Below are 72,089 nucleotides of genomic sequence, written 5' to 3'. Positions count from 1 at the left end.
CCAGGTTCCTCTGCCCATAGAACTTCCCAGGCAGGAATAATGTAGTGGATTGCCATTTCCTTCTCCAGGGATATAACATAGTTAATAAAGCTGATAATATGGTATTATATTCTTTAAAATATTTTAGAAAGATAGATTGTAAGTATTCATACCACACAAAAGAATACGAGGACAGTTTTGGAGGTGGTAGGTTGTTTTTATGGGTTTCCCAGGTGGCTCAGTGATAATCAACCTGCCAATGCAGGAGGCACAAAATGCAGCTTGGACCTCTGGGTCTGGAAGATCGCCTGAAGAAGGAAATGGCAACCCATTCCAGTATTCCTGCCTGGAGAATCCCATAGACAGAGGAGCCTGGCAGGCTACAGTCCACAGGGTCCCAAAGAGTCAGACACGATTGAGCACCCATCCACCCAAAATCGAAAATAAAAGATGACTTATGTGAAGACAAACTCCATATTTAGAAACTCTAGGAGAGTCTATATTTAGAAGTTCAATTGTGATTGAATTTATATAGGGTTATTGACAATATAAATAACATGTAAATGAGGATTAATGATAATATCGGCCTTTATTTTTTTTTCTTTTCTAAAAAAAGGAGCACCCACATTCCACAGGATATGATATAGAAATTACAGAAAGACAGTAAAATGAAAGAAACTCAACGATGAAAAAAACTGCCTAGAGTCAGAGAATTCCCCATTTCTATAAGTACTGTTAAACCCTCAAGAGCAGTCATCGTAGATGCCAGGGAAGGGATGATTGTTTGGGGATGCAGGTAAGCACTAGAGCAGTGCTTCTCAAACATGTGTGTCAGAATTTAAAAGAGGGCTTGTTAAAGTACCAAGTGCGGACTTCACACCCAGCGTATCTGATTCAGTAGGTCAGAGGTGACTCTGGTAAAGGATCCACCTGCCAACGTAGGAGGCACAGGAGATGCTGGCTCCAACCCCTGGGTCAGGAAGATATGGAGGAGGAAGTGGCAATCGATTTCAGTCCACATGCCTGGGAAATCTCACGAACAGAGGAGATGGTGGGCTACAGCCCATGGGGTCGCAGAGTCAAACACATGATTGAGCGCACACGCAGGTCAGATGAGCCTAAAAATGTGAATATCTAATATTTCTAGGGGTTGCTGATGTTGCTGGTCAGAGAAAATCACAATTTGAGGATTGCTGAACTCGAAGACAATTGTTCAACAGTAACCACAATTTGTCATCAAATGAAGTCAATCCTTAGCCAAAATGAATGACTTCATGATCTCCCTGGGTTTGGATTAAGGATATTTTTGTCTCTCTGGGAATATTTATTTGGGGTAAATTTTGTATTCCTTTTTCCCTCCTTGTTGGCTAGCCCAGCAGACTCATGGAAAGAGGAAACCAAACAGGAATCAGAAACTTTCTCCTCCTGGGATTCACAGAGGACCCAGACCTACAGCCTCTCCTCTTCGGGCTGTTTCTGTCCATGTACCTGGTCACATTCACTGGGAACCTGGCCATCATCCTAGCCGTCATCTCAGACTCCCACCTCCACACCCCTATGTACTTCTTCCTCTGCAACCTGTCCTTTGCTGACATCTGTTTCACCTCCACCACCGTCCCTAAGATGCTGTGGAACATCCAGAAACAGAGTCAAGTTATCATCTATGCAGGCTGCCTCAGCCAGGTATTCTTTTTCATTTTGTTTGGATGCCTGGACAATTTACTCTTGACTGTGATGGCCTATGACCGCTTTGTGGCCATCTGTCACCCCCTGCACTACATGGTCATCATGAGCCCCCGGGTCTGTGGGCTGCTGGCTCTGGGGTCCTGGTGCCTCAGCATCACAGCCTCCCTGCCTGAGACCTTGACTATCTTGAGGCTGTCTTTCTGCAGAAGCATGAAGATCCCACAATCTTTTTGTGATCTTCCTGAAATCCTGAAGCTTGCCTGTTCTGACACTCTCATCAATCACACAGTGGTCTATTTTGTAACTATTACCCTAGGTGTTTTTCCTCTCTCTGGGATCCTGTTTTCTTACTATCAGATTTTCTCCTCCATCCTGAGAATGTCATCAGTCAGCAGCAAATACAAAGCTTTTTCCACCTGTGGGTCTCACTTCTCAGTGGTCTCCTTGTTCTATGGCACAGGCCTAGGGGTCTACCTCAGTTCTGCAGTCACTTCATCCTCTAGGACAAGTCTGGTGGCCTCTGTGATGTACACCACGGTCACCCCCATGCTGAACCCCTTCATCTACAGTCTGAGGAACAGGGACATGAAGGGGGCCCTTGTGCGGCTCATTAGCAGGGCACCGTCTCTCATTCACAGGGCCTTTGGAGGACTCTCATAAGTAACTGGGCACATAACATTGAGGACCAGACATCCTGGCTTCCTTCAATTAATGCTTTTATCTTTCCTAATATTCATGTTTTAAATAAAAACTTTCCTTGGGTCTTCATAGCCCTCTCTATTTTCCTTCATTCTTTATCATTGGTTCCCTTTTCAGTTTGTAACCATATGAATTTTAACTTCATATGAATTGAACCTGACATCTTCTGTTACAGTTAGTGATGATTTAAATTTCTTAAAAAATAAACTGAATCTCATGTTTTTAATATATATTGTCAAAGTGATGGGATGTATACCTATTATGGAAATGTTTCACTGCAAACTCATTTACAGAGATGTTTTCTGAGGTTGTGTGAGTTAAATGAACTGGAAGAAGTGCCTTTTCTCTGAATAACTTTCAGTCACATCAAACTTAATGTATTTTATTTCATTCCTGATATGTGAATTCTGGAGCTGAACAGTTCAAAGCTAGCCATCAAGTACTCAGAATCCTTCTGCTTTTTTGCTCTATCTCTAGCTTGACCATGGGGTTTCTACCCTCAAGGTCACAAAATGGCTTCTGCCCTTCCAGCAATTGTAACTGCATTCCAGGAAGGTGGAATGGAGAAATATAATATAAAAGATATTCTTTCATCATTGACCACTTTAGTGTATTCTGTCTGGCTTCAAACTTTCACATCTGCATCCATTACCTAAGAAATTTCTCTAGTCTGCTCTGCCCATGTTTAGAGAGTTAATGTCCCAGGAATCACTCCTTAACCAAAGACCAACAGGAATTGGTGTATAAATCACTTGCCTATTGAGTGAAATAAGCCTGACGCACACATATTTTACTGTCTCCTATCTTTCCCCAGCAGAAGTCTCAGCAGATCATGGTGGTCATTGGCTTGATAAACACAGCTTTCATGGTTGATTTCTCTTGCCTGACTCATGATTCAATTTCTTAGGACCAGTAAAATCTTTGTCTTCACTAGACTGAGCTACATTTCCTGAACCACATAGTAACTTGATTGGCATCACCACAAAAGATATGCCTACTTGGAACCTGTGAATGTGACCTTTTTTTGGAATAAGAATCTTTGCCAATTTAATTAAGAGTCTTCAAATGAGATAATTATGGATTGCTTGGGTGTGCCCTAAATCCAATGACATTTGTCCTTAGAAGATACAGGAGAGGGGCTTCCCTGCTGGTCCAGTGGCTAAGAATCCACCTTGCAATGCAGGGGACTTGGGTTTGATCCCTGGCTGGAGAACTAAGATCCCACAAGCCTTGGAGCAGTGAAGGCCTGAGCCACAACTACTGAGCCTGTGTGCCACAGCTAGAGAGACCCTGTGCCACAAGAAAGAACCCACAAGCCACAACTAAGACCTGACACAGCTAAACAAATAAAGATAAACTTTGAAAATGTTTTATCAAAAAAAATAGATACTGGAGAGGAGATGACACAAACAAGTCCTGTGACATAAAGGCAGGAATTGGAGTGACATGGCCACAAGGCAAGGGACTCTTGGAGCCACCAGAAGCTGTTAGAGGCAAGAATGGATTCTCTTCTAAAGGAGGGGTCTGCAAGCCCCACACCATGGACTAGCACCAGCCCATGGCCTGTTAGGAGCTGAGCCACGCAGCAGGAGGTGAACAACAGGCCAGCAAGTGAAGCTTCATCTGTATTTACAGATGCTCCCCACTGCTTGCATTGCTGCCTGAGTTCCACCTCCTGCTCAACAAACTCAATAAAAATAATGTGCTTGAAACATCTTGAAATCCCAGGTCTAGGAGAAATTGTCTTCCACTAAACAAGTCCCTTGTGCCAAAGAGGTTGGGGTGCATGCGTGCTAAGTTGATTCAGTCATGTCCAACCCTCTTAGCAACCTTATGGACCATAGCCCACCAGGTTCCTCTGTCCATGGAATTCTCCAGGCAAGAATACTGGAGTGGGTGGCCATGCCCTCCTTCAGTGAATCTTCCCAACCCAGGGATCGCATCCGCATCTCTTACGTTTCCTGCATTGGCAAGTGTGCTCTTTACTACTAGCACCACCTGAGAAGTCCAAAAGGTTGGGGATCACTGCCCTAAAGCCTTCAGAGGGAGTGAAGCCCTACTGATGTCTTGATTTTGGGTTTTTGGTCTCCACTACTGTAAGAAAAAATTTCTGTTCCTATAAGGTAGGTACCTGTGTGAATGTGTTCAGTTGCTTCAATCACGTCTGATTCCTTGCAACCCCAAGGACTGTAGCTCACCAGGCTCCTCTGCCAAAGAAATACTCCAGGCAAGAATCCTGGAGCGCATTGCCATGCCCTCCTCCAGGGCATCTTCCCACCCAAGAATTGAACCAGATTCTCCTGCATGGCAGGCAGATTGTTCACCGCTGAGCTACAGGGGAAGCTCTATAAGGCACCCACATTGTGGTAATGTGTAACAACAGCCATAGGCAACTAACACAGATTGTAAGGAAGATTCTTAGTGTACTTGGAGGGTTACAGAAATCAGCTGCCATTTGTGGATACACACACACACACACACACACACACACACACACACACTGCTGAAGGCCTGCTGATTTGCTCACTAACATGAAGCTGCAGGGGCTTTCCAGGGGGTGCTAGTGGTGAAGAACCTGCTTGCTAATGCACAAGACAGAAGAGACATAGGTTTGATCCCTGGGTCAGGAAGATTCCCCCAGAGGAAGGGACAGCAAGCCACTCCAGTGTTCTTACCTGGGAAACCCCATGGGCTGAGGAGCCTGGCAGGCTACAGTCCATGGGGTCACAAAGAATCAGACATGACTGAAGTGACTTAGCACACGTGCACATGAAGCTGCAGATGGGCCTACAACTGTTACTTTCCCTGAGAATCTCTTTGAGTCTCTCTGCCTCTTGGGCCAAGTGTGTATGCTTATCTCCATGACAAAGGTCTTTGGGTTCTGCAGGATCCCTCATCACTGAGGTCAGAAGCAACACAGGTGAACACAGGCTTTATTCCATCCCCCTGAGTTTCCATCTCTTGCTTGTAGCTTCCAGCCTGCCTTTGATGAACCACCATCTGTCTTCTCATGTCAGGATAAACTCAGAAAGCAGGTCACATGTTTTACAGTAGATAATTTCAGGGGTCATAGATAAGTTTTTCTCATTATGGTTGGATTGAAGGATTGAAAGAATGAAAAGATTATCTAATCCAATTCACAATCCCCCCCCCCCCCCACACACACACACACAAAATGATTTCCAATGTGGGGGAAGGGTAGGGAGTTTGGCATGTACATGTATACACTGCTATATTTAAAATGAATAGCCAACAAAGACCTACTGGATCAGGAAGATGCCCTGGAGAAGGGAATGGCAACCCACTCTAGTATTCTTGCCTGGAGAATTCCATGGACAGAGGACCCTGGCAGGCTGCACACCATGGGGTCACAAAGAGTCAGACAGGACTGAGTGCCTAGCATTATATATAAATATGTGTGTGTGTGTGTGTGTGTGTGTGCATGTTTAATCAGTCAGTCATATATAAATTCAAATGCCTGTATCTGAATTTAACATAAATTCAAGTCCCGGTACCTGAATTAAACACAAAACCAATGTTTTGTTACTGAAAGTGTGACCCTTATACTCAGACCTGCATCAACACACAGCCCAGTACCTTGTTAGAAGTGCAAGGTCCCAGGGCCCACTGAGGACCGAGTCAATCAGAATTTGCACTTGAATTAGAATTTCTGCTGTCCTGTAGGCACAAGGAGGAAAGAAAAGTGCCCCTGTAAAGGGTTTATTTCTGGTTCTATGGCAACTCACTCCAGTATTCTTGCCTGGAGAATCCCATGGACAGAGGAGCCTGGCGGGTTACAGTCCAAGGGGTCACAAAGAGTTGGAAATGATTGAGTGACTGAGCACAGATGAGGCAAAAAGTGCTTCCAGTAAAAGTAGAACTTATGTCCATGTATCTTATTAATACTTTGAGTAGAAAATTAGTGTATTAGTGATGTAGGAATCTAAAATACAGTTAGGGTGTTTCTTTCTAATTTTTTTGGTGGAGTATATTGGGCCATATTTCATATTGATTAAAAATATACATACAGGGCTTCCCTGGGAGCTCAGTGGTAAATAATCTGCCTTGTAGTGCAGGAGACACGGGTTCAATCCCTGGTTGGGAAGATCCCACTTGCCTCGGAGCAGCTAAGCCTGTGCACCACAACTGCTGAGCCCGTGCTCTAGAGCCTAGAAACCACAGCTACGGAGCTCCTCACACGCGAGAGTCCATGTTCTGCAATAAGAGAGATCCCCGCAAAGAGAAGCCCATGCACTGCAAACAAGAGTAAACCCTCCTCACCGCAACTAGAGAAAATCCCACTGAGCAACAGCAACCTAGCACCACCAAAAAATAAATAAATGTGTACACCAAAGAATGCTTGTAAACACATCGTTGCCACAGTATTTGTCAGAGACATACACTTCACAGTATCTCCCGTGAAAAACAATGCAAATATAAAGAGGGGTGTGCTGATGAGCTTGCTGGTGTGTAGTTGCTAGGTTGTGTCCAGCTCTTTGTGACTGTAGCCCGCCAGTCTCCTCTGCCCATGGCATTTCCCAGGTAAGAAGACTAGAGTGGATCGCCATTTTCTCCTCCAGGGGATCTGACAGACACAGGGCTTGAGCCAGTGTCTCCTGCATTGCCAGGCAGCCTTTGTGCCACTGAGCTGCCAGGAAAGTGCTAATGAGCTTACCTTGCAATTGCTTCATTATCTCTTAGGCTAAATGTGTGTGTGGATTTGTTACCCATTTATTTTCTCTATCTTAAATTATTTCTTAATTATTTATCTATCTTAAAGTAAATTATGTTGTGAGTCCTTTGCTTCTCTATATAGGATCAGAATAGGATACCTATCGTGGAGTGCAATCTTTCAAACAAAGAACTGGAGATGTTTATTAGTTATTAAGATGTTTCATTGTTAAGTCATATCCAACTCTTGGCAACCGCTTGTACTGTAACCCACCAAGCTGCTCTGTCCATGGGATTTCCCAAGCAAAAAAAGTTGAGTGAGCTGCCACTTCCTCCTCCAGGGGATCTCCCCGGACCAGGGATTGGACCCATGTTTCCTGTATTGGCAGGTGGATTCTTTACACCTGCACCAGCAGTGCAGTCTCTGTTCCTACCTTTTGCCCCATTTTCCTTTTTTCCCCATTTTCCTCCTTACTCAATAATTTCTCACAGGCCTGCCTCAAATCACAAGTATGATGATGAATTCATTATGTTTATGGCTGTACAACAAGTCATGGTGTTCCTATACTACTGACACTTGGATGGTCTTTCATCCTTTATCATTAAGTTGCTATTATACCAAAGCTACACAATACATTGAGATAGGGAAGTTCCAACTCTGGCTCTAACTGTGAGATGGTTTCATCCCCCAGGGATTCTTGTCTGTCACACATGGAAAGCTCTGTAGAGTCAGGGATGCTCTAAATATCCTTCAATGCACAGGACAGATGCCACTGCAAACAGTGATCTGGCTCAGAATGTCAATGGTGCCAGCACTGGAGGACTCTGAGTTAAAGTATATCTGTATTTTGAAGGTTTATAGCTGTCTTCAGATTTTTCAATAAAATATTGTAACAGTTCACATTTCTGCCAGAAAAATCAGAGTCTCCTTTGCTACTAGTCCAGAAGTTCTCAGCCCACATTTGACCAGTCTGCAAGATATTTCCCAGGACCAAGGCAGGAAAGAGATTTTTGTTGCTTTCTTAAACTATATACTGAGCTAGAGCAAAGATTTATATATTTGTTAACCTTTGTTATTTGCCTATTATCATTATGTATGGGCTTCCATGGTGGCTAAGTTTGAATTCAACTGTCACTGCAGGAGACATGGGTTCCATCCCAGGGTCGGGAAGGATAGATTTCCTGCAGAAGGAAATGGCAACCCACTCTAGTAGTCTTGCCTGAAAAATTCCATGGGCAGCGGAGCTTGGTAGGCTACAATCCATGGGGTCATAAAGGAGTCAGACACGACTTAGCAGCTAAAAAGCAGAAACAATAATCATTATTATGTACAATATTAACAACTAAACAACAAGAACACATGTTATACAACCATTTTTCTACAGATATAAGCCTTTCAAATGACTGTTTAAAAAGATTGTTTTTCAGTTGTTTTGTGAGGCATATATTTGGTCTTAATTTTTTTTCTTTAATTTTATTTAGGGGGAGGGAGCTAAGATGGTGGAGGAATAGGATGGGCAGATCACTTTCTCCCCCACAAATTCATTGGAAGAACATTTGAACTCAGAGCAAACTACACAAAACAACTTCTGATGGTTAGCAGAGGACATCAGGCACCCAGAAAAGCAGCCCATTGTCTTTGGAAGGAGGTAGGACAAAATATAAAAGATAAAAAGAGAGACAAAAGAGTTAGGGATGGAGATCCATGCTGGGAAGGGAGGCTTAAGAGAGAAAGTTTCCAAACAACAGGAAACCCTCTCACTGGCAGGTCTGGGGGAAGTTTTCGAATCTCAGAGGGCATCCTAACCGGGAGGAAAAATAAATAAGCCCCACAGATTACATGCCTAAAATCAACTCCCAGCAGAAAAGTATCCCAGAGGCTTGCATCCACCACCAGCAAGTGGGGGCTGAACAGAGAGGAGCGGGCGGCATTGCTTAGGGTAAGGATCAGGCCTGAATGCCCTGAGGGCAATCTGAGGGAGCTAATATGAGATAGCAACTTAAACTGTGGGATAGCAAGAGAAAGAGAGAGAGGATTAAGCTGCAAAAAGCCCTAGCCTAAGGCACAGTTGTCCCGTTCGCAGAACAAAGGAGAGAGAAGAGCTAGCTGGCTGTGGACCAGCCCATCCCCCGCTGGAGGCAGGGGGGAGGTGGGTGCCAGGCCAGAAAGGGGCAAACTCAGCCCCAGGGATAGCATCCCCTACCAAACTGAAAACAGGCTTCCAGTTTCTAACAAAAGACTTCCTGAGATTCTGGATGGTTGACATCCGCTAGGAGGATCAAAGCCAGAGATCAGCTCCCCAGAAGAGACACAAGGTGCATTGGACTGGGTGCGCCTGGAAACTGAGGCTGTGACCTAGAGGGGATAAGTCACGCTGCACATGAAGAGAGTGCGCTCGTCAAGCTCCTAGCTGCCTGAGCTGCTCAGACCGGGGAAGGGCACAAAACGCAGGCCCAACTGAGTCTGCACCTTTGTGGAGTACTTGAGAACCTGAACCTGGGCGGCTTAGGCCTGGGAAGTGCACGCAACTCAGGGTCCGCTCCCTGTAGAGCAACCTGAAGCATGAGCAGTGTAGACGGGGAAAGCACACACGCCGTTGAGAGTATAACAGGCAGGAAGGCCAGGGGTCTCCAAATGGAGGAAATAGGCTGCAAGTGCCAGACATTTTTATCTCTCTTAAGTGGCAGGAGGAAAGAAACTAGAGATTTTTTTCCCTTCTTTATACAAATTTAAAAGGAGGTTCCTCTTAAAATGCTGTGCTGTCATGACACCTGGTTTCACCTGAAGCTAACTATCCTCAAACCTTGAGTTAACCAATACATTTTTCTTACGGAAATGTTTGTCTTAAGCTATGTTAATGTGCTATGTATTTACCCCAGACTCCGTAAGTTCTGCCAAATGGCTCAAACTACTTGACAAACCAGTACTGTTATACTCAGATATTGTTCGCCTAATCTATGTAAATGAAACTATTTGTTTGGTAATCTGCCCTTCTACAAGATTCAAGTCAGTCATTTTATGGCCTGGGATGAATTACCTGGTGCCATTCTGAGTTTTAAGACATTCCTTTCTTTTCATTAACAGACTGCCAGTGACTTTATAACGTCCAGCTGAAGACTAGGAGGAGGGTACTCTTTCTGCCCCCTTCTGATGCCTATGTCAGAAGCCTTCTCTATCGCCTTTATACTTTAATACAATTTATTACACAAAAGCTCTGAGCGATCCAGCCTCGTCTCTGGCCCTGGATTGAATTTGTCTCCTTCAGAGGCCAAGAATCCCGATGTCTTATCGTTCAGCAACAACCTTTCACCATGAGTGGGGGCAAACCCAGTGTGGCCGAGACACTGCGAGTGCTCCCCACACAAGTCAATAATATTTGTCTGCAGTGCCCCTCCCTCCCCACAGTATGACTGAACAAGAGAACCTAAACAAGAGACCGCCTCAGCCCCCTTGTCAGGGCGGAAACTAGACTCTGAAGAGACCTGCAAACAGAAGCCAAATAAACAGAGGGAACTGCTTTAGAAGTGACAGGTGCAACAGATTAAAATCCCTGTAGTTAACACCGACTACACTGGAAGGGACCTATAGATATTGAGAAGTATAAGCTGGAACAAGGGAACTCTGAAACTGAACTGAACCTACTGCTTGCAATAGCTCCAGAGAAATTCTTAGATATATTTTTACCATTATTAATTTTTCCTACTTAAAAAAAATTAATTTTTTTCTTTTTTAAAAGTCCTCTATTACTCCTCCATTACTCCTTATTTTTCATTTTTATAACCCACTATAACCTTGCAAAAAAAAAAAAAAGGGACCCTATTTTTAAAGTGAACTTCATATATATTCCTAATTTTTTTATTTTTGCTTTTGTTTTTTTCAATATTGTATTTTTAAGAATCTAACCTCTACTCTAGATTTTAAATCTTTGTTTTTCAGTATTTGCTATCAATTTTGGACATTTAAGAATCCAATCTTCAGTACCCATTTTTACTCAGAAGTGTGATGACTGGTGTAATTACTCTCTCCCCCTTTTGACTCTCCTTTTTCTCCTCCAGATCACCTCTATTTCCTCCCTCCCCCTTCTCTTCTCAATCCAATTCTGTGAATCTCCATGCATGTTCTGGGCTATGGAGAACACTTAGGGAACAGTGTAGTGCCTAGATCTGTCTCTCTGCTCGAGTTCCCCTTTTTCTCCTCCTGCTCACCACTATCTCCTTCCTCCCTCTCCTCTTCTTCATGCAACTCTGTGAACCTCTCTGGGTGTCCCTTACTGTGGAGAATCTTTTCACCATTAACATAGAAGATTTATTATCCATGTCATATGGATAGAGAAGTCTTGAGGCTAATGGAAGAATAAGACTGAAATCCAGAGGCAGGAGGCTTAAGCCCAAAACCTGAGAACACTAGAGAACTCCTGACCACAGGGAACATTAATAAGAGATCATCCAAAAGCCTCCATACCTACACTGAAACCAACCACCACCCAAGAGCCAATAAGTTCCAGAGCAAGACATACCACACAAGTTCTCCAGCAACGCAGGAACATAGCCCTGAGCATCAATATACAGGCTGCCCAAAGCCACACCAAACCCACAGACCCATCTCAAAACTCATTACTGGACACTCCATTGCACTCCAGAGAGAAGAAATTCAGCTCCACCCACCAGAACAACGAGGCAAGCTTCCCTAAACCAGGAAACGCTGATAAGCCAATCGTCCAACCCCACCCACTGGGAGAAACCTCCACAATAAAAAGGAACCACAGACCACAAGAATACAGAAAGCCCACTCCAGACACAGCAATCTAAATAAGATGAAAAGGCATAGAAATACCCAGCAGGTAAAGGAACATGAAAAATGCCCGCCAAGCCAAACAAAAGAGGAGGAGATAGGGACTCTACCTGAAAAAGAATTTAGAATAATGATAATAAAAATGATCCAATATCTTGAAAACAAAGTGGAGTTACAGATAAATAGCCTAGAGACAAGGATTGAGAAGATGCAAGAAATGTTTCACAAGGACCTAGAAGAAATAAAAAAGTCAATTAAACATGAATAATGCAATAAATGAGATAAAAAACACTCTGGAGGGAAGCAACAGTAGAATAATGGAGGCAGAGGAGGAGCCAAGATGGCGTAGGAATAGGACGGGGAGACCACTTTCTCCCCTACAAATTCATCCAAAGAACATTTGAACTCTGAGCAAATTTCACAAAACAACTTCTGATCGCTAGCAAAGGACATCAGGTGCCCAGAAAAGCAGCCCATTTCCCTCGAAGGGAGGTAGGACAAAATATAAAAGATAAAAAGGGAGTCAAAGGAGCTACGGACGGAGACCCGTCCCGGGAAGGGAGTCTTAATAGAGGAAGTTTCCAATCACCAGGAAACCCTCGCACTGGCGGGACTGGGGGAAGTTTTCGGCAATCTAACTGGGAGGAAAAATTAAACAAGGCCCACAGATGACGTGCCTAAAAGCAACTCCCAGCAGAAAAGTACCCCAGACACCCGTACCTGCCAGCAACAAGCAGGGGCGGAACGGAGAGGAGCAGGCGGCATTGCTTAGGGTAAAGACCGGCCCAAAGACCCTGAGAGCAATCGGAGGGAGCTTTTTTAAACTGTGGGATAGCAAGGGTCAAAATTAACCGGCCCGAACACACTGCTGGCAGTTTGCAAAACAAAGGGACTGAGAAACTCCTGAGAAGAGCAGGCCCACCCCCGCTGGAGGTAGGAGGCAGGGGGGAGGGGAAAAGGGCAAACTCAGCCCCTGAGAAGCCACCCCCTCCCACACTGCAAACAGGCCCCCGGTTCCTATCTAAAGACTTCCTGAGACCCGGGGAGATTGCGCCCAAGCCTCTGGCTGCCTGAGCCGCTCGCCGTGGAGGGAAAAGGCACGCCGCTTCCGGGGAGAGTGCGCCCAAGCCTCTGGCTGCCTGGGCTGCTCGACGCTGAGGGAAAAGGTGCGCCGTACCCGGGGAGAGTGCGCCCAAGCCTCTGGCTGCCTGAACTGCTCAGGCCGGGGAAGGCACAAAACGCAGGCGCAACTGAATCTGCGCTTTTGTGGAGTACCCGAAAACTGGAACCGCACTCAACGCAGGGCCCGCTTCATACAGAGCATCCAGGAGCCTCAGCAGTGTAGACGGGGAAAGCACTGACACCCGTGAGCGGGGCAAACCCAGTGTGGCTGGAACACTGTGAGTGCTATCCACACAGAGCAGTATCTGTCTGCAGCGCCCCACCCTCCCCGTAGCAGGACTAAACTGAACTAGCGAACCTAAATAAGAGATCACCTCCGCCCGCCTGTGTCAGGGCAGAAATTAGACATGGAAGAGACGGCAAACAGAAGCCAAATAAACAAAGGGAACCGCTTCAGAAAGGACCGGTACAACAGATTAAAATCCCTGAAGGTAACACCGACTACACCGGAAGGGGCCTATAGATATCGAGAAGTGTAAGCTGGAAAGAGGAGCTATCTGAAATTGAACTGAACCTACACGGACCGCAATAACTCCAGAGAAATTCCTAGATAGATATATATATATTTTTTTTAACTAAAAAAAAAATTTTTTTTTCTTTCCTTTTATTAATTTTTTATTTTTTCTTTTATTTTCTTTTAAAATTCCCTATTACTCCCCCATTATTCCTCAACTTTCATTTTCATATATTTTTATGATTTTTTTAATTAGGGAAAAAATTTTTTTTTTCTTTTTCTTTTTTTTCTCTCCTATTTTAAAGTCCTCTAATATGCCTCTATTATTCCTTAGTTTTCATTTTCATTTCACTATAACCTTGCCAAAAAAAAAAAAGAGAGAGAGAGAGAAACCCTATTTTTAAACCAAACTTTATATCCATTTCTAAATTTTTTGTGTGTTTTTGTTTTTGTTTTTAAATATTGTATTTCAAAGAGTCTAACCTCTACACTAGATTTTTAATCTTTGTTTTTCAGTATGTGATATAAATTTTGGACATTTTAGAATCCAATATTCAGTTCCCATTTCTATTCAGGAGTGTGGTGATTACTCTCCCACTTTTGACTCTCTGTTTTCTACCTCAGAACACCTGTATTTCCTCCTTTCCCCTTCTCCTCCCAATCCAACTGTGTGAATCTTTGTGGGTGTCTGGGCTACAGAGAACACTTTGGGAACAGATAACTGCGTACATCTGTCTCTCTCCTCTTGAGTCCCCTTTTTCTCCTCCTGCTCACCTCTATCTCCTTCCTCCCTCTCCTATTCTTCATGTAACTCTGTGAACCTCTCTGGTTGTCTCTCACGGTGGAGAATCTTTTCACCATTAACCTAGAAGTTTTATTATCAGTGCTGTATAGTTGGAGAAGTCTTGAGGCTACTGGAAGAATAAAACTGAAATCCAGAGGCAGGAGACTTAAGCCCAAAACCTGAGAAAATCAGAAAACCCCTGACTACACAGAACATTAAGGAATAAGAGACCATCCAAAAGCCTCCATACCTGTACCAAAACCAACCACCACCCAAGAGCCAATAAGCTCCAGAACAAGACATACCACGCAAATTCTTTAGCAACACAGGAACATAGATCTGAGTGTCAACATACAGGCTGTCCAAAGTCACACCTAACACATAGACCCATCACAAAACTCATTACTGGGCACTCCATTGCACTCCAGAGAGAAGAAATCCAATTCCACGCACCAGAATGCTGACACAAGCTTCCCTAACCAGGAAACCTTGACAAACCAATCGTCCAACCCCACCCACTGGGTGAAACCTCCACAATAAAAAGGAACCACAGACCACAAGAATACAGAAAGCCCACTCCAGACACAGCAATCTAAACAAGATGAAAAGGCAGAGAAATACCCAACAGGTAAAGGAACATGAAAAAAGCCCACCAAGTCAAACAAAAGAGGAGGAAATAGGGAATCTACCTGAAAAAGAATTTAAAATAATGATAATAAAAATGATCCAAAGTCTTGAAAACAAAATGGAGTTACAAATAAATAGCCTGGAGACAAAGATTGAGAAGATGCAAGAAATGTTTAACAAGGACCTAGAAGAAATTAAAAAAAAGTCAATTAAAAATTAATAATGAAATAAATGAGATCAAAAACACTCAGGAGGGAACCATGAGTAGAATAACAGAGACAGAAGATAGGATAAGTGAGTTAGAAGATAAAATGGTAGAAATAAATGAAGCAGAGAGGAAAAAAGAATAAAGAAAAAAAATGAAGACAACCTCAGGGACCTCTGGGACAATGTGAAACACACCAACATTTAAATCATAGGAGTCCCAGAAGAAGAAGATAAAAAGAAAGGCCATGAGAAGTTACTCGAGGAGATAATAGCTGAAAACTTCCCTAAAATGGGGAGGGAAATAGCCATCCAAGTCCAAGAAACCCAGAGAGTCCCAAACAGGATAAACCCAAGACGAAACACCCCAAGACACATATTAATCAAATTAACAAAGATCAAACACAAAGAACAAATATTAAAAGCAGCAAGGGAGAAACAACAAATAACACACAAAGGGATTCCCATAAGGATAACAGCTGATTTATCAATAGAAACCCTTCAGGCCAGAAGGGAATGGCAGGACATACTTAAAGTAATGAAAGAAAATAACCTACAACCTAGATTACTCTACCCAGCAAGGATCTCATTCAGATATGCAGGAGAACTCAAAAGGTTAACAGACAAGCAAAAGCTGAGAGAATTCAGCACCACCAAACCAGCTCTTCAACAAATACTAAAGGATCTTCTCTAGACAGGAAACACAGAAAGGTGGTATAAACGTGAACCCCAAACAACAAAATAAATGGCAACGGGACCATACCTATCAATAATTACCTTAAATGTAAATGGGTTGAATGCCCCAACCAAAAGACAAAGAATGGCTGAATGGATACAAAAACAAGACCCCTATATATGCTGTCTACAAGAGACCCACCTCAAAACAAGGGACACATACAGACTGAAAGTGAAGGGCTGGAAAAAAATATTCCACACAAACGGAGACCAAAAGAAAGCAGGAGTCGCAATATTCATATCAGATAAAATAGACTTTCAAATAAAGGCTGTGAAAAGAGACAAAGATGGGCACTACATAATGATCAAAGGATCAATCCAAGAAGAAGATATAACAATTATAAATATATATGCACCCAACATAGCAGCACCGCAATATATAAGGCAAACGCTAACGAGTATGAAAGAGGAAATTAATAGTAACACACTAATAGTAGGAGACTTTAATACCCCACTCACAACAATGGATAGACCAACTAAACAGAAAATGAACAAGGAAACGCAAACTTTAAAGGACACAATGGACCAGCTAGACCTAATTGACATCTATAGGACGTTTCACCCCAAAACAATCAACTTCACCTTTTTCTTGAATAATGGAGGCAGAAGATAAGATAAGTGAGGTAGAAGATAAAATGGTGGAAGTAAATGAAGCAGAGAGGCAAAAGAAAAAAGAATAAAGAAAAAAAATGAAGACAACCTCAGGGACCTCTGGGACAATGTGAAACACACCAACATTCGAATCTTAGGAGTCCCAGAAGAAGAAGATGAAAAGAAAGGTCATGAGAAAATACTTAAGGAGATAATAGCTGAAAACTTCCCCCAAATGGGGAAGGAAATAGTCACACAAGTCCAAGAAACCCAGAGAGTCCCAAAAGGGATAAACCCAAGGCAAAATGCCCCAAGACACATATTAATCAAATTAACAAAGATCAAACACAAAGAACAAATATTAAAAGCAGCAAGGGAGAAACAACATATAACACACAAGGGGATTCCCATAAGGATAACAGCTGATCTTTCAATAGAAACTCTTCAAGACAGAAGGGAATGGCAGGACATACTTAAAGTAATGAAAGAGAATAACCTACAACCCATATTACTGTACCCAGCAAGGATCTCATTCAGATACGAAGGAGAATTCAAAAGCTTTACAGACAAGCAAAAGCTGAGAGAATTCAGCACCACCAAACCAGCTCATCAACAAATGCTAAAGGATCTTCTCTAGACAGGAAACATGGAAAGATTGTATAAACTCAAACCCAAAACAACAAAGTAAATGGCAACAGGACCATACTTATCAATAATTATCTTACATGTAAATGGGTTGAATGCCCCAACCAAAAGACAAAGACTGGCTGAATGGATACAAAAGCAAGACCCCTATATTCTCTGTCTACAAGAGACCCACCTTGAAACAAGGGACACATACAGACTGAAAGTGAAGGGCTGGAAAAAAATATTCCACACAAACGGAGACCAAAGGAAAGCAGGAGTAGCAATACTCATATCAGATAAAATAGACTTTAAAATAAAGGCTGTGAAAAGAGACAAAGAAGGACACTACATAATGATCAAAGGATCAATCCAAGAAGAAGATTTAACAATTATAAATATATATGCACCCAACATAAGAGCACCACAATAGGTAAGGCAAATGCTAACAAGTATGAAAGGGGAAATTAACAATAACACAACAAAAGTGGGAGACTTTAATACCCCACTCACACCTACGGATAGGTGAACTAAACAGAAAATTAGCAAGGAAACACAAACTCTAAATGACACAATGGACCAGCTAGACCTAATTGATATTTATAGGACATTTCAGCCAAAACTAATCATTTTCACCATTTTCTTAAGTACACAGGGAACCTTCTCCAGAATAGATCACATCCTGGGCCATAAATATAGCCTTGGTAAATTCAAAAAAATTGAAATCATCCCAGTCATCTTTTCTGACCACAATGCAATAAGATTAGATCTCAATTACAGGGGAAAAACTATTAAAAATTCAAACATATGGAGGTTAAATAACATGCTATTGAATAACCAACAAATCACAGAAGAAATAAAAAAAGAAATCAAAATATGCATAGAAATGAATGAAAATGAAAACACAACAACCCCAAACCTATGGGACACTGTAAAAGCAGTGCCAAGGGGAAGGTTCATAGCAATACAGCCTTACCTCAAGAAACAAGAAAAAAGTCAAATGAATAACCTAACTCTACACCTAAAGCAACTAAAGAAGGAAGAAATGAAGAACCCCAGGGTTAGTAGAAGGAAAGAGATCTTAAAAATTAGAGCAGAAATAAATGCAAAAGAAACTAAAGAGACCATAGCAAAAATCAACAAAGCTAAAAGCTGGTTTTTTGGAAAGGTAAACAAAATTGACAAACCATTAGCCAGACTCACCAAGAAACAAAGGGAGACAAACCAAATCAACAAAATTAGAAATGAAAATGGAGAGATCACAACAGATAACACTGAAATAAAAAGGATCATAAGAGACTACTACAAGCAGCTCTATGCCAATAAAATGGACAACTTGGAAGAAATGGACAAATTCTTAGAAAAGTATAACTTTCCAAAACTGAACCAGGAAGAAACAGAAGATCTTAACAGACCCATCACAAGCATGGAAATCAAAACTGTAATCAGAAATCTTCCAGCAAACAAAAGCTTCACAGCTGAATTCTACCAAAAATTTAGAGAAGAGCTAACACCTATCTTACTCAAACTCTTCTGGAAAATTGCTGAAGGTAAACTTGCACACTCATTCTATCAGGCCACCATCACCCTAATACCAAAACCAGAAAAATAAGACACACACACAAAAAGAAAACTACAGGATGGACCGAACAGAAACAGAAGATATTAAGCACAGGTGGAAAGAATACACAGAAGAACTGTAGAAAAAAGATCTTCATGACCCAGACATTCACGATGGTGTGATCACTCACCTAGAGCCAGACACCCTGGTATGTGAAGTCAAGTGGGCCTTTGAAAGCATCACTATGAACAAAGCTAGTGAATGTGATGGAATTCCAGTTGAGCTATTCAAATCCTGAAAGATGAAGAGGTGAAAGTGCTGCACTCAATATGCCAGCAAATTTGGAAAACTCAACAGTGACCACAGGACTGGAAAAGTTCAGTTTTCATTCCAATCCCTAAGAAAGGCAATCCCAAAGAATGCTCTAACTACTGCACAATTGCACTCATCTCACACACTAGTAAAGTAATGCTCAAAATTCCCCAAGCCAGGCTTCAGCAATACATGAACTGTGAACTTCCAGATGTTCAACCTGATTTTAGAAAAGGCAGAGGAACCAGAGATCAAACTGCGAATATCCGCTAGATCATCAAAAAACCAAGGTAGTTCCAGAAAAACATCAATTTCTGCTTTATTGACTACGCCAAAGCCTGCGACTGTGTGGATCACAATAAACTGTGGAAAATTCTTCAAGAGATGGGAATACCAGACCACCTGACCTGCCTCTTGAGAAACCTGTATGCAGGTCAGGAATCAACAGTTAGACCTGGACATGGAACAACAGACTGGTTCCAAATAGGAAAAGGAGTACGTCATCCTGCTTATTTAACTTCTATGCAGAGTACATCATGAGAAATGCTGGGCTGGAAAAAGCACAAGCTGGAATCAAGATTGCTGGGAGAAATATCAATAACCTCAGATATGCAGATGACACCACCCTTATGGCAGAAAATGAAGAGGAACTAAAGAGCCTCTTGATGAAAGTGAAAGAGGAGAGTGGAAAAGTTTGCTTAAGGCTGAACATTCAGAAAACTAAGATCGTGGCATCTGGTCCCATCACATTATGGGGAATAGATGGGGAAACAGTGGAAAAAGTGTCAGACTTTATTTTGGGGGGCTCCAAAATCACTGCAGATGGTGACTGCAGCCATGAAATTAAAGGACGCTTACTGCTTGAAAGGAAAGTTATGACCAACCTAGATAGCATATTAAAAAGCAGACATTACTTTGACAACAAAGATCCATCTTGTCACGGCTACAGTTTTTCCAGTGGTCATGTATGGATGTGAGAGTTGGACTGTGAAGAAAGCTGAGCTCAGAAGAATTGATGCTTTTGAACTGTGGTGTTGGAGAGGCTCCTGAGAGTCCCTTGGACTGTAAGGAGATCCAACCATTCTATCCTAAAGGAGATCAGTCCTGGGTATTCATTGGAAGAACTGATGCTGAAGCTGAAACTCTAGTACTTTGGCCACCTCATGCAAAGAGTTGACTCACTGGAAAAGACCCTGATGCTGGGAGAGATTGGGGGCAGGAGGAGAAGGGAATGACAGAGAATGAGATGGCTGGATGGCATCAGTGACTCGATGGGCAAGAGTTTGAGTAAACTCCGGGAGTTGGTGATGGACAGAGAGGCCTGGCGTGCTGTGATTCATGGGGTCACAAAGAGTCAGACACATCTGAGCTACTGAACTGAACTGACAGGCCAATATCACTGATGAACATAGATGCAAATATCCTTAACAAAATTCTAGCAAACAGAATCCAACAACATATGAAAAAAAATCATACATCATGACCAAGTGGTCTATATCCCAGGAATGCAAGGATTCTTTAATATCCGCAAATCAATCAATATAATACACCACATTAACAAATTGAAAGATAAAAAGCACATGATTATATCAATAGATGCAGGAAAAGCCTTTGACAAAATTCAACATCCATTTATGATTTAAAAAAAAAAAAACTCTCCAGAAAGCAGGAATAGAAGGAACATACCTCAACATAATAAAAGCTATATATGACAAACCCACAGCAAACATTATCCTCAATGGTGAAAAATTGAAAGCATTTCCCCTAAAATCAGGAACAAGACAAGGGTGTCCACTGTCACCATTACAACTCAACATAGTTTTGGAAGGTTCAGCCACAGCACTCAGAGCAGAAAAATAAACAAAAGGAATTCAGATGGGAAAAGAAGAAGCAAAACCTTCACTCTTTGCAGACGACATGATTCTCTACATAGAAACCCCTAAAGACGATACCAGAAAATTACTAGAGCTAATCAAGGAATATAGTAAAGTTGCAGGATATAAAATTAACACACAGAAATCTCTTGCATTCCTATACACTATCAAAGAGAAAACAGAAAGAGAAATTAAAGAAACAATACCATTCACCACTGCAGCATCAATGGCAACAAAATACTTAGAAGTATATCTACCTAAAGAAACAAAATACCTGTATTAGAAAACTAGAAAACACTGATGAAAGAAACCAAAGAGGACACAAATAGATGGAGAAATATACCGTGTTCATGAATTGAAAGAATCAATATTGTGAAAATGAGTATAATACCCAAAGCAATCTATAGATTCAATGCAATCCCTATCAAGCTACCAACATGGTATTTTTCACAGAACTAGAACAAATAATTTCACAATTTGTATGGAAATACAAAAAAAAAAAAAAAAACCTCGAATAGCCAAAGCAATCTTGAAAAAGAAGAAAGGAACTGGAGGAATCAACCTTCCTGATTTCAGACTCTACTACAAAGCCACAGTCATCAAGACAGTATGGTACTAGCACAAAGACAGAAATCTAGATCAATGGAACAAAATAGAAAGCCCAGAGATAAACCCATGTACCTATGGACACCTTATCTTCAACAAAGGAGGCAAGAATATACAATGGAGAAAAGACAATCTCTTTAGCAAGAGGTGATCCAAAACTGGTCAACCACTTGTAAAAGAATGAAACTAGAACACTTTCTAACACCATGCACAAAAACAAACTCAAAATGTATTAAAGATCTAAGTGTAAGACCAGTAATTAGCTTCCAACTAATAAAAACAAATGGAAAAAAATAAAAAAATAAAAACAGAATAAATGTAAGACCAGAAACTATGAAACTCCTAGAGGAGAACATAGGCAAAACACACTCTGACATAAATCATAGCAAGATCCTCTGTGACCCACTTCCCAGAATATTGGAAATAAAAGAAAAAATACGCAAATGGGACCTAATTAAACTTAAAAGCTTTTGCACAAGGAAGGAAGCTATAAGCAAGGTGAAAAGACAGCCTTCAGAATGGGAGAAAATAACAGCAAATGAAGCAACAGACAAAGGATTAATTTCAAAAATATACAAGCAACTAACTCCTGCAGCTCAATTACAGAAAAATAAATGACCCAATATAAAAAGTGAGTCAAAGATCTAAACAGACATTTCTCCAAAGAAGACGTACAGATGGCTAACAAACACCTGAAAAGATGCTCAACATCACTCATTATCAAAGAAATGCATATCAAAACTACAATGAGGTACCGTTACATGTCAGTCAGAATGGCTGCTATCCAAAAGTCTACAAACAATAAATGCTGGAGAGGGTGTAGAGAAAAGGGAACCCTCTTACACTCTTGGTGGTAATGCAAACTAGTACAGCCACTATGGAGAACAGTGTGGAGATTCCTTTAAAAAACTGAAAATAGATCTGCCATATGATCCAGCAATCCCACTCCTGGGCATACACACCAAGGAAACCAGAACTGAAAGAGACACGTGTAGCCTAATGTTAATAACAGCACTGTTTATAATAGCCAGGACATGGAAGCAACCTAGATGCCCATCAGCAGATGAATGGATAAGTAAGCTGTGGTCCATATACACAATGGAATATTACTCAGCCATTAAAAAGAAAACATTTGAATCAGTTCTCATGAGGTGGATGAAACTGGAGCCAATTAAACAGTGTTAAGTAAGCCAGAAAGAAAAACACCAATACAGTAAACTAATGCATATAATGGAATTTAGAAAGATGGTAACAATAACCCTATATGCAAGATATAAAAAGAGACACAGATGTATAGAACAGATTTTTGGACTCTATGGGAGAATGCAAGGGTGGGATGATCTGAGAGAATAGCATTGAAACATATATATTATCAAGTGTGAAACAGATCGCCAGTCTAGGTTGGATGCATGAGATAAGTGCTCCGGGCTGGTGCACTGGGATGACGCAGAGGGATGGGATGGTGAGGGACATGGGAGGGGGGTTCAAATAAGGAACACACGTAAATCTATGGCTGATCATGTCAATGTATGGCAAAAACCACTACAATATTGTAAAGTAATTGGCCTCCAACTAATAAAAATAAATGAAAAAAAAAATCTTTGCATTGAAAAGAAAATCAACAAATTGAAAAGACAAACTACCAAGTGGAAGAAGATATTTACAAGGGGAATATTGATAAGCAGTTGATATTAAAATATATGAATAACTCATATAACTCAACAACAACAAAAGAACTAGATTTTAAAATGAGCAGAGTACCTTAATAGATTTCTTTCAAGAATATGGGGGAAAAAAAAAGAATACTGGAGTGAGTAGCCTACCCCTTCTCCATTGGATCATCCTGACCCAGGGATCAAGCCTGGGTCTCCTGCATTGCAGGAGGATTCTTCACCAGCTGAGCTACCAGTGTGCCCTCAGAAAGACATGCAGATGGTCAACTGACACAGGAAGAAATGTTTAACATCACTCTGTTAAATCCCCTACTTGTGAACGACTTCTGTTCTGAGAGTGTGTTCCAAGTTCTATTTGTTTGTAAGTCCAACAAAGTTAGCCTAGGTACCTAACTTTTACAGGTAATGCCAGACAGGTGAACTAACCTATATGACTGGGTATATGAACACATGTTTGCATTTTAAAAGTTGGCAACTTGAATGTTCATATGTAGGGCACTTACTGTAGTTATTAAGGAAATGCAAATGAAAACCACAATGAGATATTACCTCACACTTGTTACAATGGCATTATCAAAAAGGCAAGAAATGAGTGTTGGCGATCATATGGAGAAAAGGGAAACCTTTTTATTGTAGAGAGTATCTTTTCTCCATCATATGTTATTTGCTTATTATAAGCTAATTGTCCACATATATGTGCCTGGTTGGTGTGAATTTAAGTTGGTACAGCTGCAATGGAAAATAAAATAGAGATTCCTCAAATAATTAAGAACTGTCTTATGATTCAGCTATTCCACTCCTGAGTATTTATTCCCAAACATGAAAGCACTAATTTTTCAAGGCACATGCACCCTTAAGTTGATTACAACAGTATTTAAAATAGCCAAGATAGAGGGGAAAATATGTGTAAATACGCGTACACACACAACAGAATACTACTCAGAATGAAAAAGATGAAACCTTTCATTTGCAACAACATGGATACAATTTGAGGGTTTTTTGTTAAGTAAAATAAAACAGATAGAGGAAGACAAATACCCTTTGATTTTACTCACATATGGAACAGAATGAACAAACAAAGCTAGCAAATGAGCACTTCAAAGCAAACAAGATCTAAAATGTAGGGTGAATTGCTTAAAGGGGATCGACTTCATCATGATGAATGGAAACTAAAGTTTTGCTTGTGAGTGCTCTGTCCCATATACAGAAGTTTTTTAAAAAAAGTTTGTACACATGAAGCTTATACGATATTATCTCAACAAATGATTTATCAGTTAAAAATGGGAAAAAAAGACATATATTTGTGTTTTCTAAGATCATTCATCCATTGAAAATGGAAGAAAAATAAAACATTACTGAATTGAAATTACACCTGTGTTGGACAGGTTTGTTGAGGTAGCCCTAAGTGAAGTTTTCTCTGTACCCATATCTTTTGAAACATGACACTGAAGCGTCTTGCATTAGGAGGAGGTGGGTCTTTCTCCACCTTTGTATCTGGGCTAGACTTAGGATTTTTATTTGCTTGAGTCCATAGAATTAGGTGAAAATAACGGTGTGCCTTGCGAGGACTGAGTGCATTTCTGCTGAATTCTCAAATAACTCTGCCTCAGAAACATGAATAAATCCAGCTGGGCTACCCCAAGTTCATGAGGACCTATGGAACAGAGCTTCACAGTCCCAGCCAAGAACATGATAAATCAGCCGATAGCTAACTGGGGGCTTCCCTCATAGCTCAGTCGTTAAAGAATCTTCCTGCAGTGCAGGAGACCTGGGCAAGGAATGTCCTCTTGAAAAGGAAATGGGAACCCACTCCAGTGTTCTCACCTGGAGAATCCCAAGGTCAGAGGAGCCTGGCAGGATACAGTGCATGGGATCGAAAGAGTCGGACATGACTTAGGGACTAAACCACCACTAGCTGATTCCCCCAGTGTATTAGAATGCTGAACCAAGATCCACAGAGCCTCCTCAGCTGACTTTCAGGTAAATAAATACACAGGAGGATCTGAGCAGAGATCAGCACAATTCCAAACCATCCACTTTAATAAACCAATGTCACATCATTTGCTTTCAAGGTAGATTGTTACGTGGCAATGGCATCCTGATATAACAATCAAAATAAACTGAAATGAAGGTGATTATAATAATTCCACAGGGCTTCCCAGGTGGCTCAGTGGTAAGGAATCTGCCTCCAAATGCAGGAACCACAGAGACGCAGGTTCAATCCCTAGGTCAGGAAGGTCCCCTGAAGGAGGCAATGGCAATCCACTCCAGTTTTCTATCCTGGAGAGTCCCATGGACAGAGGAGCACGGTGGGTTCAGTCAAAAGGGTCACAAGGAGTTGGACATAGCTTAGCGACTGAGCGTCTTGCCATTTCTTAAATTTGAGAGAGCAGAAAATCATAAAAGAGAAAAACTAATAGATATGATAGAAATCACTAAGCCTAATCATGTGAGTTACATAAATTGCAATGAAGGAGGCAAAGTCAAAATATGATAATTCCAAGAAATAGAGGAGCAAATTCTCTTATCACAATCTGATCAAAGATTCTGATCAGAGATTTATAATTTCTGACTCTGAGGCTTTGAAACTTTAAGTTATGTTCCCTTCTTTAGCCCACAGCCATGGGCCTTTTTAGAGCTGCCTTTCTAAAGAATGCTCGCAGAGCTCTCTTTATATCTTTGTTCCTCAGACTGTAGATGAAGGGGTTCAGCATGGGTGTGACCACAGTGTACATCACGGAGGCGATTGTACTTGAATGTGCACTGTGAGTAGCAGCAGAGCTAAGGTACACTCCCAGGCATGTGCCGTAAAATAAGGAAACAACTGAGAGGTGAGACATGCAGGTGGAAAAGGCTTTATATTTACCCTGAGCTGATGTGATTCCACATATGGAGGAAGCAATCTTAAAGTAAGAGTAAAATATGCCTGTGAAGGGACCAGCACCCAGTAACCCAGCTGCAAAATACATGACCATTTCATTAAGGAGATGGTCAGAACTGGCCAGTTGGACCAGCTGTTTGAGTTCACAGAAGTAGTGAGGGATGAACACATCTCTACAAAAGGACAGCCTTGATACCATGAAGGTCTGTATCAAGGAATCCAGGACACTGATGGCCCAGCTAACTAGAACCAGAATGACACAGAACTGGGGGTTCATGATGACCTTGTAGTGAAGGGGGTGGCAGATGGCCACATACCGATCATAGGCCATCACAGTCAGGAGAAAGTCATCCAACCCTGCAAACAGTATGAAAAAATGCATCTGGGTGATGCATCCTTCATAGGTGATGGCTTTGCTCTGTTTCCATATGTTTTGCAGCATCTTTGGGATAGTGGTGGAGGTGAAAAAGATGTCTATGAAGGATAGGTTGGAGAGGAAGAAGTACATGGGAGTGTGGAGGTGGGAGTCTGAGCTGATGATCAGGATGATGAGCAGATTTCCAAACACAGTGACCAGGTACATGGAGAGGAAAAGACCAAATATGAGGGGCTGCAGTGCTGGTTCCTCTGAAAATCCCAGAAGAAAAAATTCTGAAGCCTTGGTTAGGTTGCTTGGTGTCATTTGTTGATGTTGACTGTAAAGAAACATGACAATATGAATTATTTTCACAAAAAGGTCCATTATACTGTTCAAAAATATACTCTGTATTTTGCTCAGTTATATTTAATTACATTTCTTAATTAATTTCAATATTTTGCAAGAACTTGATCCTCTTTAAGAAATTCCCTCTGTCATTTCTAACTTGCAAATGTGTTTCAGTTTTAGCATTTTCCCCATGATGTCATGTAATCCACATATTTAATGAGAAATTTTTTCATTCCTTTGGGCACTATATATTGAGTGAAACAATATCTCAGGTACTGTCTAGGAAATGTTCATAGGGTGCTGAAATATGAAAACTTTAAAAATCTGTCCATGGAGAATAAATATTACGATATGTGCATGTGAGTGTGTGTGTATGTGTGGGCTCGGTCATGTCTGACTCTTTGTAACCTCATGTACTGTAGCTTTCCAGGCTCCTCTATCCATCTATCCATGGGATTTCTCAGGTCAGAATACTGGAGTGGGTTGCCATTTCCTCCTCTACGATATATATGCCTTGGGAGATGGTGAAATGTTCTGTGTAGAAATTTGAAAGAACATATAAGGGAAAGACTTATGAAAGGCTCCTATTATTTAAGGCAAGACAGGCAAAAAATAGTTATCATTTGAACAGAGACCTCAAGGAAGAGAGAGCAGGAGCCATGAACGTGCCAGGCACAAGGAAAACTTTGTGCCTGGCAGAGAGAATAGCCAGTGCAAAGGCCCTGGGGAAGGTACCTGTCTAAGATGTTCTAGTTTTTAAAAAAGGCACTGATGTGGGAGGGGTTAATGAGGGGAGGGGGTAAGAGCAAGAGGGAGAGTGAGGAGAGATGGAGCCAGAGGAGGCTGAGGAATAAGGTGGGCTCCCCATTGCTGTTGAAACTTCAAACCCCCACTATGTTCTCCTAACACTTTATGAAATGCCTGCACATACAGATGTCCTGTATGTTTAAATGGATCCCTTCTGTTGATTGAGTTCTGGCCTCTGTGTATGAGAGTCACCTTGGAATATGTGAGCTTGGTACCACTGCCCTGAAGACTTCTCCCATTCCATGGGGCAAGAAAACAAAGACCTACAGTGAGACCCTGGTTTCCCAGGCTGTGTTACTTCCACCTTGTTTTCACCCTTAATTACCCTGATGAAGTTAAGGTTGATGTTGCTCAAGGTGATTAGATCAGATTATGTACAAAGGGCATCCAGAAATTCCCTTTTGTGCATTTCCCAGGTGGCTTCCCAGGTAGCACAGTGATAAAGTATCTGTCTGCCAATGCAGAAGATGCAAGAGACAGGGGCTCAATACCTGGGTTGGGAAGATCCCCTAGAGCAGGAAATGGCAACCCACTTCAGTTTTCTTGCCTGGGAAATCCCATGAATCAGACAAGACTGAGCACAGAAGCAGATTTCCCCAGTACCAGTGAACATGACGCTCAGTTTTGGCGGTTATTTTATTCTTGTAAAAGCACATCAAGATACGTTCAGGGAACATGTGTATCTCTACATTGTTTACCTAGATGTCTGTGTCTTTCCTCAAAATTTCAAAACCTGGATTTTATATGTATATATATGCACATATATCTAATTCACACACATAAATATATTCCACATATATATGCATAATCCACATATATATATATATGTATATATAAATTGTATGGATTTATATATGGATTCCCAGATAGCTCAGTGGCAAAGAATCTACCTGCCAATGGAGAAGTCACTGGAGACATACTTTGAATCCCTGAGTCAGGAAGATCCCCTGGAGGAGGGCATGGCCACCCACTTTAGTATTCTTGCCCAAAATATCCCATGGACAAAGGAGCCTGGTTGGTTACAGTCCATGCGGTTGCAAGGAATTAGATATGACTGAGCACAAGCAAGCAGAAATATATATATATATATATATATATATATATATATATATATATAGAGAGAGAGAGAGAGAGAGAGAGAGAGAGAAAGAGAGAGAGAGAGAGAGAGAGAGAGAGAGAGATGGTGCATAAGCTCAAAAAATCCCTGAGACTTTGGTGAGGAAAAGCCTATTTGGTTCCGGTCACATTTCATGTGTTGTTATATTCCATCCATGGCCATGGAAAATAATGAAAAAGCAAAAATAAAGTCATTCAAAAGAAAAGATCACTATATCTTCATGGTGTGAAGCAAATAGAGATTTTATAGCCCATGAGATAAAATGCCAAAAGCAATAAACCAATACTATACACAAGGATGTTTGTAAAGTAAAATGAAAGTAACTGAATGTTGAGCATTTGACATATCAGCTAGCAGAATTGTTTTCCTGTGCCCATTTCTTGTTTATTTGACTAACCAGGTTTACATTGCAGACCTGGCAAGTCTCTGTCTCCATTTTCATAAATAGCATCTTTGCTTTGCTTTACTTGTGTTTTGATTGATTTTTTGGTTAGTTCTCAAGACATCCTTTGTCCTAAGTCTGATCTTTGTCCCAGCATCAACAAAGTCCACGGTCCACACATATACACCTACACTCTGTGACAATTTCAATCTTGTCACTGAATTACTTTCTTCATATTAGTTATCTGAGGACATTGCATTATGCATACATGTCTTTCATTGTATTCTGCCTTCTCAGTCATGATTCTAGATCCCCCAGGTAGACTTCACCTGTTTTGTTAACCAAGTATGTGAATATATGTGAGGGCTCAGACCTAAACCAACTGCCTGTAGTGCAGGAGACCCAGGTTCAATCCCTGGTTGGGAAGATCCCCTGGAAGAAAAAATGGCAGCCCATTCTAGTATCTTCCTTGGAGAATTCCATGGACAGAGGAGGCTGGTGGGCTACAGTCCATAGGGTCACAAAGAGTCGGACACAACTGAACGACTAACACTTTCACAAAAATAAACTGGGAAAAATGAAAAGAAAGGAAATAATGAGACCAAGTTAAATAGTGTAATTACAAAACAAGTCTGCTGCTGCTGCTAAGTCACTTGAGTCGTGCCTGACTCTGTGCGACCCCATAGACAGCAGCCCATCAGGCTCCTCTGCCCCTAGGATTCTCAAGGCAAGAACACTGGAGTGGGTTGCCATTTTCTTCTCCAAAAAACAAGTCTAGTAAATGAAATTAAATGAAGTATTGAAAACTAAATGAACAAGAAATAATTTATGATATCAATAAGAATTAAACTGAAAATGACCTCTAGGTAAAATAATATACTATGTAATGTTTATATAATGTTTTTTCAAGTAGCAAATGCTCATTTATTGTTGTTGAATGAATCAGGATTTATTTCTCATTTTATATCAACATTTAACATACATGAACATTTATTTAAATTTGTTTGGAAGGATAGAATTGTTGGTAATAGCTGGCATAACTATTTAGCAAAAAATGAAGTTTTGCCCCCCCAACATCTAATTTTAATAAAATATTAGAACAATTATAGCCCCAGTGTAAGAGTAACCAAAACATTTTAGATTAATATCTTGAAATCTACATATAAAATCTGTGGCTGTGTAAAATCATCATAAATAAGGCAAGATGCTCAGCAGTGAGACAATAGAGATGTACAACTGAATTAAATTTTTAAATGTTATGGCCAAAAATATGCCTCAAAAGTCACACACACACATAAAACTGGAGAAATTTTACTATCTGAAATATCTAAGATGTTGAGATCATCTGTGGATGGTACCAGTGTCAATTCCTGGTTTTGATATTATGGTATTTAAGATATTGGGAGAAATTGGGTGAAGAGCTCATGGGACATTTCTGAATTTTTCTGTAATGTCCTGTGTATCCAGTATTATTTAAAAATAAAAAGCTAATTATAAAAAGTCATTTGAAAACATATTTGTAAAAATCACTTGAGAGTCTGTTTAGTGTAGGAAAATGGGCATATAATATGAGTATATAACAGTAATAGCAAATCAAATATATATACTTGGTCACCATTTTGATTATATATATTATATAATATTAAATATATTTTGTATCACATATTTTATATTAAATATATAAATTTCCTCTAACTCAGTATATAGTTTAAGAAGACAACAAGGAAGCTCTTACATACCATCATCTTGGGAAAAACTTGAGCCAAGAACTTCCAAACTAGTAGCAAAAGAGTGCTCTCTGACTCTTCTGGCAAAAATGACAGTATTTTAGGGGAAAATCTGAAGACATCTCTAACTATTCACAATGTGGATGTGTTTTAACTCAGGATTCTCCAGCGCTGGCACAACTGATCCAGATAGTTGTGGTGGGATCTGTCCTGTGCCTTGTAGGATGCTGTGCAATATCTCTAACTTCTTCTGAGCCCTCCACGTGTGACAACCACAGTCACAGCTAGATTCTGACTTTCACTACCTTACGTTTCTGTATCACTGATATGCTAGTGATTTAATTTTAAAGGACATGAAGGACCGTCAAAGGGAGACTAACACAGGCACACAATACAGGTTCTGCATGTGCGCATGCACGTCGTGTCTGAATCCACGCGACCCTGTGGACTGTAATCAACCAGGCTCCTCCATCCAAGGAATTCTCCAGGCAAGAATCCTGGAGTGGATTCTGTGCCCTCATCCAGGAGATCTGCTCAACCCAGGGACCGAACACACATTTCCTGTGTCTCCTGCGGCTCATGTGCATTGCAGGCAGATTCTTTACCCAGTGAGCCACCTGGGAAGCCCATGATACAGTCAAGTAATAAATCATTAGAGTAGTAATTGGAGGCAAGTCTATGGGAAATTATTAAGAAGGAAAAAAGGTAGGGAAAATGATTTCACTAAAACATGAGGGGCAATTTTGATGTGCAAAGGATCCTATTCATGCATTTGTATAAAACTGTATTGGCATGTATATGTAGATAGTATACAAAGAGAAGTTTTACAATAAATTAAGAATTTATGGGACAAAATGTCAGTGAGAATGAAATTAGTCTATGTCAAGTGATTTCAAAACAGCTGTATGTAAAAAACTTGGGTGAATATCTAAAGAATATTATATAGAAATATGAAATAGTAATGATTTAACAACATCAACATGGGTCATCAATACAAAATTAAATTGCCAAGACTTGGTAAAAAAAAAAAAAAAAGACTATAACAGAATGAATTTTAAAATGTAGTGAGAATGCATTACCTGAATTATTTCCTCTTACATGAATATGTGTAGATTTCTATTTCTTTTAGGAAGACACAAGTGATCTTTGGTCAAAAGGTAATGAAGCATGCCTTCCACATGAAGGCCAGGTTTGATGCAACTTTTAGAAACAGATCTAATCACACACACACACACACACACACACACACACACACACACACACACAATGGAAAGCAAAACAAAAGAAAGCAAAGGAAAAGAGCAATATAAAGACTTGGAGAAATTAAATAGGGTGATTTATTAGCACTAAAGATGTAGTTACTTCACTGCCATTTTTTGTTAAAACAAGAATTTACAAGTGAAGAAGTCTAACCTGAGAACTCAATTCTTTCAGAAAAATTTAAAAAATGGGAAAGCAATGGAGGGAGCACATGTGCTTGATTGATATATTGATCACATGAAAACTATATACACTCATAACTCCTCTCAAATGCATCTATGCATACATGTACAGGCATGCATGTGTGCTAAGTCACTTGAGATGTGTCCGACTCTTTGTGACCCCATGGGACAGTAGCCCACCAGGCTCCTCTGTTCAAGGGACTCTCCAGGCAAGAACACTGAAGCGGGTTGCCATGCCCTCCTCCAGGGGATCTTCCCAACCCAGGTATTGAACCAGCATCTCTTATGTCTCCTGCAATGCCAGGTGTGTTCTTTACCATTAGCACCACCTGGGAAGCCCTCTTCAGTTCAGTTCAGTCCAGTCACTCAGTCATGTCCGACTCTTTGCGACCCCATGGAATGCAGCACGCCAGACTTCCTTGTCCAGCCCCTATACATACATAAAAGAGCTAAATAGCAAATAGCCAGTCTATGGGGGGGGGACAGAAAGAAAAAACAATTCATGGTTTGAAAGATTGGAAGTAACCACAGAAAATTTCTCCTATTTGCCTATACTAAAGCAAAAATTTCACAAAGATAATTTGAGATAGAGAAAGTAAATAACCAATAAATCCACATACATATTCATCCTCTCAAATAATGAGATAGTTTCAAAGTAAGCACATCCGTATCCCCCTTTACACATCTTAATTTTTTCTTTTTCTCTTTCTTTCACAGAAAATAACGTGAAAAATGGCATTCGCACCTGCTGTTACAAAGACATATTTGCAAGCACTTATTGATGTGAAATGTTCTCATCATTAAAGAAGCATTATGGAAATATGCTCCATTTTAAAAGTTAAAAAGAAATGCTTTCACTTCATTTTATAGCCCTCCAACTAATAGCCTATCTCTCTATTGCAGGTAATTAATATGTTCAGACCTATGTTCTACTCTTACTGGAAGGAATTTATGTTTCCCCCCCATTTTCTAATGGGGCTTCCATTCCTAACATTTAATTGACATCACAGAGCATCATCTTCCTGAGTTCTATGTTCATTACTCTTTTTAGCATCATTAAAATACACTGATATTTTAATCAAGCAAGAAAACAACCACAATGGTCTCTGGGATTAACTGAAGTAAGCAGTCTCTCAGGTAATCGTTCTTGGATTTCATTCTATTTGTCATTCTTCTGCAGTGTCTTTTGAACTCACCTGCATGGGAACGCTGAGAGGAAGAACCTCGTGTGGGAGTCTGAATCCCTTCCTGGATGGTTGATGATGGAGACTGAAGCTCTGTCCCCAGACAAGTCAGCAGGAAAGGGCCATGCATTGGTCCTTCACCAGACTTAGGACTCTAAAAGCAACAACTTGTCTCATCCATGCCCAGGTTGTACAAGTTCGGGGACACAGCAGAGGAGATATTCACAGTTCTCATTACATACATTCCCCTCTTTTTATTAATACAATGACCTGTAAGCACATGAAATTCCTGAGAGAGTTGGTCTGGGCAGAAAGGATGTGTTTCCCTATTGGTTCTCTGTTCTCAGGAGACCAAGTAACAAACCAGAAGAACTAAATATGTATTAATATTTCTCTATTAACTCTCTTGTCCTCCAGCTATCTAAATCTCCCAGCACTTTATCCCAATCCTGAGCTTAAGTTTTCTCCAGCCTCTGAGACTCAGGTAACTGCTGTGACTAGGTCCCTTGGTTCAAGAAAGCATTGACCTATGGTGGGGACATAGCTCAGGAAATCCTTAGAAAAGCTTTTTTCCCTCTTTCTGAGAGGGACAAGAGTGTCCCTTTAATGTAAAACATTGGAGTGCACTTCATGGCTTCCTCACCCTTTTGCTAAAACCTTTAGGAATTCCATATTATATCTGAAGTTAAGAGCTACCAGTCAGCCCTTAATTTAAAAAGGTTTGTAAGTTGTGAGATATAGTTAGATATTGCCAAACACCATAACCTACCTCAACACATTACAGAGATTATCAGATTTAATTTTTAAAGAAGCTTCTTCTGTGAGGTGGTACTACTACAACTCCATCCTCCATTTCAGGAATGAGGTTCAGAGGAATTTCACATCCTGCTAAAAATCACAAACTTGTTATGGGATGGAGTCTTGACTGGAATTTTATCAGGATGTTTCCAGTTCTCAAACTCTGGTTCATGGTTCCCAGAGAGAGACCTGTTTTTTTGGTTTGTTTTGTTTTCTTTTTTCATTTATTTTTATTAGTTGGAGGCTAATTACTTTACAATATTGTAGTGGGTTTTGTCATACATTGACATGAATCAGCCATGGATTTACATGTATTTTGATCCTGGAGATATGTGGCAATGTCAAAAAGGATCCAGCTGAACACCCACAATATCCAGGACTCAACACAGATAATTGTCCTGCAAAAAGGTTAACATCTAGAAGATGATAGACACACTTTAAACCAGCACTGCTCCAAGTTTCTAGCTTCCCAGATGGCTCAATGATTAAGAACCTGTCTATCCATGCAGGTGATGCGGATTTGATCCCTGGCTCAGGAAGATCCCGTGGAGGAAGACACAGCAATCCACTCCAGTATTCTTGCCTGGAGAATTCCATGGACAGAGGAGCCTGGCAGGCTATAGTCCATAGGGTCGCAAAGAGTTGGACTTGACTAAAGTGACTTAGCACGCATGCATCTTTAAGGAATTCATCTAGTTATATGAAAAAATGATTAATTCCCAAATTATCCAGATCCAAGGCTGAGAATAAATCTGAGAAACTGGGAAAACTTATGGTTTATGAAAAAAATATTTGAATTATGAGAGATATCACAAGCCTTAACTGAGTTATATAAATCATATGGAGAAGCTGAAGTCATAAAGGAAAATTCCAGGAAATAAATTGAAAGAGCAAGTTCAACTTCTACAGCCTGATCAGAGAATCTAATCAGAGATTAGCAATTTATGGTTCTGAGGCCTTTCTTCAGCCCAGGTGAATTACATTTTTCTATAGCTGATATTTGAAAGAACGCTCTCAGAGCTCTCTTAATATCCTTGTTCCTCAGACTGTAGATGAAGGGGTTCAGCATGGGTGTGACCACAGTGTACATCACTGAGGCTGTTGCACTTGAGTGTGAGCGGTGGGGAGCAGCAGAGCTAAGGTACACGCCTAGGCATGTACAGTAAAATAAGGAGACGACTGAGAGGTGTGATGCACAGGTGGAGAATGCTTTACACTTCCCCTGAGCTGATGAGATTCCACATATTGAGGAAGCTATCTTACAGTAAGTGTAAAGGATACCTGCAAGGGGAACACCACCCAGAATCCCAGCTCCAAAATTCATCACCAGTTCATTAAGAAAGTTGCTGGAACATGCAAGTTGAATCAACTGCTTGAGTTCACAGAAATAGTGAGGGATTTTCACCTCTCTGCAGAAGGACAGCGTCAATACCATTAAGGTTTCTAACAAGGAATGTAGGACACTGATGATCCAGCTAACCAAAACCAGAATTCCACAGCGGTGTGGGTTCATGATGACCGTATAGTGAAGGGGGTGGCAGATGGCCACAAAGCGGTCATAGGCCATCACAGTCAGGAGGAAGTCATCCAACCCTGCAAACAGCATGAAAAAATACATCTGAATCATACAGCCTTCATGGGATATAACTTGGCTCTGTGTCTGGATGTTCCACAGCATCTTTGGGATGATGGTGGAGGTGATACAGATGTCTACAAAGGACAGGTTGGAGAGGAAGAAGTACATGGGGGTGTGGAGGTGGGGGTCTGAGCTGACGGCTAGGATGATGAGCAGATTTCCAAACACAGTGATCAGGTACATGGAGAGGAAAGGTCCAAATACGAGGGGCTGCAGTTCTGCTTCCTCCTAAAATCCAAGAAGAAGAAATTCTGAAACATGTGTTAGGTTCCTTGGTACCATGGGCTGAAGGTAACTATGAGGAAAGAGGAAAATAGCATGACCAATTTTTACACAATTAGATATCGCTCACATTGTTGAAGGGCTGCCATTTATAATTGCCTATCAAAATATTAATTTCAAAAATTTGTTCATGAATTCAATCCCCTTGGTGGAATTTCTTATATCATTTTAACTAGCAAGATTGTTCAACTTTCAACATTTTCCCTGGCAAGTCAGGTATTTCTCATATTTAGGGAGAAATTCTTTCATTTTTTCAGGGCATTTAAATTGTGTGCCAACAATGTTCCAGGTGCTGTCTAGGCAATGAGTATGGGGTACTGAAAAATAAAAGATCTGACTATCCATCTACAGAGAAAAATTCAGAGAATTATAAAAAAAAAAAAAAAAAAAGAAAAGTTATGTGCCAGGACTAGCTGGTAAAGAGAACAAGTCCCGATCGCAACGGCACGGAAGCCTGAGAAAAAAGCCGATAGTAACGAATGGGGTCAAGAGGACTGAATGCTCTGTAGGCAAGTCAGTGATTTTATTGAGCAAAACAGCTACCTTTATACTAGTACAAGCAGAAAACATAGTTCATAAAAATGCCATCTGGTTTTTGTCACATCAATACAATTCTTTGTCTTAAGTGATTGCAAAAGCTTACATCTTGTTTTTGGCATTCCAAGATAAACTACTAAGTGAAGGTCACTGCTATGTTTTTCTCAAGGAAGAACAAAGGAGACCCGGCAAATGTTTTACTACTTTATCATGGGGTGGCGGGACAGGTAATGGCCTCTTTCAAGGCTTTCCCAGGGCCTTTTTGGGCCTTGAGCAGGCCGGCTCCCCGCAGTTATCTATAGCTTCTCAGATCGTGACAGATGCTATGAAGAAAATGAAAGCAGGTATAACAGAATGAGTAAAGAGGGGTGCTATTTTTTATGGATGTTCATGCTAAGACTTGAAAACTTGAAAATCAAGGTGACATTTCCATGAACACATCAGATGAAATGTGTGCCAGTCAGGGAGAACAGCTGTGCAAAGAGAGGTACTTCTTTAAGATGTTCAGTATGGGAAAGGTAATGGCCAGGAGCAAGAGTGAGGAGAGATGATGTCATAGGATGCTTAGGAGCAAGGTGGCCTCCCTACTGCTGCTGAACCATCAAATATCAAGGAGTCCCTTATATACATTATGTATTTTTAGAACCTTAGGAAATTTTTGCAAAGTTGGCTTGTAAGTACTAATGAATCCCTTCTGTCAGTTGAGTTTAGAACTCTGTTATAAGATTCACCTTGGAATGTATGGGCTCAGAACTCCTGCTTGGAGAACTTAACACACTTCACAAGGCATGAAAACACACACACACCGTAGAACCTTCCCTCCTAGGCTGTGTAACTTCCATGTCGTTTTCACCCCTAACTACCCTTATTAAGTTAGATGTTGATATAACTCAAGATGATCATGGCAAATTACCTAGAAATGGCATTCAGAAATTCCAGATTGTAAATTTTCCAACATTCCCAGATAGCTCAGTGGGTAACGAATTTGCCTGCAATGCAGGGGACACAAGAGACGCAAGTTCGATCCCTGGGTCAAGAAGATCCTCTGGAGAAGGGAATGGTGACTCACTCTAATACTCTTGCCTGGAGAATCCCATGGACAGAGGAGCCTGGTGGGCTACAGTCCATAGGGTTGCAAGGAGTTAGACACAACTGAAATGACAGAGCACAGTACCTATAAACTTAGAGCTCTGCTTTGGTATAGCCATTTGATGCTTCATATTAAACTTCTGTTGAACATTTATTACATAAACTCATGTTGTTGTTCAGTCAATAAGTCATGTCTGATTCTTTCCATGGACTGCAACACATCAGGCTTCCCTGTCCTTCACTACTACTGGAGTTTGCTCACATTCATGCCCATTGAGTCTGTGATGCTATATGTTTGTATATATATATATATATATATATATATATATATATATATATATATATATGTGGTCCAGTGGTTAAGAATCTGGCTATCAATGCAAGGGTCACGGGTTCGATCCCTGTTCCAGGAAGATTCCACATGCCACCAGATAACTAATCCCATGCATCACTACTACTGAGTCAGAGTTCCCTAGAGCCCATGCTCCCCCAAACAGAAACCACCACAATAAGCAGCCTGCACACTGCAACTAGAAAGTGGCCCTTGCTCGCCCCAACTACAGAGAAGCCCACACATCAATGAAGACCCAGCACAGGCAAAAATAAATAAATAAATAAAACTGAAAAATGATGTATGTATACATCAAGAGAGAGAGAGGGGGGAATTGGACATAAGAGAAAGAAAGATCTCATAAGCTCAAATGGTCCCTGACAGACTGTAGTAAAGAAAGCCTTCATTGGTTCTGGTGACATTTCATGTGCTATTATACTCCCTTGATGCCCAGGAAAAATGATATAAAAGAATACACTTACCCAAAAGATAAAGTAGTGATGTCTTTATGCTTTAAAACACTTGCAGATTATACCACTCAAGATAAAAATGAGCAAAGACAAAAAAGCAAAACAACAACAATAACAACACTTTGTAAAAGGATGTTTATAAAGTACAGTACATAATGTAAAATGAATGTTGACCACTTTTAATGTGCTATCCTGTGCTAAGTTGCTTTAATCATCTCTGACTCTTTGCAAACCCATGGACCGTAGCCCGCTAGGCTCTTCTGTCCATGGGATTCTCCAGATAAGAATACTGGAGTGGGTTGCCATTTCTTCCTCCAGGGGATCTTCCTGACCCAGGGATCGAACCCACAACTCATGTCTCCCACATTGGCATGCAGGTTCTTTACCACTATCGTCACCTGGAAAGCCCATCTTTAAGATGAGGCTGCAAAATCTGTTTATCCAGTGTCTGTTTTATATTTTTTGGTTTAGTTGTTTTTCTGTGGTCCAATAGCAGACTGGCAATCCTCTTTCTCTCTTTTCATATGTGGCCCCTTCTGTTTGCTGCTCTTGGGTTTTCATCATTTTTCTCTTAATTTTTGTTCCTAGCTTGCCCAACCGTCAGTGACCTCCACAGACCATAAACATACAATATACATGTCCTGATGATTCCAACCTTCTCTCTGAGAAACATTCTTTGTATTAGTTATCTGAGACATTGTGTTATTCATACATCTATTTCATTGTACTCATCTTCTCAATGAACACAGAGTCCAAGCAGACAAAGACTTTGCCTGTTGTGTTCAAGTTTGTATTTTAACAGTGTGTGAATATATATGTTCAATATAAAGCGTCAGACATGACTGAGCAACTAAACTGAATTGAACTGAATATATATGCACTTGTACAAAAATGAATTTAGAAAAAATGAAAAATTTGGAAAAGAAGGAGAATGAAACCAGGTTAAATAGTATGGTTTCAAGACAAGTTTAGGAAACAAATTTGAATGGAGTGTCGAAAGCTAACTGTGTAAGAAATATAATAGCAATAACTTATGGGTTTTCCTTGTGGTTCAGCTGGTAAAGAATCTGCCTGCAATGCAGGAGTCCTAGTTTGATTACTGAGTTGGGAAGATCCTCTGGAGAAAGGAACAGCTACCCACACCAGTATTCTGGCCTGGAGAATGCTATGGACTGTATGTATAGTCCATGGGTCGCAAAGAGTCGACAGGACTGAGAGACATTATAACTCATGATATAAAAATGGAGTAATTAAATTGACAATGACCTAGATATAAAATAACATAAAACATAATCTTCCTAGAATGTTCTGGTATATAGCACATTCTCAGTTATTTGTTGAATACATTAGGATTTAGGTCTCTATTTATGTACATTTAATATGTGGAAGGCTGCATTTCATTTTATTAGGAAGAAGTGAATTTTTGATGAAATTAAACACAAATATCTAGTTATTTTGCCAAGTCTATAGTTTCCGACTGTAAAACATATAACAAAAAATTAGAAAGGTTATGACCTTAGTGTAAGAGTAACAGACATTTCATAGATAAACATCTTGCAATCTACATATAAAGTCTCTGGGTAGGTGAAACCATGGCAAATAAGTCAAGATATTCAGAAGTAAGAAAATAGACATTTTTAACTAGAGAAAAAACATTAATTTATGACCAAAAGTAAGTTCTTTAAGTCAGTTCAAAAACAATATTTTGCAAAAATTATTTGAAAGATTGATACCTAGAGAAAAATGGTCATATAACATGTGGGTACATAATCATAATACTAGGCAAATCAAAATCATGACCAAGCATAAAAATCTTTGCTTGAACTCAGTACATAGTCTAAGAGAACAGCAAAAAATCTTTATCATACTATTGTCCTGGAAAAAATTAAAGACCTTCCACATTTTGGGGTAAGAATAATTACCCTCAAATGTGCTAGTGGTAGTAAAGAAGCAGTCTCTGATTTTTATGGAAGAAATGTGAGGTATTACAACTTTTTAGGGAAACAATCTGAAGATAGCTATTAATAGTCAAACTACAGATATTCTTTTTTTACTTTAAATCAATTTTTATTTTAATAATGAGTAAGATATTTTCCATTAGGAACTTAAATGCTTTCAGACTGACAAATATCTTGAACAATTACCATAGTCAAGAATATATCCAAAGTGGACAGTACAAACAAGATGCTAATTTTGGGAACTACCCTAGCAGTCTGGTAGTTAAGACTCCATGCTTCCAATGCAAGAATCAAGGGTTCAATCCCTGGTCAGGGAACAAAGACTCACATGCTGTGTGACAAAAGAAAAGAAAAAGGATGTTAATTTTTTAAAAATGAGTAAAAACAAAATTTTATGGGAATAAGATAAGATGTATGTATTGTCCATTAATCCACTTATTAAATAAATACTTACTGAATACCTGCTCTAGGCTATACAGTAAGCTAGTCACTGAAGATTTTAACCCAATTCAAGGATAATACAATTTAACCAAGAAAAAATACATTTGTAAAAGACTTACAGAAATGAATGTCATATTGCAATTAAAATAATCACTATGATGGACACAAACAATGCTCAAGAAGCATGTCAGAAACTGAGCTAGTCTAAAGCAATGCTAAGCAAAATAAGTCTCACAAACAAATGCACTGAAATAGGAAAATTTAACACTAGATCAGGAACAGGGAAATAGAGATCATAGTGGGTTGCATTTCCAGAAGCTGAAGATCTAAAACTCATTGTTTCCAAGCTCAGCATCCTTGACTTTTTTGCTTTCACTTCCTTTAACATTTGTTGTTGTTTAATTGCTCAGTCATGAGTGACTCTTTTGTGACCCCATGGACTGCAGCCCACCAAGTTCCTCTGTCCATATGATTTCCTAGGCAAGAATACTGAAGTGAGTTGTCATTTCCTACTCCATGGGATCTTCCCAATCAAGGGATGGAACCCCACATGTCATGCATTGCATGCAGATTCTTTACTGCTGAGACACCTGGAAAGCCCTTCCTTTAAATAACTAAGTCATTAAACACGTGATAGAAATTTCCTGTATCTGTCTTCTCGTCACAGCAGCAGTTGATCACAGCTTCCTCTCCCACTGTGTGTTCTGGGCCTCCTTGGCCTCTGCTTACTCTCATGCTCCCCTCATGTCTAACTTAAAAACAATAAATATTACAGTGTAATTGTCTCATAATGCTGTGTCAGTTTCTGTTATACACAGTGAGTCAGTTATAAGTATATACACACATATCCCCTCTTGTTTGGATTCTCTTCCCCTTTAGGTCACCTCAGAGCTTTGAGTAGGGTTCCCTGTGCTGCACAGTAATTTCTCACTAGCTGTCTCTTTTATACATAGCAGTGTATACATGCCAGTCCCAATCTCCCAATCCATTTCACCCCACATCCCTCCTTTGGCAACCATGAATGTGTTCTCTCTATCTTGGTTTCTATTTCTGAAAGGAGAAATAGAAAATGCAGAGATTCTTTAACTGAGAATTCTTCCATGTTGGCACAATTGACATTCAGGTCCAGTTCACTATGGTGGGGTCTGTCCTGTGTTCTGCAGGTGTTAGAGCCTCCCTGACCTCTGTGGACCCCTGCTCATGTCACTGTCATAAAGGTCTGGACATTGCTCAAACTGCGCTGGGGATGCTTGGTTAGAACGACAGTTTGAACATAACTAACTGAACATATTTTTATAGCACTTGCATAGCAGTAGTTTAATGATAAAGTTAGGAATGGCAAAATGAGAGTAACACAGGCACACCATGAAATGGTGCATGAAATGCATATGCTGTGATAATAGCGAACCATCACTGTCATCATCATGTCATCATCATTAGTGCTGAGAGGGTATATAGTGAGGAAATATTGGGTAAGAAGGAAAATTGGACAAAAGAAAGAAAAACGATTGTGCTTTTAGGAAGTGTAAGAGTATATATGTGTGCATAATACAGAAAGAGAAATTTTAAAATAATCTAAAGAATTTATGGCAAAAAATGTTAACTTGAATGAAACTAGGTTAAGTAAAGTAGTTTCAAAACAACTGTATGTAATGAAATGGAATGAAAATTTATGTTATATAAAAATGTGAAATAGTAACAATTGAACAAAATCAACATGGATCATTAATATAAAGTTAAGCTGCCAACAACTTGGAAAAAAAGAATAAAACAGAATGCCTTTTGAAATGTAGGGAGAAAGCAGTATTTAAGCTGTAATTTCACCTCATGTGAATAGCTGTGGATTTCAGTGTACCCTGGTGGCTCAGATGGTAAAGAATCTGCCTGCAATGCAGGAGACCCGGGTTCGATTCCTGGGTCAGGAAGATCTCCTGGAGAAGGGAATGGCAACCCACCCCAGTATTCTTGCCTGGAGAATTCCATGGACAGAGGAGTCCATGGGCTCACAAAGAGTCTGGCATGACTGAGTGACTTTCACTTTCAATTTTCAAAGAAAGTATAGTGATCATTAGGCAAATGATAAAGAAGAATGCCTTCCAAGTGATGGCTTGATGTGAAGCAACTTTTAAATATAGGTCTAATCAAAAGGATCAATTAGGGATTTTCCTGGTGGACCAATGGTTAAGAATCGGCACTTCCACTGCAGGGGGCACAAGTTCCATCCCTGGTCAGGGAACTAAGATCACATATGCCATGTAGGGTTGCCAAAAATCAATAAATAAAGGAGCAATTAGAAATAGCAGAGCTGCAAATGCATGTTGGAACAACTGTAAACGGTGATTTATTAGCAGGAAGGATACAGAACTTTCATCTTCATTTTTGTCTAAAACAATGATCGGCAAGTGGAGAATATTAAACTGACAGCTCAATTTCTTTCAGAAAAAAAAAAAAATATATAGTGATGCATGTAAGTGGAATCTAGGAAAATGGTACAGAGGAACCTATTTGTTGGGTGCGAATAGAGACACAGACGTCGGGAAAAGACATATGGACACAGCTGCAGGGGAGAAGGGGATGAACTGGGAGACTGGGACTGACGCAGGAGCAATGCCGTGTGTAAAACAGAAGCTAGAGGGAGCCTACTGTGCCGCACAGGGAACTCAGCTCAGCCCCTGTGACGACCTAGAGAGAGGGGACGGGGATGGGAGGGAGGTCCATGAGGGAGGAGATGTGTGTGTACATACAGCTGATTCACGTCACAGCACTGAGAAACTAGCACGGCGTGATAAAGCAACTGTCTGCCAATAAACAAATAAATAGAAGGCAACGGGGAATATACGATATGGTCGAGAAATCTGACCACACCAAATTCACATATATTCACAATTCCCCTCAAATACATCTATACATAAGTAAAGAACTAAAGGACAAATAGCCAGTATGAGGAGGTGGTGGGAACCTCCAACTGTTTATTTGAAAGATCATAATTATAAGCAAGAATAGAAATTCTCCAGTTCTATTCTACCAAGGAAAGGAGTCATATCGATAATTTGAGATACAGAAAGTAAATAGTTATCAAATCCACTTACATATTCAAGCATCATAAGTAATGGAATAATCCAAGTTCTTTAGCATTCCCCTTTATGCAAATTAATTATTTTCCTTCCATTTTTTCCCCCCATAGAAGATACTGTGAAATACATGTCTCTTGCAACTGCTGTTGCAAGGATGTGTTTGCAGGCCTTCTTTGGTCTGGACCTTTCTCATTAGTAAGGAAATACAGTCAAATATGCCCATTATTGAAAGTTAGACAAAAATGCCTTCACTTCATTTTATGTCCCTCCAGTTAACACCCTACCTCTTTCTTCCAGTGAATTAGTAAGATACTTGGATATACTTTCTATTATCCTCCTGGAAGCCCTTTATGACTCTCTTGTCTTTTGTAATTGGGCTTCCTTTCCTGTCATTTAATTGTCATCACTGAGCATTGCCTTACTGAGTTCTCTTTTTAGCATCTAAAAATACTTTAATATTTCAATCAAACAAGCAAACCACCACAGTGCTCTTTGGACTCTGGGATAGACTGAATAATTTTTCACATGTCCTCAGGTAAATATTCTTGATTTTCATTCTCTATGACCTGTTCCTGCAGTGTCTTTTGGGCTCTTGGACTCACCAGCATGGGAACTCTGAGAGGAAGTTCTCTAGGTGAAGTCTGAATCCCTTCCTGGATGGTTGATGATGGAGACTGAAGCTCTGTGTGCAGACGAGACCACAGGAAGGGTTAAACTATCGAAACTTAAGCCAGACTTAGGACTCCAAAAGCAACAACTGTGTCTCATCCACACCCAGGTTGTGCAAACTCAGGGACCACAGCAGAGGAGATATTTACAGCTCTCTCTGTCTGCTCATTATGTGCATTTCTCTCATTTTTCAATGGCCTGTAAGCACATGAATTCCCTATGGAACTTGGCCTGGACAGAAAGAAATTTTTCCTGCTGATGCTCTGTTCTCAAGAGATCGGGTTATAAGCCAGGAGAATTCAGACTTCTTGGGCTTCCCTGTTGGCTGAGCGAGTAAAGAATCCACCTGCAATTCAGGAGACATAGCAGATATGGGTTTGATTCCTGGTTCAGGAAGATCCCCTGGAGGAGGGCGTGGCAACCCACTCCAGTATACTTGCCTGGGAAATCCTATGTACAGAGCCTGGAGGGCTGCAGTCTAAAGGGTCACAGAGAGTTGGACATGACTTAGTGACTAATTACTTCTTAAGACCTATGCCAATAGGACCTTTTATGATTATGTTTCCAAAGAATTTTTTCAGACCCTTCTTTAAGTCTTTATTTCTCAGACTATAGATGAAGGGGTTCAGCATGGGTGTGACCACAGTGTACATCACCGAGGCTGTTGCACTTGAGTGGATGCTGTGGGTACCAGCAGAGCTGAGGTACACTCCTAAACCCGTACAATAAAATAAGGAGACAACAGAGAGGTGAGATGCACAGGTGGAAAATGCTTTATACTTCCCCTGAGATGATGAGATTCTGCCTATGGAAGAAACCATCCTAGAGTAAGAGTAAAGAATACATGTGAGGGAAACCCCAGCCAGCAACACCGCTCCAGAATACATCACCACATTATTGAGAAAGGTGTCCGAACTGGCAAGTTGGATCATCTGATTGAGTTCACAGGAAAAGTGAGGGATTTCTAAGAATGTACAGAATGACAGTCTCAACAAACTTAAGCTTTGTAACAAGGAATGCAGGACGCTGATGACCCAGGACACCAGCACCAACAGTTCACAGAGCTGGGGGTCCATGATGACCATGTAGTGCAGGGGGTGACAGATGGCCATGAAGCGGTCATAGGCCATCACTGTTAGGAGCAAGATGTCCAGTCCTGCAAAGAGCATGAAAAAATACACCTGGGTGATGCAGCCTTCATAGGTTATGACTTTGCTCTGTGTCTGGATATTCCACAGCATCTTTGGGATGGTGGTGGAGGTAAAACAAATGTCCACAAAGGACAGGTTGGAGAGGAAGAAATACATGGGGGTATGGAGGTGGGCTTCTGAGCTGATGGCCAGTATGATGAGCAAGTTTCCAAATACAGTGATCAGGTACATGGAGAAGAAAAGACCAAATATGAATGGTTGCAATTTTAATTCCTCTGAGAATCCCAGAAGAAGAAACTGTGAAACTCCTGTTAGGTTTCTTACTGCCATGTGTTGATGGTGACTATGGAAAAAGAAGGAAATAGCTTGATTTATTTCCACACAAAAGCATCATTACTCATGTGGTAAAAATGCTACCATTTCTATTTTGCCATCAATAATTGCTTTCAACATTTTGTTCATGGATCTTATGCACTTGAAGGAACCTCCTGTGGCATCTCTAGTTAGCAAAGTTGTCTCACGGTCAGAGTTTCCCCCAACATGTTATGTATACTATAATTTTAATGAGAAATTCTTTCATGCATTTGAAGAATATAAATTGAATTGTGACAATATTCCAGGTACTATCTATGCAGGGAGTTAGGGTGTTGGAAAACAAAAGCACATAAAATCTGGTTGTGCAAAAAGGATATAAGCAAATAAAAAGTTACATAGAAATTTAAATGTATATATAGCATGTCTTATGCTTACGGGTCTCTTAAAAAGAGACCCATAAAATAAAAAGAAAGCTGGCATAAAAGCAGGAGTGAAAAGGAAATACTATTTTGTGCATGTTTAGATAAGAACTGCAAACAAGATGCTATTTGAACAGACTTCAAAGAAAGGTGAGTGTCATGAACAGACTTGGGGAAGGGTGTCCTTACAAGGGAGCAGCCAGTGCACAGGCCCTGAGGAAAGTGCTTGTTTAAGATGACCCAGTGGATACCAGGAAGCCAATCTGGTGAGGGAAAATGAGGAGGAGGATTAGTGAGGAGAGATATTGTCAGAAAATGCTGAAAAATTATGTAGCCTCCGTGTTACTGCTGAAACTTCAAGTCATAAAGTCCACATGTGTCTTCAGTGCTTTAGGAAACTCCATATGTTAAAAAGCCTATACGACTTATCTCACTTAGCATAATGGCTTCAAGTTCCAACCAAGTTGTTGCTAATGGCAAGATTTCATTCTTTTCGTAAAAACTGGTGTATCTAAACTGTTTTATTAGTTTCAGGTGTACAGCATAGTGATTTGATATTTTTATAGATTATACTCCATTTAAAATTATTCCAGAATATTGGTTATACTCCCAGTATAGTGCACATTGCATATTTATATCCTATTTGTTTTGTTTTATTTCTTAATATTATTTTTTAAATAAATTATTTATTTATTTATTTTGTCTGTCCTGCATCTTCATTGCCATTCAGGCTTTTATGATGAATGAAATAAGTCAAACAGAGAAAAATAGTCATTGTAAGATCTTGCTTATATGTGGAATCGAGAAAACAAAACCAGAAGCCAAGCTCGAAGATAGAGAGAACAGATTGTGACTGCCAGACGCAGGAGCAGGGAGTGGGAGTGAGTAAACTGGATGAAAGGGGTCACAGGTACACACTTCCAGTTATAGGATAAATAAGTCATGGGGCTATAATATACAATATTGTGACTATTGTTAATAAAATTGCATTGCATATTTGAAAGTTGCTAATAGAGTAAATCTTAAAAGTTTCTATCAAGGCAAAAATTGTAACTACACTTGGTGGCGTGTATTAACTAGACTCATTTTGGTAACCATTTCAAAATATATATAAATATTGGATCATTATGTTATAAACCTGAAACTAATATAACCTGAAACTAATATAACATATGTTGATTACATCTCAATAAAAGATACTTTTAAAAAAATGCTTATAGGAAACAAAATTTAAGGAAAGTTCATAAATGACTTCTCAAAGAAATGATATATGATAATTACAATTTAATGATATCACATGTGTCACTAATTCAATTTTAGATTTGGAAATGAAAGACTATGACAGAAACTCTTTTATAATGTGGGGAGGAAGCAGTACCTAAGTTATAACATCCTCATCCATGGGGACATATGGACTCAAATTCAGGTATGGAACACAAAGTTGTCTTATTTAAATGTAAAGGAGAATGCCTTCCAAATATTAGTGATTGAATATGTGCAACTTTCATAGATCGATCTGATCAAAATAGAATAAATTAAACAATAAGGGATAAGAGATATCAAAGGTAGTTGGAAATGCATTAAAAAGCATGATTTATTAGCACCTAATAAACAGAAGAACATTTTCATTTCTACTTAGAGCAAGGATTTTTAAGTAAAGAATATTTAAGTGACAACTCTATTCCTTCAGTTACACTTTTTTTCTTAAAGCAATAAAGATGAATTGCAAAAAATGAAAAGCAATAAGATGAATTGACACTGATTTCACCACACAAAATTTATAAACTCTCAGACATTATGTACAAATTTTATATATATATACATAAAATAAGTAAATGGTAAACAGCAAGCTTGATGAAAAATTTTAATTCTTTGTTTGGAAGAATAAAATATAAACCAGAAATAAAAAATGCTGGATTCACCTGGAGGGATGGGGTGGGGAGGGAGTTGTGAGGGGGTTTCTGCTGAAGAGACACATGTATACCTATGGCCAATGCATGTTAATGTGTTGCAAAAGCCGTCACAATATTATAAAGTAACTATCTTCCAATTAAAATAAATAAATATATTTAAAAAAAATAAATTAAAAAGAAGAAATGTCCTGATTAGTCATGTCTCTATATTTTCAACATAGAAACCAATTGGTTAGCTTATGTATTCACTCTTACAGGAAATAAGTACAGATGAAGCTCATTAATACATCATTTTTCACATAATAGTATGTTTTATTTTCTACATTGAGAGAAGAAATACTGTGAAATATATGTATATCTCATGAACTGCTGTTTCAAGAAAATATGTGGAGGCATTCCTTAGTCTGGATACTTCTCATCATAGTCAAATATGCTCCATATTAAAAAAAAAAGTCCTCACATCTCTGTACATCCTTCCACATCTAATACCCTTTGTCTCTACTCCAGTTAATTGCAAAATCCTTGAACTTATATTCTACTTTTACTAGAAGCACTTTATACCTCCTATTCCCTCTTCTCATTAGGCTTTCATGTTCAGCTTTTAATGGTCAACCTTGACCTTGCATTGCTAGTTCAATTTTCACTTCTATTTTTGGGATAAAAAAGGAATATATTATTAATCAAGAACACAAACAGCTTCAATGATCTTGCCTCTGGTTAGCCTGGACTGGCTCGCAGGTGAACTCGGGTGAATATTCTTGATTGTCATTCCCTTTGACATTCTGCAGTATTTATCTGGTTCTTGACTCACCTGGGTGAGTCTCTGAGAGGAAAGTCTCAACAGAGATGTCCAAATTCCTATTGAATGGTTGATGATGGCAATAGGAGCTCTGTTCCCAGACAAGACAGTGGGATGCAGTCAAGCATCAGTCCCCTAAGTCAGTAATGACTACAGAAACAGCAACCGTGTCCTGTCCAGCCCAAGGATGCACAGGCTGAGGGATGCAGCAGAGGAGATATTTATAGCTTCCCCTGTCTGCTCATTACCATATTTCTCTCTTATTTCCACCACCTCTAATAACTGATTTCCCTGAGGGATGCTGATCTGGACAGATAGAAACACTTTCCTGTTCATTTTCTATGTCTGGGAGACAATATTACAACTCAGAGGCATTCAACATTTATTACTCTTTACATGAACTATCCTGTCTTCCCAGAGGAATAAACCTTAAGGTTCCCAACAAATTATCCCAACCATGATTCCATTTTTGTTTTTATTTCATTTTTTTATTGATTTGTTTTAATTGGAGTCTAATTACTATACAATATTGTAGTGGGTTTTGCCATACATTGAAATGAATCAGCCATGGGTGTACATGTGTTTCCCATCCTGAACCCCCCTCCCACCTCCCTCCCCATCCCATCCCTCAGGGTCGTCCCAGTGCACCAGCCCTGAGCACCCTGTCTCATGCATCGAACCTGGACTGGTGATCTTTTTCACATATGATAATACAGATGTTTCAATGCTATTCTCTCAGATCATCCCACCCTCGCCTTCTCCCACAGAGTCCAAAAGACTGTTCTATACATCTGTGTCTCCTTTGCTGTCTCACATATAGGTTTATTGTTATTAGTTCTCTAAATTCCATTTAAAAGCATTAGTTTACTATATTGGTGTTTTTCTTTCTGGCTTACTTCACTCTGCATAATAGGCTTCAGTTTCATCCATCTCATTAGAACTGAATCAAAGGTATTCTTTGTAATGGTTGAGCAATATTCCATTGTGTATATGCACCACAGATTTCTTATCCATTCGTCTGCTGACAGGCATCTAAGTTACTTCCATGTCCTGGATATTATAAACAGTGCTGCGATGAACATTGGGGTACATGTGTCTCTCTCAATTCTGGTTTCCTCAGTGTGTATGCCCAGCAACGAGATTGCTGGGTCATATGGCAGTTCTACTTCGAGCTTTTTAAGGAATCTCCACACTGTTCTTAATAGTGGCTGTACTAGTTTGCATTCCCACCAACAGTGTAAGAGGGTTCCCTTTTCTCCACACCCTCTCCAGCATTTATTGTTTCTAGATTTTTGGATAGCAGCCATTCTGACTAGCTTGAGATGGTACCTCATTGTGGTTTTGATTTGCCTTTCTCTGATAATGAGTGATGTTGAGCATCTTTTCATGTGTTTGTTAGCATCTGTATGTCTTCTTTGGAGAAATGTCTATGTAGTTCTTTGGCCCATTTTTGGATTGGGTCATTTATTTTTCTGGAATTGAGCTTCAGGAGTTGCTTGTATATTTTTGAGATTAATTCTTTGTCTGTTGCTTCATTTGCTGTTATTTTCTCTCATTCTGAAGGCTGTCTTTTCACCTTGCTTATAGTTTCCTTTGTTGTGAGAAAGCTTTTAAGTTTAATTAGGTCCAATTTGTTTATTTTTGCTTTTATTTCCATTACTCTGGGAGGTGGATCATAGAGGATCCTGCTGTGATTTATGTCGGAGAGTGTTTAACCTCTGTCATCCTCTAGGAGTTTTATAGTTTCTGGTCTTAGATCTTTAATCCATTTTGAGTTTATTTTTGGTTATAGTGTTAGAAAGTGTTCTAGTTTCATTCTTTTACAAGTGGTTGACCAATTTTCCCAGCACCACTTGTTAAAGATATTGTCTTTTCTCCATTGTATATTTTTGCCTCCTTTGTCAAAGATAAGGCATCCATAGGTGTGTAGATTTATCTCTGGGCTTTCAATTTTGTTCCATTGGTCTATGTTTCTGTCTTTGTGCCAGTACCATACTGTTTTGATGACTGTGGCTTTGTAGTAGAGCCTGAAGTCAGGAAGGTTGATTCCTCCAGTTCCCTTCTTCTTTCTCAAGATTGCTTTGGCTATTCGAGCTGTCTTGTATTTCCATACAAATTGTGAAATTATTTGTTCTAGTTCTCTGAAAAATACCGTTGGTAGTTTGATAGGGATTGCATAGAATCTATAGATTGCTTTTGTAGTATACTCATTTTCACTATATTGCTTCTTCTGATCCAAGAACATGGTATATTTCTCCATCTATTTGTGTCCTCTTTGATTTCTTTCATCAGTGTTTTATAGTTTTCTTGATATAGGTCTTTTGTTTCTTTAAGTAGATATATTCCTAAGTGTTTTATTCTGTATGTTGCAATGGTGAATGGAATTGTTTTCTTAATTTCTCTTTCTGTTTTCTCATTGTTAGTGTATAGGATTGCAAGGTATTTCTGTGTGCTAATTTTATGCCCTATAATTTTACTATATTCATTGGTTAGCTCTTGTAATTTTCTGGTAGAATCTTTACGTTTTTCTATGTAGAGGATCATGTTCCGTTGCAAGCAATGAGAGTTTTACTTCTTTTCCAATCTGGATTCCTTTTTATTTATTTTTCTGCTCTGATTGCTGTGGCAAATATTTCTAAAACTATGTTGAATGGTAGTGGTAAGAGTGGGCACCCTTGTCTTGTTCCTGACTTTAGGGGAAATACTTTCAGTTTTTCACCATTGAGGATAATGTTTGCTGTGGGTTTACCATACATATTTTTTATTATGTTGAAGTATGTTCCTTCTATTCCTCTTTTCTGGAGGCTTTTTGTCATAAATAGATATTGAATCTTATCAAAGGTTTTTTTCTACATCTATTGAGATAATCACATGCCTTTTATCTTTCAGTTTGTTAATTTGCTATATTGCATTGATTGATTTGTGAACATTAAAGAATCCTTGCATTCCTGGGATAAAGTCCACTTGTTCATGATGTATGATCTTTTTAATATGTTGTTGGATTCTGTTTACTAGACTTTTGTTAAGGATTTTTGCATCTAAGTTCATCAGTGATATTGGCCTGTAGTTTTCTTTCTTTGTTCTTTTGTGTGGCATTTTTGTCTGGCTTTGGCATTAGGGTGATGGTGGCCTCATAGAATGAGTTTGGATGTTTACCTTCCTCTGCAATTTTCTGGAAGAGTTTGAGTAGGATAGGTGTTAGCTCTTCTCTAAATTTTTGGTAGAATTCAACTGTAAAGCCATTTGGTCCTAGGCTTTTGTTTGATGGAAGATTTCCGATTACAGTTTCAATTTCTGTGCTTGTGATGGGTCTGTTAAGATTTTCTATTTCTTCCTAGTTCAGTTTTTGAAAGTTATACTTTTCTAAAAGTTTGTGCATTTCTTCCAAGTTGTCCATTTTATTGGCATATATTTGCTGATAGTAGTCTCTTATGATCCTTTGTATTTCTGTGTTGTCTATTGTGATTTCTCCATTTTCATTTCTAGTTTTGTTGATTTCATTCTTCTGCCTTTGTTTCTTGATAAGTCTGGCTAACGGTTTGTCAATTTTGTTTGTCTTCTCAAAGAACCAGCTTTGAGCTTTGTTGGTTTGTGCTATGATCTGTTTTGTTTCTTTTGCATTTATTTCTGCCCTAGTTTTTAAGATTTCCTTCCTTCTACTAAACCTGGGGTTCTTCATTTCTTCCTCTCTAGTTGCTTTAGGTGTAGAGGTAGGTTATTTATTTGACATTTTTCTTGTTTCTTGAGGTATGCCTGTATTGCTATGCATCTTCCCCTTCGCACTGCTTTTACAGTGTCCTATAGGTTTTGGGTTGTTGTGTTTTCATTTTCCTTTGCTTTTATGCATATTTTGATTTCTTTTTTGATTTCTTCTGTGATTTGTTGGTTATTCAGAAGTGTGTTGTTTAGCCTCCATATGTTGGAATTTTTAATAGTTTTTGCCCTGTAATTGACATCTAATTTTACTGCATTATGGTGAGAAAAGATGCTTGGAATGATTTCAATTTTTTTTTTTTTTTTCATTTACTAAGGCTAGATTTATGGCCCAGGATGTGATCTGTCCTGGAGAAGGTTCTGTGTGCACTTGAGAAAATGGTGAAATTCATTCTTATGCAGTGAAATGTCCTATAGATATCAATTAGGTCTAACTGGTCCACTGTGTCATTTAAAATTTGTGTTTCCTTGTTAATTTTCTGTTTAGTTGATCTATCCATAGGTGTGAGTTGGGTATTAAATTCTCCCATTATTATTGTGTTATTGTTAATTTCCCCTTTCATACTTGTTTCATAATGCCTTACGTATTGCAGTGCTCCTATATTGGGTGCACATGTAAGTGTTATATCTAATTCTTGGATTGATCGTTTGATCATTGTGAAGTGTCCTTCTTTGTCATTTTTAACATCCTTTATTTTAATGTCTATTTTACTGATATGACTATTGTCATGCCTGCTTTTTTTTTTTTTTTTTTGGTCTCCATTTGTGTGAAATATTTTTCTAGCTCTTCACTTTCAGTCTGTAGGTGTTCCTTGTTTTGAAGTGGGTCTCTTGCAAACAGCATAAATACAGGTCTTGTTTTTATATCCATTCAGCCAGTCTTTGTCTTTTGGTTCGGCCATTCAACCCATTTACATTTAAGGTAATTCCAAGATTCCCTGACGTGGCACCAGCTTCCCCAGTGCTTGGTAGTTGAGGCAAGAAACTGACGTTTGTCAGACTAAATTTTGTAGGGTAAGTCTCTACAGTGTGCACACTGATAACATTCCCCCACCTCAATTTGGACTTTTCCTTTGGAGGGCAATTCAATTTGGTTGGGGTACCCTGTTAGGGAGGGGAATTGTTGTTGGACTGTACCTGAGCTGTAACTGGTTCACTGGGGAAATAGTTCTTATGGGGGTAAGCCTATCCTAGTTGGAATTAGTTCATTTGTTTGCAGGATAAGTTTATTTACCTGAGTTGGGAATCTGCTCAGTTGGAACCAGGTTACTGGGGAACTAGTTCTCATGGACCACAGATTTGTCTAACTCAGTGAAACTAAGTCATGATGAGTGGGGTGACCCAAGACGGACGGGTCATCATGGAGAGGTCTAACAGAATGTGGTCCACTGGAGAAGGGAATGGCAAACGTTTTCAGTGTTCTTGCCTTGAGAACCCCATGAACAGTATGAAAAGGCAAAATGAAAGAATACTGAAAGAGGAACTCCCCAGGTCGGTAAGTGCCCAATATGCTACTGGAGATCAGTGGAGAAATAACTCCAGAAAGAATGAAGGGATGGAGCCAAAGCCAAAACAAAACCCAGTTGTCTATGTGACTTCTGATAGAAGCAATGTCCGAAGCTGTAAAGAGAAATATTGCATAGGAACCTGGAATGTTAGGTCCAGAATCAAGGTAAATTGGAAGTGGTCAAACAGGAGATGGCAAAAGTGAATATTGACATTCCAGGAATCGGTGAACTAAGATGGACTCGAATGGGTGAATTTAACTAAGATGACCATTATGTATACTGCTGTGGGCAGGAATCCCTTAGAAGGAACAGAGTAGCCATCAGAGTCAACAGAAGAGTCTGAAATGCAGTACTTGGATGCAGTCTCAAAAACGACAGAATGATCTCAAGGCAAACCATTCAATATCATGGTAATCCAAGCCTATGCCCCAACAAATAACACTGAAGAGGCTGAAGTTGAACAGTTCTATGAAGACCTACAAAACCTTTTAGAACTAACCCAAAAAAGATGTGCTTTTCATTATAGGGGGCTGGAATGCAAAAGTAGGAAGTCAAGAAACATCAGGAGTAACAGGCAAATTTGGCCTTAGAGTACAGAATGAAGCAGGGCAAAGGCTAATAGACTTCTGCCAAGAGAACACACATAGCAAACACCCTCTTCCAATAACACAAGAGAAGACTCTACACATGGTCATCACCAGATGGTCAACACTGAAATCAGATTGATTATATTCTTTGCAGCTGAAGACAGAGAAGAACTATACAGTCAGCAAAAACAAGACTGGGGGCTGACTGTGGCTCAGATCATGAACTCTGTATTGCCAAATTCAGACTGAAACTGAAGAAAGTAGAGAAATCCACCAGACCATTCAGGTATAACCTAAATCAAATCCCTTATGACTATACAGTCAAAGTGAGAAATAGATTTAAGGGTCTAGATTTGATAGACAGAATGCCTGATGAACTATGGATGGAGGTTCATGACAATGTACAGGAGACAGGGATGAAGACAATCTCCATGGAAAAGAAATGCAAAAAAGAAAATGGCTGTCTGAGAAGGCCTTACAAATAGGTGTGAAAAGAAGAGAAGTGAAAAGCAAAGGGTGAAAGGAAAGATATAAGCATCTGAATGTAAACTTCCAAAGAATAGCAAGGTGAGATAAGAAAGCCTTCCTCAGTGATCAATTCAAAGAAATAGAGGAAAACAACAGAATGTGAAAGACTAGAGGTCTCTTCAAGAAAATTAGAGATACCAAGGGAACATTTCATGAAAAGATGGACTCGATAAAGGCCAGAAGTGGTATGGACCTAACAGAATCAGACGATATTAAGAAGAGGTGGGAAGAATACACAGAAGAACTGTAAAAAAAAAAAAGATCTTCACAACCCATATAATCATGATGTTGTGATCACTTACCTAGAGCCAGACATCCTGAAATGTGAAATCAAGTGGGCCTTAGAGTGGAGCTATCTCAAATCCTGAAAGATGATGCTGTGAAAAGCCTGCACTCAATATGCCAGCAAATTTGGAGAATTTCCAGTCCTGTTTCCTGGAAAAGGTCAGTTTTCATTCCAATCCCAATGAAAGGCAATGCCAAATAATGCTCAAACTACTGCACAATTGCACTCACCTCACACGCTAGTAATGTTTAAAATTCTCCAAGCCAGGCTTCAGCAATACATGAAATGTGAACTTCCAGATGTTCAAGCTAGTTTTCGAAAAGGCAGAGAATCCAGAGATCAAATTGCCAACATCTGGTGGATCACCAAAAAAGCAAAAGAATTCAGGAAAACATCTATTTCTGCTTTATTGACTATGCTAAAGTCTTCGACTATGTGGATCACAATATACTGTGGAAAATTCTGAAAGAGATGGGAATACCAGACCACCTGACCTGCCTCTTGAGAAACCTGTATCTAGGTCAGGAAGCAACAGTTAGACCTGGGCATGGAACAACAGACTGGTTCCAAATGGGAAAAGGAGTACGTCAAGGCTGTATATTGTCACCCTGCTTATTTAACTTATATGCACGACACATCATGAGAAACCTTGGCTGGAAGAAGCACAAGGTGGAATCGAGTTTGCTGGGAGAAATAACAATAACCTCAAATATGCAGATGACACCACATTTATGGCAGAAATTGAAGAACTAAAGAGCCTCTTGATGAAGGTGAAAGAGGAGAGTGAAAAAGTTGGCTTAAAGCTAAACATTCAGAAAACTGAGATCATGGCATCTGATCCCATCACTTCATGGGAAATAGATGGGGAAACAGTGGAAACAGTGGCTGACTTTATTTTTCTGGGTTCCAAAATCACTGCAGATGGTGATTGCAGCCATGATATTAAAAGACGCTTACTCCTTGAAAGGAAAGTTATGACCAACCTAGACCACATATTGAAAAGTAACAGACATTAGTTTGTCAACAAAGCTCCGTCTAATCCAGGATATGATTTTTCCAGGGGTCATGTATGGATGTGAGAGTTGGACTATAAAGAAAGCTGAGGGCCGAAGAATTGATGCTTTTGAACTGTGGTGTTGGAGAAGACTCTTGAGAGTCCCTTGGACTGCAAGGAGATCCATCCAGTCCATTCTAAAAGAAGTCAGTCCTCGGTGTTCATTGGAAGGACTGACGTTGAAGCTGAAACTCCAATATTTTGGCCACCTGATGTGAAGAGCTGACTCATTGGAAAAGACACTGATGCTCGGAAACTTTGAGGGCAGGTGAATGGGAAGACAGAGGATGAGATTGTTGGATGGCATCACTGACTTGATGGACATGGGTTTGGGTGAACCCCGGGAGTTGGTGATGGACAGGGAGGACTGGTGTGCTGCAGTTCATGGGGTCACAAAGACTTGGACACGACTGCGTGAACTGAACTGAACTAACAGTGTCACTTTAATATAAAACCTTGGAAGTACACTACTTGGATTTACAACGATACTGCCAAAACAATTACACTTTTCATTCTTCTAGCACAAGACTGGTTATTTTTGTTCCTCATTAAAACGTGTTTGTTAATTGTTAGAGGTATATTTAGATCTTAGCATCTCCTAGAGATTGTATGATTTATCTTTTAGAAAACGTCGTTCTGTGAAGTATTACTATTAGGAACTCGGTTTTCCATTGTCGAAATGGGGTTCATAGAGATTAGTGATCTCCCAGTTATAATCTGAGTGGAAGTAGTGACAGATTTTTATTTTCTTGGGTTCCAAAATCACAGTTGGAACATCTGATTGGGATCACAGAAAAAGCGGGGTATTTCCATGTCTGTACAGAAGACAATCACAACATCATTAAGCTTTGTAACAAGGAATTTAGGACACTTGAGATCCAGGACACCAGCATCAGCAGTCCACAGAGCTGGGGGTTCAGGATGATATTGTAGTGCAGGGGGTAACAGATGGTGAAGAAGTGGACACAGGCCATCGAAGCCAGGAGAAAGTTGTCCAAACAAACAAAGAGTATGGAAAAATACATCTGGGTGATGCAGCCTTCATAGGTGATACCTTTGCTCTAGGTCTGGATGTTTCACAGCATCTTTGGGATGGTGGTGGAGGTGAAACAGATGTCTACAAAGGACTGGTTGGAGAGGAAGAAGTACATGAGTCTGATCTGACAGCCAGGATAATAAGCAGGTTTCCAAGCACAGTGATCAGGTACATGGATAGGAAAAGCCCAAATATGATGGGCTGCAGTTCTGGTTCCTTTGATAATCGCAGAAGAAATCCTGAAAATTGGGTATCATTGCCTCTTCTCACGTGTGGTGGTAAAGACTAAAATTTTAAAATACTATGATCAATTTTTATATAAATGGACATAAATAACATGTTGAAAATGCTGCAATTATAAATGTATGTCAAGCAAAAGCAAACATAAGAGAGAGTGTGTAGTTTTGCTATTTTCATTCTGAGTTCAGGAAGACTGAAAAGCAGGGGGATATTTGTACATAAACCTCAAGGAAAAATAGTTGGCAGACAAAGAGTTATCTGGGAAAGTGTTTGCCCTGCAGGGAAGAGACAATGCAAATGATCTGAGGAAGGTTCTCATTTCAGACATTCCAGGCTCAATATATTTCCAGTGTGGTGAGCAAAGAGTGCAGGGAGAGTGATGACAGATAGTGTCAGAGAGTTGAAGAAAGAGGTGGACTCCTTACCACAACTGAGACTTCAGGGCATAAGTCTCCCTTGGTCAAATTCTGTTCTTTGCTCATCATGAATTTTGATTCCATCCTGTGAATTTTGAGGCATCCTGTGACTAGACATGGATCCTAGTCACAGAGATTCTCCTTATCTTCATATGTATGTTAACATTCTGGTTTCTGCCTTTTAAGGGTCACTTTAATGTATGTGGGGTCAAATAGTCAACAGGCAGAACTGTTCATCAGCCACAAAACACCACAACACAGAGCATATTTTGTCCTGTTAGGGGCACAATGCTACCAGACTCTTCTCATCCCTGAAAGAAAGTGAAAGTGTTGGTCACTCAGCTGTGTCCAACTCTTTGTGACCCCATGGACTGTAACCCACCAGGCTCCTCTGTCCGTGGGATTCTCCAGGAAGAATACTGGTATGCCCTGCCACTGCCTTCTCCAGGGGGTCTTCCCAACCCAGGGATCAAACCCAGGTCTCCTGCATTGCAGACAAATTCTTTATTGTCTAAGCCACCAGGGATGCCCCTTCTCATTCCTAACCACCAAAAAGGGGGGGGGGGCGGAGAAAAAAAGAACACTCTAGAAATAAAGCTGCCAATCAAATTATCTTTACCCTAAAGAATAAATAACATTCATAGTCCGGTTGGTAAGCCTCCCTGGGACATGTGAACTTGGGGCTCCATTAAAGTGTGACCATTTTCTCTCCTGCATTTAAATAAGTATAAAAACCTCAGCTCTTTGTAAAGCCTCCTCAGACAACCATTTTGTCTTTTTGCATTTTTGTTTCCTTGCGAATGCTTTTGATCACCACCTCCTGTACAATGTTACAAACCTCCGTCCATAGTTCTTTAGGTGCTTTGTCTATCAGATTTAATCCCTTGAATCTTTGTCACATCCACTACTGTATATTTGTAAGGGACTTGATGTAGGTCATACCTGAATGGTCTGGTAGGTTTCCCTACTTTCTTCCACTTAAGTCTGAATTTGACAATAAGGAGTCCATGACCTAAGACAGTCAGCTCCCAAACTTGTGTATAGAGCTTCTCCATCTTTGGTTGCAAAGAATATAATCAGTCTGATTTCAATATTGACCATCTGGTGATGTCCATGTGTAGAGTCATCTATTGTGTTGTTGGAAAGAGTGTTTTCTATGACCAGTGTGTTCTCCTGGCAAAACTGTTAGCCTTTGCTCTGCTTCATTTTGTACTCCAAGGTCAAACTTAACTGTTACTCCAGGTATCTCCTGATTTTCCACTTTTGCATTCCAGTTCCCTGTGATGAGAAGGACATTTTTTTTTTTAATGTTAGTTCTAGAAGGTCTTGAGGGTCTTCATAAAACCATTCAACTTCAGTTTCTTCAGCATTAGTGGTGGGGCATAGAGTTGGATTATTCTGACACTGAATGATTTGCCTTGAATATGAACAGAGATCATTCTGTTTTTTTGAGATTATACCCTAATGCTGCATTTTGGACTATTTGTTGACTATAAGGGATACTCCTTTTCTTCTAAGGGATTACTGCCCACCGTCAGTTCAGTTGCTCAGTTGTGACCGATTCTTTGCAACCCCATTGACTGCAGCATGCCAAGCTTCCCTGTCTATCATTAACTCCCAGAGCTTACTCAAACTCATGTCTATCGAATCGGTGATGCCAGAAAACCATCTCATCCTCTGTCGTCCCTTTCTCTTCCTGCCTTCAATCTTTCCAAGCATCAGTGTCTTTTCCAACAAATCAGTTCTTCTCATCAGGGGGCCTAAATATTGGAACTTCAGATTCAGCATCAGTCCTTCCAATTAATATTCAGGATTGATTTCCTTTAGGATGGGCTAGTTGTATCTCCTTGCAGTCCAAGGACTCTCAAAAGTCTTTTCTAACACCACAGTTCAAAAGTATCAATTCTTCAGCGCTCAGCTTTCTGTGTAGTCCAACTAACATCAGTGCATGACTACTGGAAAAACCATAGCTCTGACTAGATGGAAATTTGTTGGCAAAGTAATGCCTCTGATTTTAAATATTCTGTCTAGTATTGTAATAACTTTTCTTCCAAGGAGCAAGCATCTTAATTTCATGGCTGCAGTCACTATCTGCAGTGATTTTGGAGCCCCCCCCCCAAAATAAAGTCTCTCACTGTTTCCATTGTTTCCCCATCTATTTGTCACAGTAGTAGATATAATGGTCACCTGAATTAAATTCACCCATTCCTATTCATTTTAGTTCACTGATTCCTAAAATGTTGATGTTCACTCTTGCCACCTCCTGTTTAATCACTTCCAATTTACCTTGATTCATGGACGTAACATTACAGATTCCTATGCAATATTGTTCTTTACAGGATCAGAGTTTACTTTCACCACCAAACACATATGTTTCCACTTTGGCTCAGCATCTTCATTCCTTCTGGAGCTCCATTCTTGGAGCTTGGATCCAAGAAGAATCTCCATTCTTCTCCAGTAGGATATTGGGCACATACCAACCTGGAGAGTGTATCTTTCAATGTCATATCATTTTGCCTTTTCATAGAGAAGCAAAAGGCAAAGGAAAAAATGGAAGGATACACCCATCTGAATGCAAGTTCAACAAGGAGAGATAAGAAAGTCTTCCTTAGTGAACAAAGCAAAGAAACAGAGGCAAACAACAGAATGGGAAAGACTAGAGATCTCGTCAAAAAAATTAGCGATTACAAGGGAATATTTCATGCAAAGATGCGTACAAAAAAGGACAGAAATGCTATGGACCTAACAAAAGCAGAAGATATTAAGAAGAGGTGGCAAGAATACACAGAAGTACTATACAAAAAAAGATCTTAATGATCTGGATAACCACAGTGGTGTTACCACTAACCTAGAGTCAGACATCTTGGAATGTGAAGTAAAGTGAACCTTAGGAAGCATCACTATGAACAAAGCAGTGGAGATGATGGGATTCCAGCTGAGCTATCTCAAATATTAAAAGATGATGTTATAATAGTGCTACACTCAATATATCAGCAAATTTGGAAAACTCAGCAGTGACCACAGGACTGGAAAAGGTCAGTCTTCATTTCAATACCAAAGAAAGGCAATGCAAAGGATTTTCAAACTACCACACATTTGCACTCATTTCACATGCTAGCAAAATAATGTTCAAAATCCTCCAAGGTGGATTTTAATGGTGCATGAACTGTAAACTTCCAGATGCACAAGCTGGATTTAGAAAAAGGTGAAGAACTGGATGTCAAATTGCCAACATCCATTGGATCATATAAAAAGCAAGAGCGTTCCAGAAAATAAAACATTTACTTCTGCTCTGTTGACTACACTAAAGCCTTTGTGTGAATAACACCAAATTGTGGGAAACTCTTAAAAAGATGGGAACACCAGACCACTTTACCAGCCTCCTGAGAAATCTGTATGCAGGTCAAGAAGCAACAGAATCAGACATGAAACAATGGATTGGTTCCATGTTGGGAAAGGAATATATCAAGGCTGCGTATTGTCACCCTGCTTATTTAACTTATATGCAGTGTACATCATGAGAAATGCTGGACTGGATGAAGCACAAACTGGAATCAAGATTGCCTGGAGAAATATAAAAAACCTCAGATATGCAGATAATACCACCTTTATGGCAGAAATCAAAGACAAACTAAAGAGCCTCTTGATGAAGATGAAAGAGGAGAGTGAAAAAATTGACTTAAAGCTCAACATTCATAAACTAAGATCATAACATCTCATCCCATCACTTCATGGCAAATAGGTGGGGAAACAATGGAAAGAGCGACAGATTTTATTTTCGTGGGCTCCAAAATCACTGCAGATGTTGAGTGCAGCCATGAAATTAAAAGATGTTTTCTCCTTCGAGAAAAATTATTACAATCCTAGACAGCATATTAAGAAGCATAGACATTACTTTGCCTACAAAGGTCCATCTAGTCAAACCTATGGTTTTTTTTCCAGTAGTCATGTATGGATGTGAGAGTTGGACCATAAAGAAGGTTGAACACAGAAGAATTGATGCTTTCAAACTGTGGTGTTGGAGAAGACTTTTGAGAGTCCCTTGGACTGCAAGGAGTTCAAATCAGTCAGTCCTAAAGGAAATCAATCCTGAATAGTCATTGGAAGGATTAATGCTAAAGCTGAAGCTCCAATACTTTGGCCACCTGATGCAAAGAGCTGACTCTTTGGAAAGGACCCTGATGCTGGGAAAGATTGAAGGCAGGAGGAGAAAGGGACAACAGAAGTTGAGAAGGTTGGATGGCACCCTGACTCAAAGGACATGAGTTTGAGCAAACTCCAGGAGATGGTGAAGGACAGGGAAGCCTTGCATGTTGCAGTCCATGGGTCACAAAGGGTTGGACATGACTGAGTGACTAAACAACAAAAAACTTAGTTCAAGAAATAGAGATAGGGCTTCTCTGATGGCTCAGTGGTAAAGAGGCCACCTGCCAATACAGGAAACACAGGTTCGATCCCTGATATAGGAAGATCCCACATGCCTCAGAGCTGATAAGACCATGTGCCACAACTATTAAGCCTGTGCTCTAAAGCTTAGGAGCCACAACTACTGAGCCCACCCACCCTAGAGCCAGTGCTTCACAGCAAGAGGAGCAAGCACAATGAGAAACCCATGCACCACAACTAGAGAGCAGTTCCCATTCACCGAAACTGGGGTAAAGCCCTGAAGCAAAGAAGACCCAGCACAGGCAAAAGTAAATAAATGAAATTTAAAAAAAAGAGATACATAAAATAGATGCACATCATGTGGGAAATGTTCTAATAATCTCAGGTGGTTCTGAGAGATTGAAAAGAAGAGAAAGCTTCCCTAATTCTGGCAGCATTGCATCCCCAGTTATACCTTCTTGATTCCCAGAATAGCTATTAATAGTAGAGCCGCAAAAAGCAATTTATCCAAATGAGAAAGGAGTTGTATATTTACTAGATCAAGACATCCTATCCACTAGAAACATGAGCAAAGGGACTAAAACCACAGTTTACAAAATGAAGCACCTCATTTCTAAAAACAGTGAAGATTTTAAAGATGAAATGGTAAAAGACCTTCCTAAGTGGTATTATATGCAAAATTTTGAAATCAAATTTTAAATCTTGGATCTACCACTGCTGTTTGAATTTGGAGAAACATCCAGTCTATTCTAAATGTTCTCATCCTCACACAAATAGTGTCCAACCTCCCCAGGTAGCCGATAATTTTAGTCAATTCATATAATAACTTTAGCAGAGTTCCTTCCTATCAGTAAATTAATGGTTATTACTGGTATTTATTCTCTTTGTTTAGTTCTGTGTGTGTATGTGTGTGTGTGTGTGTGTGTGTGTGTGTGCATATGCTCAGTTGTGTCCGATTCTTTGACCCCATGGAGTATAGCCCACTAGCCTCCTCTGTCCATGGAATTTCCCAGGCAAGAATACCAGATTAGCTTGCCGTTTACTCCAGCATGGGGTCTTCCCGACCCGTGGATCAAACCTGTGTCTCCCGCATTGACAGCATATTCTTTGCCACTGAGACACCTGGGAAGCCCTAGTTGCGTGTGTGTGTGTGTGTGTGTGTGTGTGTGTACCAATATGCAGTTGTGTGTTTGCAAGTGCACATGATTGATCCCTCTGTTAGAGGCATGTTTATTCTGAGATGCATTCAAAAAATTAGAATCCACTGCAGTAAAGGAAAGAAAGTAGCTTTAAATGAAGGTCAGTGATGCTAATGAGTGAAGACACTGTCAGAAGGGCCAGTTTCAAAAAGAAGAGCAGCAGCTCTGTGCTGAAGCAACGTCAGACTCAAGGGACCACACACTGGCTACTCCACTTGCTTCATGATGGCGCCCACCTCAAGCCCCTGATCTAACTGCTGTTCCTTTTCCTACTCCATGTTTATTTAACCACACTTGCTTTTGTATCTCCCAGTAGTGGGTGAGCCTTGCCCTTTCCTTACATTCGATTTCTTGTGGTTTGGACTTTGATATCTTTTTTGACAAACCAATGAGCACACTGTCATTCTAATTCTGTTCCTCATCCAACAGGATAATGGCGCCCTACTGCTGAACATATGCTATAAAACCCTGCATTTTCGATGACAATCTACCCCTTTCCTTCATATGATTTATGCCTGTCTACCTTATGTAATGGCAACCCACTCCAGTATTCTTGCCTGGAGAACCCCATGGACAGAGGAGCCTGGTGGGCTACAGTCCATGCGGTCGCAAAGAGTTGGACATGACTGAGCGACTTCACTTATCTTATGTAATAAAAGCATTTAATTCATTATCTTTGCTTTCTCTCTTTTAATGTATTTTCCTAAAGAGCAAAGACATCATCTGCTTTGTTTACTTCTAGATTTTCACCAAAGTGTGCATTTAAGTTGAAACAAATTTTAGGAAAATGACAAGTCAATAAATAAAAACGTGGTGCTGAAAATAAAGCTCTGCTAACTAGAGTAGATTCAAATAATTGTATCAAATTGAATAAATATGTAATACTAATATGCAAAAATATATAAAATAATAATATATTAATTACAACATCGGTCTGTAATTTAAGATGAATAGGACACCTTGGAAATAGAAGAATACCAAAATATAATTTTTAATCCATACTGAAGGAAGCAGTATCCAACTTATAATTTCATTCTATATAATTATTAATGAGATCATTCATGCTTATTGAACAATGCAAGAGCTCTTTAGTTGCACACAGATGAGTATGTTCCACAACTTAACAGGAGATAATTGCTTTTTAAAAATTATAGATTTAATCACAAGCCATAAAACAGTAAAAATAAGGAAAACTGGGTGCTAAATAAGATAGTAATATGCATAAAAATCTATTCCTTGCTATTAAGGATGCAAAAAAAAAAACATTTCATGTTTAAAAGCAATGAGGGGAGCATTGTGACTGACTGATAGATCTGATCACACACAATTTATAAACTTTCACACAACACCACTAATGTATCTATACCTACATGGTACAGAAGAATTAAATACCATACAACATGTGTTTGTTAGCCATCTGTATTGTCTTCTTTGGAGAAATGTCTGTTTAGTTCTTTAGCCCATTTTTTGATTGGGTCATTTATTTTTCTGGAATTGACCTGCAGGAGTTGCTTGTATATTTTTGAGATTAATCCTTTGTCTGTTGCTTTGTTTGCTATTATTTTCTCCCGATCTGAGGGCTGTCTTTTCACCTTGCTTATGGTTTCCTTTGTTGTGCAAAAGCTTTTAAGTTTCATTAGGTCCCATTTGTTTATTTTTGCTTTTATTTCCAATATTCTGGGAGGTGGGTACAATCTTGTTTAAAAAAATTTTTTTTTTTTTTTTAAGAATGGATTTTTAAAAGTGATAAAACCCTCCCATCCCAGGACTCAAAGCTAAATACTTGCAAAGACAATTTGTATTTTGAAAGTAAATGTCTATCAAAGCCAAAGATTATTAAAGAATTCACCTGCCAAAGAAGGAGACTCGGGTTTGATCCTTGGGTTGGGAAGACCCTCTGGAGAAGGAAATGGCAATCTGCACCAATATTCTTGCCTGGGAAATCCCTTGGTTAGAGGAGCCTGGTGGGGGACAGTCCACAGCACCAACAAAGCCAGACATATATTTAGCCTCCCAGGTAATGAAACAATTACTAAACAGTGCTCTCTGGCATATTCCTTCATGCATATTATACAAAATATTCTTTATCATGTTAACACCAAGCCGGAGACAATGCTGAGAAAAGCAATTGTCATGAATTGCTGTTGTAACATACTATGTACTTCCATGGGTCTGTATCATTCTCACAAAAAATGGAACATGTTCAAATACACCTCTTTTGAAAAAACTTCACCGTTCACATCTTGAAGCTCAATATTCTGTTTTCCTACTCCTCTGAATTGCCAAACACCTCAGATATGTTCTAATTTTATGGGAACCACTTTGTGTTTCCCATGTCTTCTTCATTCTCATTCAATTGGAATTCCACTTCCATCAGTTAATTCTCAACAATTATCCTTGTATCACTCAGTCCACAGACACTATTTTTAGTATTTTAAACATGTCAATTTTTAATATATTAGTCCACTTAGAAAAACATGGCAATCTCTTAGCTCTAGATTAGGCTGGCTGAACTCTCCTGTGACTTTGGAGGTCTCCAAAGTCTCCACTTATGTTCCCTCTGAATCTTCCCTGAAGTTCCTAACACTGTCAGACTCATCTGAACAGAGTCTCTGAGTGGAAGTTCTCCAATTCTTGGAAACTGACAGTTTAGTGTGGAAATCCAATTCTTCCCTGAATAGTTGATGATGGAGATTGAAGCTCTTTCTTCAGACAGGATGGCAGGAAGGAGTGAAATATTGGTTCTCCAGCCAGATTTACAACAGTAAAAGCAGCAATCATGTCCTGTCTACCCAAGGTTAACCTTGCTGTGGGACTGCAGGTGGAGAAACAGTTATAGCTCTCTATGTCTGCTCATTAGGCACAGTTTCCATGGTTACTCCCACCTCTGAATACATCATAATCCAATAGGACTCTTGTCTGGACAGGGGGAATTTTTTCCCCTGCTTATTTTCTATCCCCAGGAGACCAGATCAGAAGACAGATGAGTTCAGATTTACTATTCCTTTTCCATGAACTCATCTGGCTTCCAGAGCCCTGACTTCACTGCACCTTATCACAACCTCAAGTTGACAGTTTCTCCAAATCTAAGGCTGAGGAACCTTTCTTGAGTGGGACACATGGACCTCCAAAGAATTGTCTTGTGGTGAGAACATTTGCTGACATCTCTAGAAAATTGCTATTCCCTTTCTCAACAAGGGATAGAGATGTGTTCCTTTGTTCTAGATACACTGAGACTGTAGACCTTAGATTCATGATATATTTGCAAAATCAACTGGGAAATTCGTGTTAGTGATGCAAATTAAGAGATGCCATTAACATTTTTAAAATGTTGATTATATTATATGCTTGGCTTTTATGATGCACCATGTGCTGAACTTGGAGCATTATATAGATTGTCTTATTTTTCATGAAAGTTGATTTTCTTATTTCTCATGAAAGTTCATTGTCTGATATCCATACTGTGATCTTCCTCATTCTGCACTTGCAGCAATGGAACTCAGAGATCTTCCCAAAGTTATGAACTGAGTAAGGGATGAGCTTTGATTGGAACTCCCTCAATATATTTCCAGTTCTCATGCTACAGGACAGTGTATCTCAGCTGGGGTGATTTTGCTTCTGGGGCACACTGGAGATTCTCTGCAGATGTTGTGGTTGTTACAGTTGGACAGGTGCTACTGCTACTTGGTGGGTGGAGGCCAGGAATGCTGCCATACATTCTTCAATGCACAATGCTCTTGTGGCCCAGGAGTTAACCCCATGCGATCCTGGGTTATGATCCTTTTAATGCTCTGTAGAATTTGGTTTACCACTCTTTTGTTTACATTTTTCCATTTATACTTTTCAGGGATATCAAACCGTAGTTTACTTTTTTCTTCTTTAAAAAATGTTGGATTTTTTTAAACTTTTATAGAGATATAATTCACATGCCATATAATTCACCAATCTGAAATGTACAATTCAACTTTTCAGCACATTCACAGATATGTACATTCATCAACACATTTAGAATGTTTCCCGATGAAGTTCATCATGCAGTTGCTAGAATCTACTTACCTATGATGCCTTTCAAGAGTATTAGTTACTGTTCTTCCAGTCTCTCCCCACTTCCTTCTCACGAAGTTCATGTCAGTTTTCTGGATGGGCATGAAAGAGCTGGGTCTTCTGCACAGCTGGGGAAGCTGGGCTTTCACTCATATGCTCTCAGTTTTGGGAGGAGAAACCACAGCACAAAAAGCCATTTATGGCACTGAGCTGTTCTCCCTCAGGGGAGGCATGATGCCCGAGAAACCAACTAGCTTGAAACATAAAGAAAGACATACACTTTCAATGAGAGACATGGATGTGGTACAGCTTGCCTGGGAAAGATCGCCTTGTAAGCAGACGATGTTTCAGGTAAAGTCCTAATAATAATGAATTTGTAGAGGTCAAGTGTGGACGTGCTGTATGAGAAGAAGTACATTACAGGGGGTATTATTTCACTGTAACTAGTAGATAGCCATGCAGGTTGGCAGAGGTTGACCAGATAAAGCTCTTGGTCAGATGAAGCTCTTGGGCAAAGAACTCCAGGAGCTGGCAGTTTGTAGTTGGACTGAGAAAGCTCACATATGAAAGGAAAGGAATCAGGGTGATACATGTGGGAGACACCAGTATCTAATATAGACAAAGGTAGTATGGCTTATGCCTTGGGGATTTGTTGAAAGTCTAGTATTCTTGAATTCATTATTGTGAAGACTCTACATTGGTGCAAAGTGAGCACATTGGGTTGATAAGATCATACACAACATACACAACGTAGAGACTTACAGTCCTATGGACTTATGAGCATCTGACAAGTGGACCAGAATATCACCAACTATATAATCTCATTTGATATGAAAGGCACATTAATAAACCATATGATTTAAGACAGCCTGTTATGCAGCAATTGCCCACTGATATAAAAATCAATGCAAATGGCAATGAAAGCACATGTAATGGTCTACTGCTTTTTATTGTAAGCATATGTGTTGATTTGGAGACAATATTCCTGATTATTGTTTAAACTTGTTTCAAATAACTGGATTATCAATGATCTCATTTAAGGTTCTGTTCCAGGGAACTTGGGGGGGGTTGGCAGGACATGCATGCTGTGCAGATGAATAGTGATCCTGAATCACAGACTGGGTAAAAAAATTAAGGATTATTGTGAGTCATCCTTTGACCACGAAGGTTGAAGGTGAGCAGGAAGCAGGTGTGTAATGGTTAACCTTGTTATTGTTAATTCCCTGTTTCTAATTCATTACTGATTATAACAAAATTTATAAAAGAGGCATCCCTTGTTCAGACCAATAGAGAAGCCATAATTGCAGGCAGCACAGGAATTTTTTAGCCAAAAAAGAATAACACAGGGTGCTCTGTGACAGCCTAGAGGAGTAGTATGGTGTGGGAGGGAGGCTCAAGAGGGATGCTCCAGTATTCCTGCCTGGAAAATCCCATGGATGGAGAAGCCCGGCAAGATACAGTCCATGGGGTTGCAAAAGAGGCAAACACGATTTAGCGACCAAACAACAACAGCAACAACACGTGGTAGATATTGGAGACACAGGCTGAATAATTGTATGACACCAGGAGACCAGTTATAAAACTCAGTGGCATGAATAAATTCGATGTTATCAGGAAGGACAGTTAAACTGATGATATAGAAAAATGACAGAGCCAAAACCAAAACATTGGTTTCAGACTTTACACTGCAGTTGAATTCTATAAGTTACTTTAGCTGCCAAAGGCAGCTTTTCCTCTTGAGTAGAGAAGAATTTTTTTTCCATTTATTTTTATTAGTTGGAGGCTAATTACTTTACAACATTGCAGAGGTTTTTGTCATACATTGAAATGAATTAGCCATGGATTTACATGTATTCCCCATCCCGGTCCCCCCTCCCATTTCCCTCTCCACCCGATCCCTCTGGGTCTTCCCAGGGCGCCAGGCCCGAGCACTTGTCTCATGCATCCAACCTGGGCTGGTGATCTGTTTCACCCTAGATTATATACATGTTTTGATGCTGTTCTCTTGAAACATCCCACCCTCGCCTTCTCCCACAGAGTCCACAAGTCTGTTCTATACATCTGAGTCTCTTTTTCTGTTTTGCATATAGGGTTATCGTTACCATCTTTCTAAAGTCCATATATATGTGTTAGTATACTGTAATGGTCTTTATCTTTCTGGCTTACTTCACTCTGTATAATGGGCTCCAGTTTCATCCATCTCATTAGAACTGATTCAAATGAATTCTTTTTAATGGCTGAGTAATATTCCATGGTGTATATGTACCACAGCTTCCTCATCCATTCGTCTGCTGATGGGCATCTGGGTTGCTTCCATGTCCTGGCTATTATAAACAGTGCTGCGATGAACATTGGGGTGCACGTGTCTCTTTCAGATCTGGTTTCCTCTGTGTGTATGCCCAGAAGTGGGATTGCTGGGTCATATGGCAGTTCTATTTCCAGCTTTTTAAGGAATCTCCACACTGTTTTCCATAGTGGCTGTACTAATTTGCATTCCCACCAACAGTGTAAGAGGGTTCCCTTTTCTCCACACCCTCTCCAGCATTTATTGCTTGTAGACTTTTGGATAGCAGCCATCCTGACTGGCGTGTAATGGTACCTCATTGTGGTTTTGATTTGCATTTCTCTGATAATGAGTGATGTTGAGCATCTTTTCATGTGTTTTTTTGCCATCTGTATGTCTTCCTTGGAGAAATGTCTGTTTAGTTCTTTGGCCCATTTTTTGATTGGGTCATTTATTTTTCTGGAGTTGAGCTGCAGGTGTTGCTTGTATATTTTTGAGATTAATCCTTTGTCTGTTGCTTTGTTTGCTATTGTTTTCTCCCAATCTGAGGGCTGTCTTTTCACCTTGCTTATAGTTTCCTTTGTTGTGCAAAAGCTTTTAAGTTTCATTAGGTCCCATTTGTTTATTTTTGCTTTTGTTTCTAAAATTCTGGGATGTGGGTCATAGAGGATCCTGCTGTGATTTATGTCGGAGAGTGTTTTGCCTATGTTCTCTTCTAGGAGTTTTATAGTTTCTGGTCTTACATTTAGATCTTTAATCCATTTTGAGTTTATTTTTGTGTATGGTGTTAGAAAGTGTTCTAGTTTCATTCTTTTACAGGTGGTTGACCAGTTTTCCCAGCACCACTTGTTAAAGAGGTTGTCTTTTTTCCATTGTATATCCTTGCCTTCATTGTCGAAGATAAGGTGACCATAGCTTCGTGGATTCATCTCTGGGCTTTCTATTCCATTGATCTATGTTTCTGTCTTTGTGCCAGTACTATACTGTCTTGATGACTGTGGCTTTGTAGTATAGTCTGAAGTCAGGCAGGTTGATTCCTCCAGTTCCATTCTTCTTTCTCAAGGTTACTTTGGCTATTCGAGGTTTTTTGTATTTCCATACAAATCGTGAAATTATTTGTTCTAGTTCTGTGAAAAATACCGTTGGTAGTTTGATAGGGATTGCATTGAATCTATAGATTGCTTTGGATAGTATAGCCGTTTTGGCGATATTGATTCTTCTGATCCATGAACACTGTTTATGTCTCCATCTGCTTGTGTCCTCTTTGACTTCTTTCATCAGTGTTTTATAGTTTTCTATGTATAGGTCTTTTGTTTCTTTAGGTAGATATACTCCTAAGTATTTTATTCTTTTTGTTGCAATGATGAATGGTATTGTTTCCTTAATTTCTCTTCCTGTTTTCTCATTGTTAGTGTATAGGAATGCAAGAGATTTCTGTGTGCTAATTTTATATCCTGCAACTTTACTGTATTCGTTGATTAGCTCTAGTAATTTTCTGGTAGAGTCTTTAGGGTTTTCTATGTAGAGGATCATGTCATCTGCAAACAGCGAGAGTTTCACTTCTTCTTTTCCTATCTGGATTCCTTTTACTTCTTTTTCTGCCCTGATTGCTGTGGCCAACACTT

General features: G+C 39.7%; 4 protein-coding genes and 1 pseudogene across 4 annotated transcripts; 1 reads left to right on the top strand and 4 right to left on the bottom strand.

Annotated features, from left to right (window-relative positions):
* Window positions 1-1,362: 1,362 nt before the first annotated feature.
* Window positions 1,363-2,325, top strand: LOC110149697 (olfactory receptor 7C2-like). The gene has a single exon (XM_020912277.2). The coding sequence runs from the start codon at window positions 1,363-1,365 to the stop codon at window positions 2,323-2,325; it is 963 nt and encodes a 320-aa protein (XP_020767936.2).
* A 23,338-nt stretch (window positions 2,326-25,663) lies between these two features.
* LOC110122614 (olfactory receptor-like protein OLF4) lies at window positions 25,664-26,617 on the bottom strand. Its single transcript, XM_020913797.2, has one exon. It carries the CDS (start codon window positions 26,615-26,617, stop codon window positions 25,664-25,666), a length of 954 nt encoding a protein of 317 aa, XP_020769456.2.
* An 8,415-nt stretch (window positions 26,618-35,032) lies between these two features.
* LOC110150737 (olfactory receptor-like protein OLF4) lies at window positions 35,033-36,000 on the bottom strand. The gene has a single exon (XM_020913799.2). It carries the CDS (start codon window positions 35,915-35,917, stop codon window positions 35,033-35,035), a length of 885 nt encoding a protein of 294 aa, XP_020769458.2. The 5' UTR covers window positions 35,918-36,000.
* A 9,103-nt stretch (window positions 36,001-45,103) lies between these two features.
* On the bottom strand, window positions 45,104-45,967 carry LOC110122611 (olfactory receptor-like protein OLF4). The gene has a single exon (XM_070460185.1). The coding sequence runs from the start codon at window positions 45,965-45,967 to the stop codon at window positions 45,104-45,106; it is 864 nt and encodes a 287-aa protein (XP_070316286.1).
* Window positions 45,968-57,621: 11,654 nt separating this feature from the next.
* On the bottom strand, window positions 57,622-58,635 carry LOC139032691 (putative olfactory receptor 7A2; annotated as a pseudogene).
* Between the last annotated feature and the right edge of the window lie 13,454 nt (window positions 58,636-72,089).

The sequence above is a fragment of the Odocoileus virginianus genome, chromosome 3, assembly GCF_023699985.2.
Source record: "Odocoileus virginianus isolate 20LAN1187 ecotype Illinois chromosome 3, Ovbor_1.2, whole genome shotgun sequence".
NCBI lineage: Eukaryota > Metazoa > Chordata > Mammalia > Artiodactyla > Cervidae > Odocoileus > Odocoileus virginianus.
Note: the sequence above shows the minus strand (reverse complement) of the source record. Positions and strands in the feature narration are given on the sequence as shown.

What these genes read in the sequence shown, in the direction of transcription:
- LOC110149697 (XM_020912277.2), top strand. Translation starts at nt 1,363, where the DNA reads ATGGAAAGAGGAAACCAAACAGGAATCAGAAACTTTCTCCTCCTGGGA.
- LOC110150737 (XM_020913799.2), bottom strand. Translation starts at nt 35,917, where the DNA reads ATGTACCTGATCACTGTGTTTGGAAATCTGCTCATCATCCTAGCCGTC.
- LOC110122611 (XM_070460185.1), bottom strand. Translation starts at nt 45,967, where the DNA reads ATGTACCTGATCACTGTATTTGGAAACTTGCTCATCATACTGGCCATC.
- LOC110122614 (XM_020913797.2), bottom strand. Translation starts at nt 26,617, where the DNA reads ATGACACCAAGCAACCTAACCAAGGCTTCAGAATTTTTTCTTCTGGGA.